Source organism: Mirounga leonina, unplaced genomic scaffold (assembly GCF_011800145.1).
Source record: "Mirounga leonina isolate KUSES-001 unplaced genomic scaffold, KU_Mleo_1.0 Mir_54, whole genome shotgun sequence".
Lineage (NCBI taxonomy): Eukaryota > Metazoa > Chordata > Mammalia > Carnivora > Phocidae > Mirounga > Mirounga leonina.
In genome coordinates, this window is record NW_023270812.1 from 9,844,932 (window position 1) to 9,916,794 (window position 71,863).

General features: G+C 49.2%; 2 long non-coding RNA genes across 3 annotated transcripts; one reads left to right on the forward strand and one right to left on the reverse strand.

Annotated features, from left to right (window-relative positions):
• Positions 1–2,858: 2,858 nt before the first annotated feature.
• LOC118001817 lies at positions 2,859–37,886 on the reverse strand. Its single transcript, XR_004676848.1, has 4 exons — positions 37,874–37,886; positions 37,504–37,599; positions 33,749–33,808; positions 2,859–3,803 (listed from the first exon to the last, which is right to left on the reverse strand). It is a non-coding gene; the product is annotated as an uncharacterized LOC118001817 (long non-coding RNA).
• LOC118001816 lies at positions 24,519–31,014 on the forward strand. Of its 2 annotated transcripts, XR_004676846.1 has the most exons (4): positions 24,608–24,657; positions 28,356–28,519; positions 29,355–29,393; positions 30,738–31,014. It is a non-coding gene; the product is annotated as an uncharacterized LOC118001816 (long non-coding RNA). The 2 variants fall into 2 exon arrangements; XR_004676847.1 differs by lacking the exon at positions 28,356–28,519 and having other exon boundaries at positions 24,519–24,657.
• Positions 37,887–71,863: the final 33,977 nt, after the last annotated feature.

The window sequence follows — 71,863 nt, forward strand, 5'->3', positions numbered from 1 at the left end:
CTCTCTCTTCCTCTCCCTCTGCCCTTCCCCCACTTGCACTCACACTCTAAAATAAATGAATAAATCTCTTTTTAAAAAAAGAAATAAAAATGTATGACTCAGTACTAGTAAGCTGCATACACAGTGGTGATATACACATAGAGTACAGAGAGATGCTGATTCTAGGTGATGAAATAGGTGTGAACCTGTGCATCCAGATGGGGAGATAAAAAGACCAGGAAATAATGTCATGAGATGAAGAAATACACCCCATGTTATAGGCGATGGTCTCTGCTTTGTTACATGGAGGTGATTTTAAATGTCTTCTTTATACTTTCCTGTGTTTCTCCACATTTTTTATAGGCAATATATTTCTTTTAAATTCAGGAAGAAAAGAAATATACATTATGTGTATTCGTAAAAAAAAAAAACACTATTTGGCCTGTCAATGTCTTAAGATCATGATGCCAACCCCACTTGGGATGGACTGGCATCTGCATTTCAAGAGAACCTGCAAATCCCAAGTGTGTTCCTATTTCTTTGCTGTTCTAGCAAATCCACATTATTGTTATAATGGGGGAAAAATGAGGGAAACCTAGTCTTTAAATTAAAAGAACACAAAACATACAAACACACATTCATACAGTTGCTTTTACTCCGAAACCCTACACCTGCGAGACCCTGAGACTGGTGCCTGGAGACTGACGGTGACCGTAGGGCATCACAGAACCACCGCTCACAAGGGCTCCCTCCCTGAGCCCTCTTTCCCATGAGGGCCGTGCGTCAGAGGAACACGGAGCCTTCCTGCCCCGGCTCCTCCTCTAGTGTTTCAGGATCCCCTTTCCTTGCACATGGCAGGTGACCATCGCAATCGGAGTCTGTCCTGGTGCCCGCACCCAGCTAAGCACCCAGGGCTCCGTGGGAGAGCTCAGTGTTCACAGACCGACAGCAGGCGTGAGAGGCCCCATGTGCACGTAGGTGTGGGGCATGACACCACAGTGGGACTGCGTCAAGCCAGGGGACATCAGGGTTTCCACCAGAGCCTGTGCTCCGGCTTGCGCGGCCGGGCAGTGGGGAGCAGGGCCGGTGTCCAGGCAGAAGGAAGAGTGCAGGACAAGGAGGATCCAGGACATGGATGGGCTTGTCATGTGGCCTAGAAATCAAGGAAGGCAGAGGCCAGGAATAGCAGCCAGCAGGTGGGGACCCACTGGGAACCCCAGGGTTCATATAAAGACTGTTTTAAGCGGAAGAACTTGGACATTCAACAGAAGCAGGAAGAAGCCTTGTCAGTTTTCCTGATCGGAGCCAAAGCAGAACCTTCTGAGCAATGAGGTCTGCATGAATCTTCTCTACGGGGCAGCTCCTTTCCCAGGGAGAGGTGAAGCGTAAACCCGCCATGCATTCCCTCTCTGGGGGGTTTCTGGATGCCGAAGAGATGGAGAGATCACTCACACCTGTATAGACAAATGCTACACACACTTTCTCTTAAAAAACCTATTTATCTTCCCCAAAGAAACACATTTGTTCCTCCCACAGGAGCCTGTCCTCGCTCCCCCTTTCCCTACGAAGTCAGGTATGGAAGCCCCAGATTCTGACTGCCGCTTGGAGTTACTCATCACGGAGCAGTGCCACGGATGTGCTTGCTGTGTTCGTAAGTAAGCTCGTTCTCTCCTGGTGCCCATATGCCTTTTGCCAATTCGATTCCAAGGCCCCCAGACCTGGAAATATATATATCAATGTGGAGAAGCCCCTGAAGGATTTGAAGCCCAGAAATGGGTGACAACCTCCTGGGGAAGGTCAGGGGCGGGGGGGGAAGGAGAGGAGAGTGAGGTCTCCAGAGTGGGCCCTACAAGCACCAGGACTGGGTGCCCAACCGGATACTGGGGTAGAACACAGGCAAGAGTGAAAAAAGAACCCCTAATTTGTTCGTTGCACAGTGATAAGCAGCAGAAGGAAAATAACATCTGAATCATCAGCCTCCTCGTCAAGCAGACTTCATGAGCCAAGCAAAGATCAAAGTGTTGGCGAAGCAGAATTCTGGGGGATGGGAAAATTCGAGTCTGCCACACTCTTTCTGTCCGTGTCTCATGGTAAGTAAAACAGGCCGTAAGTGTGGACCAGTGAAGCGTGCCTGCCAGGTCCTTCGGAGCACTGTCACGGGCCTAATCGAGTCAAGAACACTCCGGAGTCAGGGAGCTGCGCCGCTGGGCTCTTTCTGCTCGCGTGTCCTGGTGCAGGAGGGAGAAAGCCCGCTGGGGGCTGGGTGACACGACGCAGAAGCTGAACCACGGCACCTGGCACGGCACATCTGGGCGTGTGCGTACGAGTTCCTCACTACCAGACAAGTCTGGTATTACTAGGCAGCACCCAAAGGAGCTTATGTTGGCAACACCGAAACCTGGTTCCCAAAGAGGTCATTACTGGGCTTCTCCCAATAGGCCCCAAATGACCTCTGCCAACCTGAGTGCAGGGGGTCACCTGCCCGCTCTCCCGGGGGCTGTGCTCAGACCCTACCGTCCGCTGGCCCTGCAGCCGGCCGAGACCCCCACTTCAGTGCTCCCCAGACTGGGTACGCATATGTGCGAAGACCTTCTCGGGCACACAGGCAGTATATGTTTAAAACAATTATTTGTAATTTCCAGATCCCCAACTCCTTCCTAAAGGGGACCGAAGCACTCCTCCCTCCAATTCCCTTTCCCCCTCCCTCTCCACGGCCTGGCTTCCCTTTTCCAAAACAAAGGCTCACCGCTCCCCCCTGAATCTCCTCCCTCTGTGCTTTTCAGGGCAGTGGGCACAGACACCTCGGGGCCACAAAGAGCTCTTGGTTGAGACCCTAGAACCTCATCGCACTCGGGCTCCTCTAGCAAGTCCCCAGGTGCTAGATCTTTGCTTTCAGCAAATGCAAAGGGCGACCTACTCAAAGTTTCAGCTGGTAGAGCTTTCAAAATAATCCTAATAATCACAAGGTGCTCTTGGGCATACAGCTCAGAAAAACCAAGTCACCTTACAATAACAAATCTTTCTTCATTTCCGTCTTTCAGACCTATTGATGTGAGCAGGTCTCCCAGCTCAGAAGCAGGACAACAGACGGCTGGAGGGCACAGTGGCCAAGTGCCTGGAACCGAGGTAGCACTCGGTGCTTAACCCCGCGGGGGCCCTCTCCTCTGCGGCTCTGATTTCCTAGTCACTGTACTTGTTACATTTGATCATTTTCCAGTTTATAAGACATTTTACCCAACTGTATACCAATAATAATTATAACAATAATTCAAAAGAAACTTAACACCTAGAGTCTTGTGGTTACAATTAATCTAAAAATCAACTTATGAACAGATGCTTACTACAAGAATATAGGTGATGAATAAAAGACTTTTTTTGCCAAGATCCATCTATATCACATTAGGATAATATTCCAAGGGGTGGGTGGATGGAAATCCAAATTCAAGGAGAAGAGGAATCAGGAAAAATTTTGTCTGTTCAGAGGAAAGCATTGTCACGTGTGTTTTTAAAAGGTGATCAAGTCACTACGCATTCAGACTGAGAGGGGAGCTCTTCAAAGCGGTGGACAGTTTATAATATCTGCATTTTTTAAATGCCAGAAGATACTCCCTCAGTAACTAATAAAACTTACTTTTAGATGCAAATGTTAAAAGACGTGATCTGGTGGTTCCTTCTCACGCTGCAGGGGAGACCCCTCAACCTGTCTGGGTGGGGGGCCTGAGCCGCGGCTTCACAGAGATGATGCGGTCCCCCTGTAAAAATCAGCTACCTGTTTGGTTTCTAGCGGTCCTGGCAGTCGCTGATGTCATGAGCTCATTTAGATCCTGGAAAACAGATCGCTGTTTCAATGAAGCCAACTCCTCAGGAGTTCTAGAAAAAGTTTTAAGTCGATGACATATTCGAGGCCTAGATGAGCGTTCACAGGGGTGCAATTAGGCCAACACAGCAGGAGCCCAGGAGAAAGGTTTCTGGTGATTTTGACAAATTGGCGGCAGCGTCTGCCCTGGGCCGGTGAGACCGAGCAGGGATGGGGGCAGCCCAGCTCCACCCCGCACCTGCTGAATCCGGGCTGGGTCTGCTTAAAATGTTTGAAGGAAACGGGTGGGGGAGGCGCATACAAGCTCTAGGAAGGAGGTGCCGGCCCTTCACGTGTCTGCCGAGCCCGCACCTGCTGCTTGAGACCGTTTCAAATTCCAGTCACTGCCCTTCCCTTGATCATCTGTCCCAGGAAAATAATGTTTCTTGAGAGGCACTGGAAACATGCCTTTGCTTAGCTCTGAAATTGCAGACTATTCATAACGCAAACAGGAAGAATGTAAGAGGAATAAAACTTGCATTCTACAAAAGCAGTTGGATTACTGTCAGTTTTAGGGACACCAGAAAAGACAGTGAAACTGAGAGATTCTGGGCTCTTGGGGACCAGCGTCCCCATGGGCAGCAGAAGCTGAGGAAAGCAATTTAAGGGCATTAGCACTTCACTAAATGGTTTCGCTTAAGTGTTTACCAGCTCTGGAATAATTTAATTGTGCGCCTAATTTTAAAGACATTTAAAACATTTGATAGAAAAAGGGAAGGAGGAGACAGAAAGTAAAGGGAAGAGAATGGTTTATATGGTTGTAATAAATCTAATTTTATTCACCTTATTTTTAAACACTAAACATATTATATATTTATAGTGTTATGTATACATTAATATAATTTTAAACCAATGAGTATATTTAATTACAAAAACCTTAATATTTTGAGAAATCAAATTAAATGTTTTTTTTTTTTTTTTTTACTTATTAGCTGTGTGAATAGTTTATAACTGGTAAGAGAAAAAGGGTTTGGAGGAGTAATTATTCAATGGCCTCAAAGTTGTGTAATCTCAAAAACTCAGGGGAAATTACAGAAAATGTGTTTGAAAATGCTTCCCCAGACATCAGCAAACAGTAAAAGAGAAGTGAATTACTTGTAATTAGTTGTAGTGACTCTTTAACTTATTCGTGTAAGAAAAAAAATAGAAAAACAGACTTATATAAAACAAGATTTAAAAATAAGACCCAGTTTAGGATTTTGGGAGGTCGTCTTTTTTTTTTTTTTGCATTGAGGAAGACAAGGGCATTTATTCCTTGCTGCCCTCCCCCCACTCCCCCGCCCTTGGGAAGGTCTTCTGTGCTCAGAAAAGGGTGACATCCTGACCAAAGGAGAGAGGGACCATCTCACAGCACAGCTGCTGGCCCCATGGGATGTTGTTCTGTGCTGGCAGCCTGACTCTTTTGTTTTTAGGGTGTCCCTCTGAGGGGAGTCCATCTGGACCCCAGCTTTGAAATGGGGAATGTGAGACATTCCCTAGACAAAATGACATCAGAGTTCAGCCAGTGGGTCCAAGCTCATCATTTATTAAGAGAGAAAGCGAGACAAGCCGCTTTTACTAACAAAGACAAAATAGTTCACTCATATGTAACCATAATGTTAAACTGCTAGAGTTATATTTAATAAAATGATAATCTCTGCGACCAAGTGATATACTGTAGGTAATAATGAATATAAGAGGATGAAATGAGAGCAATTAGAATACTTTTCAAGACCTACTTTGATTTTATGTCATTTCTTTTAACCATACTCCTTAAATACTGGGTATTAAATCTGTCCCTTTGGTCCTGAGACTCTGTACAAAGTCATTGAGGTTAAAAAAAAAAAATGTCCAAAAACAGAGACAGAGAAATTATTCTGCGCTTTGACTAAATATCCTTCAAAAGGAAGATCAGAGACATTTGAGGACGAAGCTTCCACTGGTGACGTGGACAAGAAGCAAGCCCGCAGGTGTGTTAGGAAAAGTGTTTGGATCTGCAGCTAAGCGCACCGTGGCTCTGAAATACTCCTGTAACAGGATGCGGAGAAACAAACGCCCTTTCTTCTGTAGACACGGTTTTGTTTGGGCCAACAGAAGCCGGTCCCAGGCTCACCTGGCCAGCCAGCGAGGGGCCCACCCCCACCAGGTGTCCCAACCGGGACCTGGCCACACCAATGCAGAGCTGCAGGGAGTGGGGAGGAAGCCGGCCCAGGAGGAGGGAGCACAGGTGGAAATCACTCCTGGCCTCCTCCTCAGGGTGGAGGGGGTCGGGGCTGGGACTGGCCTGGGAAAGGGCAGGTTATTCCCACAGGAGAGTCGACACCAAGCGAACCCCCAAACTGAGCAACTCCCAGGTTCTGAGCACCAAACCAGCAGTTAACGTGAAGACTGGGCTTGTGGCAGTCCAGGGGTGGGGATTACCTGGACAAGCCCGGGCAACCAGACCACCAGAGACAAATGCTTCGCTGACAGACTCAGGTTTCCACCCAAACACGTTCCTCACCTGGGACTATCACAGGAACCTCCAGGACTAGAAGCCCCAAGAGAGGTGCAGCCCACCTCCTGGGCTGTTCAGCCCCCACAAGCCAAGAGCTGGGGAGCACGTGATGTTTCAATTTACATAAAATCTAGAAAATTGTCCCTACATTTTCCAGTGCAGTATTTCAAAGCCATCCTTTTTGAATTCAAAAATGGAAACTCCCTCGGGAATGAGCAGAAATGGCAGAAAATTGCTTTTAAGATGTTAGCAGAAGGCTAAATGTAACGCTGCTATGAAATTGCATCCGAAATGTGCTAATGTCATTTTTTAGACTATTCTTGTGGAACCCAGATAATATTGCTAAACCATGAGCCTCTAAAAAATTTTCCACTGGAAATTTCTGTTAAGTTTCTAAAGTCTCTGATGATTCTAGATGTTGATTACATTTGCTGATTTCCATAAGTGGTTTTTTTAAAGTTAAGCAGCCTCTGTGTGAAATAATAAAGGTGACGAAAAAAATACATAGACAAAGAAATAGATTAGCTAATAAAGTGGGAATGCACAGTAAAGGTTTCTATTATAAGATAAATAAGGACCCCAGGCCCATAACAACACGGAGTTCAATGAAAGGTCAAGGCATTACCTATGTTTACATTTCTGTCTACATAAATGTGTTTGTTTTAACCCTTGTACTATTATTACCCATTGAGTTTTTAAATTCTATCAAAGATCTGAAGCATTCTATGCAGCCTGGTGGGGAGATCACGAGTTATTCCCTTTGAACACGAGTGAACTGCACACCTGCCCTAATCAGATGTCTGGCCTGAAGCTACGAGATAAAACATCCCTAGATACTTGGATTTTAATCAAAGAGAAAGCATTTCCTAATGCTACCGCAACAGAAAACACACTCTCAGGTCCAGCAGCCAAGACAGCAGGCTTACCTTTTCCCTCTCCCTTCCTGAGATACTATTATTAAAAAGAAATTCTCCTTCCCCACTGCTCCCTCTACAATGCGGCCAATTTACAGTCTTGTAAATTCCCAGGCGCCAGGTCAGCAGCTCAGGGTCCCCAGCGGTGTCCTCAGGCCTCTCGTGCCTGCTCAGTACAGGCTGAGAAGAGCCTCAGAAACGTTGGCTTGTCCCCCGGACTTAATCCACCTTTCGCGGGACTATTGTTTGATGTGCAAATCTGCACAGGCTGTGGTGTAGAAAGATGCGTGGAGACAATTATGTCCCAGAAGCAGCACCTTGGACCCCTTTGCTGCAATTTAAAAATGAGTTTCTTTTTTTTTTTCTTTTTAAGATTTTTTATTTATTTTTATTTGAGAGAGAGAATGAGAGAGAGAGAGCACATGAGAGGGGGGAGGGTCAGAGGGAGAAGCAGACTCCCTGCCGAGCAGGGAGCCCGATGCGGGACTCGATCCCGGGACTCCAGGATCATGACCTGAGCCAAAGGCAGTCGCTCAACCAACTGAGCCACCCAGGCGCCCAAAATGAGTTTCATTCTATTGCTGGTGGAAATGTACATAAATCTTGTCTAGTAACTTCATTTTTCCCCTGGTTCTGTCCATGGCTCCTCTTCTGGAAGAGCCAACTCCGCTGCGGTCTCAAAGTGTGTGCAGGAGGGGTGCCCCCCGTCTTCTGGCCCAGCCCAAGTCCAACCCCCCTGCGGCGACGGGGCCCCCTCCCTCCTGGTCTGTGGCCGTCAGTGAATGCACATAACCCGGGCCTGTCACCCTCAAGGGGCAGGAGCAGTCCCAAGGAAGAGATGAAGATTTCAGAGAAGAAACTGGCTAAGCGCCGTGGCACCGGGATTTTAAACTGGTGTGAAGCCGTCCCCTGTGGGCCTAATGCACATCCGGGCACACCCGACTGGAGGACAATGCGATAGGAGGTCGTATCACCTGCTCTGACACGACCTTTCATGAAGAAACACTAACAGGCTTGCAAATTTGGGGCCTAATGACAGGTTAAGTTTGCCTGGGACAAGTTCACTTTGCAAAATCCCCACAAAAAAACCAACGAAAACTACCATCAAAAGAATGATCATTCACAGTGAGCAAACCTGCACAAGGTCCCACAGAGGCTGTGGGCGGGGTCAACGACCCGGCTCCTGAGTGTGGCTCTCGCCAGGTGTTCCTGGACAAGTTCACTTGCTTCCCCGAGACACGATCTGCCTGCTAGAGAATCACAGGAGCCCCGAACAGTCCCCTCTGCTGCCTGTCTCCATTTCTTAGCCCCTTTTGCTGACCATCGTCTTCAACTTCCCTCCTCCCAGCACCCTAGAACTTAGCCCCCCACCAGAGCTGAGTTCTGCACTGCTCGGCGTGACGGTCCATCCTCTGACCCCCCCACCCCCTTGCTCAGCACCCAGGTCGTTCCCTGCTTCCTAAAACCCCCCTCACTCAGCTTTCTGCACTGAACTCCTCCGACACCCACACCCAATCTCGCAGAAAATGCTCTCGGCTCTAGTTACTCCACACATGCCCGTAGTCAGACCACTTACCACTTCCCTCGCTACCTCCCCCTCTGGTCCAAGCAGTCACGGCCTCTTGTGTAGGATTACAGACATCTCCCCTCCCAGCACGGCGGCCAGGGCGACCCAGGGAGAACACGGGTGGGACATCACACAAAGCCAGTGGTTTCCATTCACCGAGCAGCCGCCCTGGCCCTACAGGGCTCCAGAAGGCCCCACGCAATCCGGTCCCCATTACCTTCATGACCTCACCTCAGCGTTCTCCCCACACTCCCCCTCCGCCAGTCACGATGGCCTCCTCGCGGTTTCTCCCAGCCTCAAAGGGGCCAGCGCTCTCCTGCCTCTGCCTGGAATGATCCCCCTGGGGAGAAGCAGGGTTCACGTACTCATGTTCTCCAGTCCTTATTCAGAGGCATCTTCCTGAGGCCTTCTCTGAACACGCTTTTAAAATTACATCTGCTCTTTCTCTCTCTCTCTAAAATACATCTTAAAAAAAATGGGGGTCCCGGGCTGGGGCTCTCTCCATGCTTATCCTCTCCTGCCCTCTCCTCCCCGGAGTCAGACCCACACTGCGGTCGGCAAGCTTGCTGAACTCCCTCCAGATACATCACTGTGTGCCTGACCCCAGGCATTAAAGCATCCACTTTAATCTGATCTCTAGCCCATGGTTTTGGGGAAACTGGATCACTGCATGAAGAGAGGTGGAGAGTCCTGACCCCAGTGTGCCAGGAGGAGCCCCAGGAGGCCAAAGAACCGCAACTGGAAAATTAAGCTGTAGCCTTCAAAGAAGATAGGTGAGTCTATCGTCTGCCTGAGAGGAGCATATTTCTGTGACTAAAGAATGAAGACATTTGTTTAAATGAGGAAATTCCCAAAGCTCAAACCATAAGGCAAAACAAAAAATGTAGTTTTGATAATATCAAATTTAGGCTTTGTATTCACTGCAGGACAAGGTGACTATATAGTAGCTATATTAAGAGTGAGATTTGTAATTTTTAAAATCAACAAGGGACCAACGTGAGGAATAAATAAGGACAGCCTACAAATCCACAGAAAATGACAAGAATTCAAATACAGAAATGGGCAAAAGAATATGACTAGGCAATGCTCAGAAGGGAAAACCCAAGTGGATATCAAGCCTAGGAAGAGATAAAGTTGTTAGTAATTAGAGAGGTCCAAATTGAAATAGCAACAGGACATTACTGGACACTCGCCAGACTGGCCGAGTTGGAGTGCTGGACAGTGCCAAGGGCCAGCGGAAACGTGGGACCCAGGACTTCACGCACAGCCGTGGGGTGTGGACGGGCACAGCCCTGCTGGACAGTGTTCGGGCAATGTTTACTCAGGCTAAAAACACGCACAGCCATGACCCAGAAACCTCACTCCTGAATGCTTATCCATGTGCGCAGGTCCATAAAGGGGCGCATGTGGGGACGCTCACCGTGGCTTTGTTGTGGCAATGGTGATCACCGATATACATAATAATGACCAAGACACAGTGCACCAAGTGTCTGCACACGACATCAGACCGCTAACAACCCAGCACCAGTCTAGGAGGACGCTTCTTCCCTGGGCTAGCTGGACAGAACAGGCAGCCTGGGACACGTGCAGCTGAGCGTTTCAGACAGAACGGCTTGCCCAGGGCCAGCACTCCGAAGACAGCGAAGTCAGGGAGATGCGGAGGTCCTGCAAACACACCTGCTGTGTGAGTGTCCTGGGAGGGGGACACACCGGTGTCACTGAGAGCAGTTTCAACCGCCTATGTTAAGTCAGAGGTTGCTAAACAGACACCCAAACAAAGCGAGGCTGCATATCGGTCTGCTGATGACGATGTCGTGACCAGAGACTCACAGCGACCTCACCCTGTATCTCCCTTAGGGGCAGTGGTCCAGTATTTGCTAATTCAGCAATCGTGGCAACTTTACAGAACATAACCATCTCGAGCCGCGAGAACGGACAGACGGTACCCACGGTTCCGACGACGGCCGCGCATTTGCCAACACAGCCGGGGCCCAGGCCACACGGTTCAGAGACGGCCTCTGTGAGAGCCCCACACAGACTCCCCAATATACCTGAACTTGGCAGTGAAGCAGACCAGCCACTCCAAACTGCACAGTGTGAACAGGAGCAGTGGGAGGATTCGTGACGGGGGCCTCACACTGTGCACCACGGTGACAGACCTGGATGGAGAAGCGAGGTCACCACGCCCGCTGTCCACGGGGACAGGGCGGTGGGCTGAACATCGTCTTCACCAGGTCACTTCGGACGATGTGCCTCGGCACTTGCGTGCGAGGAGTGGCTTCCTGGCCCGTCCTGTGTGTCTCCTGCACCCCGGCCAGTGCGGCCGGACTCACTCACCCTGCCCTCAGGCAGCCAGTACCCCTCCTGCCCGGCGCGTGTGCAGGCCTGCTCACCGGCCGGAGGAGCCCCTTCCCCTAGTCCAGCAGCTCCCGGACACAGAATGATTACCTGCATCCACACAATAATTGTCATTCTTGTTGTAAATGGAAACAAACCATTGTGGAAACGTCCTGATGCTTTGTATTCGACCTGCATTTCGGTGCTGCTGGTGGAAGCACCTACAGCCCAGGTCCAGCACGAGTCTGTGATCGAGAAGCAGACCCTCTGTAAATGCCTCCAAACCCCAAACTGAAACCCACAGCACTTGGCGCTGAAACTGGGGAATGTTTGCATGAACCTTCAGCCCCTGAAAGCACAACAGTCTTAGCATGCTAGAATCAATACTCACTCCTTTTTTAAAAAGTTGTATATGTATAAAAATTATTTCTAATCCTTTGATAAAAAGAAGGCATTCTTGACCTTTTAAAAGGTCTAAAGCAGCATTTTGGCAAATGTGAGTGCAGTCTGCTTTCGGCTCCCGTTGTGTGGTCAAGGGATGAAGAGTCCTGGTTAATCTCATGTTCTCCTGAATCAAATTACCACATATACTCCTGAAATAATCGCTCTCAAGAAATAAAATTTACTTAACAAGAAAACTACATTGAACATAATGGATTTTTTCTCTAGTGATTCCAGAGTCACGGGTGGATATTTCAGGGTCTCGTTCAGAATGTTAATGATGACGCAGAACAATAGTGGCCGGTTCCCTGCAGAGCCTGACTTCTCCAGAGGGGACTTCCCATACAACCTTGTTATGATCCCATCTTGGAAGCTTGGAGGATTCCGGCAACAATCAGGCCTCCCAGATATTTGCAAGCCACCCCCAACCCCCTCTGCCCTCCTGTCAGTTCCCAGCGTAAACACCACTTCCTCAGGTGGCTTCCCAGGTATGCAGTGTGGACAGGCGTCCCCTTGAGACTCTCGTCCAGAGAGGTGGCATCCTCTACCTTCCTCTCCTGGGATCCTCCTCCTGCGTGCCCATCCTGCCCCACTCGGCGGTAAATAGATGGTCTGCTTCTAGCGCCTTCTCAGGCAGGTCCGAGGCCCTGTTCCTGCAACTTCACACCTCGTTTCATGAATAATTTTAAGCTAAGAACTTAAAAGACCTCAGAAGACCCTAGTCATTTGCATGTTTTCAGGCCACACCATGGGCAGATCAATTTCACAGTGTCTTGTGCCGTCCATCTTTGAGCTTCACCATCACTTCACGGAGAGATATGTCAAGGAGTGTTTGATGGGTTATAAATTCAACGATCCCATTCAAAACAGAACTGTGCCCAAAGAGGATTTCCTATAAAAGTCAGAAAACTCCCTCCCTAACTGAAAATACCTTTATGGGGCCCCTGGCTGGCTTAGTCCATAGAGCGTGCAACTTTTGATCTCGGGGTTGTGAGTTCAAACCCCACGTTTGGTGTAGAGTTTACTTTAAAAAAATGTTTTTAGTAACTTTGACCATTCAGAGAAAAAAAACAGTCTCATGGATTTTATTTTCATAACCCACAGTAAATCATGTGGCCCTCCTGCATCTCTGTGTTCTCTGGGTCCTGTTTATAGTCCAGGGGTGGAGGGAAAGGTCCCACAGCAGAAATGCGCGACCAGGCATCCTGACAAAGGGGACCCTCCCCGACTCACGCTCCTCCTGGCCAAACCTCAGGTCACCACCTCACCACGGGCTTCCTAGAACCACCTGAACCTATGAAGTAATTCTGTTCAGACTCCAGATTTGATCTTGTTTGACTCTAATAAAATTACAGGAAATTCATGCTACATGCTGTCATTTGTTCCCCAAGCTCATTTAGAACACTCTGTATCGGAATCCTAGGGCTGCCGTAACAAAGTACCACAAACCGGGGAGCTTAAAACGACACACATTCTTATCTCACAGTTGTGCAGGAGAGAAGTTCAAAATCAAGGTGCTAGCAGGTCCATGCTCCCTCTGAAACCTCCAGGGGAGAATCCTCCCTCGTCTCCTGCAGCTCCTGGTGTCGCTGGCGAGCGCACCGGCCCTGAGCTGACAGACACATCGCCTGGCTTCTGCCTCCCTCGGCTCACGCTGTCCCCTCCATGTGTCCATGCTCCTCCCCTCCTCCTCCCCTAGAGCTGTCATATTTGATGAAGGCCTACCCTACAGACCTCATCTCAACTTGTTTCTATCCGTGAAGTCTCTCTTTCCAAATAAGGTCACATTCAGAGAACTACAAGATACCTTGCGGGGGGACCCAAGTCAACCTGTGCAAATGGTATTAGCAGCATTTACCTTCCCCGTGAAGAAAACTCTGGGCATTACTGTTTTTTCCCCAGAGGAAGTATATTAAAATTACAATGTAATTTAGAAGACATTATGGAGTAATACCATTGGAGAGAGACTAGACTTTCCCCTCACCTTCCTCTAGCATATTTATGTCGGACATCGAGGTCAGACTGTCTTCCACCTCAAAGTTTAGCAATGCCTGGTCCCTTGTATTCTCTCTGGCATGTGACAGGCACTAAATAAGTAATTTTTGATTGGTTGATTGTTACTGATCAACTTCATATTACTGATGTACATACATCTTGCAATAAACAACATAAAATATATTTAATGCTTTTCAAAGATATGTATGGTTTTATGCCTAAATTTTTTTGTACCAGATCATCTGAGACACCACATAGAAGACATTATGCTTCTTAAAAAGACTATCTACAAAACCAATTATAATCAAGAACCCTTTTTAAGTGTTGGCTATATTAATCAGGAAAGAACAAAGAGACAATGTTTTTAAAGTGTAATCTAGAAATCATATGAGCTCTTTCATGTTAAGGCACAGTAGAGCAAAGACAAATATCTTCCTTTTAAACTGCTCATTATTATTCACTGAAGCTGCAGGAGACTATCTCAGCAATATGCGCTAATGCTTTCTCACGAATCCTCCAAAGCTAGAAATATCTTACCCAGCATCTATGAGATGCTACTCTCTGGTACGACAAAGGGGAGAAGAAAAACCCCAAGGAAAGCACTGTTTTGTGTGCATGATTAAAGAAACGGACCAAAAATCACATGAAACCTGGGGCACCTGGGCAGCTCAGTCAGTGAAGCGTCTGCCTTCAGCTCAGGTCATGATCCCAGAGGTCCTGGGATCGAGCCCCACGTCGGGCTCCCTGCTCAGCTGGGAGTCTGCTTCTCCCTCTGCCTGCCAATTCCCCTGTCTCGTTCTCTCTCTCTCTCAAATAAATAAATAAAACCTTTTTAAAAAATCACATGAAACAAGAGTTTAAAGATTATTCTGCTGTCACCATTCCATATAATCCAGAAAAGTGTTCACCTCCATCATTTCCCTTCTAACTGATGTGGGGGCCCCGGTGGGGCCTGTGGGGAGCACAAGGACATGGCAGGGCAGCCCCCCGGGGGAGCCCGGCCCCAGCTCACTGCATGGCAAGCCTGCCCACAGATACTTCCTTGGATGGGATGTGAGAAGAGGTGAATATTTACTTCTTCAAACTGCTGAGCTACTGGGATAATTTGTTACAGCTTTTAGCCTATCCGGACTTACAGTTGCTAACGTATAACAACACCCTTAGGATTCAAATACTATTGCAACCTAAGTCCAAACCAATCCACTCTACCAAAACTGTATCATCCCACCTGTAACTTCAGATCTGCAGATACCAATTAATTGGGGAAACAGTCCAGGGCATGAAAGGAGAAATTCTCACGCAACTGCTTGGATGCTCCACCCCATGGTTACACAGGCACTCAGCCAAAGGGATGGGCATTTCAGGAAGGTGCTGGGGGCCTGGGCTAGATCCTCGGCAGCAGAATTGGGAGAGGAAAAGATGATAAAAAGAAAAATTCAAGAGAACTGCTGGTTGACTAGGTAGGGAATGCCCACAGAGCTCTGCGCCTGTGAGAAGGAGGGGTTTAGTACCATGGATAGAGGTCTTGGTTTGTCTGCGGCTCCTCGGGTTTTCATCCAAACTGATGGCTTCCACAAGGAAAAGGAGACTTCACACAAAAGCGTAGCAGTTTTTCCATTGAGGTCTACAAGCACCAAGCCTAGAAGAACACTTGCAGTACCTCTTAAAAAATACTGCTGTCGATACATATGCCTCTTCCGAATAGGGATGACGGAGGATTAAAAGGCTTTGGCTGAGATTTTAAAATAAGGTAAGAATTCTTCTGTAACAGCAGAGTCCCGCTTGTCCTCCACACATTGCCCTCATAACCATGCCCCATCATAAGGTTCCTGAAGGGCCCGGGTCTAAGGTGTTTACCTTAAAAAAGGACTGCCCTGAACTGAATGGGAAGATGACAGTACGCCTTAAAGTGGATATAAATGGACTACGTCTCATTACGAAACTTTAAACAGAACGTCTTGGGTTACTCCATGGGAAGTACTCGGAAATCAAAGTCAAACTATGTCTCAGGAGGCTATTAGGTGGTCAGGTGAGGAAAGAAGCAAACTTTTAAATGTCACGTATGCTCCTATGTTGCCCTCCTAAGACATAAATTGTGTAAGGAGAAACCCCACAAGGCCCTGCCCTGCAGAGCGGCAACCTGCTGACAGATACTGGGTGAGTGTGGAGTCACAAGCACATGGGCTCCTCCGGATGGGGTGGTTGTGACCTAAAACCATCATTCCTTACTTTGTACAAACACTGATTTAGGAAATAGCATGTCACTCTCCCCTCAAACTGAACATTCACACTCTCTGTGGATTCCTTTCAACAACTCCATCTCGGGGGGGGGGGGGGTATGTGGGTGTGTGGGTGTGTGTGGGTGTGTAAACCTATACACACACATCAACAAATCCAGGACAAACTGGCACATATATTCTATGTGTTGTGAATACGAATGTCTATAGAAAACAAGTAAATGAATAAATAAATCAGGAAGAGCAGTGCGTGGACGAATGATGAACCACTGGTGATCTCGACCAAAAGCAAAATGGGAACCAGCACAATTCTCTGCCCCTCGGCTACTGAGTACAGAACGGCCCACTTTGCACAGTGACTCATGCCACCCATGCTCTGTCCAGCCAGGGAGTCCTGTCCTAGGTCAGCAGCTAGAACTTGGGATTTTCGCTTTATAAGACGCTCCAGGGACACATTTCCTCATGACATTTGAAGTGAAATTGAGTATTTGATTTGGCTCCAACTCAATCCTTTCTGTGTATGTGTGTGTGTATGTGCAAGCACACGCATGGGCCTGCACGTGTGCTCAGACCTGTCCCATTAAGACAGCTAGAAGCCAAAGCGTCATGCGTTAGGGTCCTCTGCTGCCTGGCCCCCACAAGCCTGCTGACCACAACTTCATACCCCAATGGGCCGAAGTGCTCGTCGGGCTGAGAGCTTCCTTCCCCATGTGGCCTCTAACAGGAAACGAGCATGCTTCAGGTTCCACCCACATGGCTGCAATTCAGGGGGTGTTTCCCCACAAATGAAGAAAGAGAGCCTTTAAAATCCTTTTAAGAACTCAGCTGACCCCATGGTCAGGAATCCATTTCAAAGTGAGAACAGCAGCAGGTTCTCCAAATGAATGGAGAGATCGGGCTGGGGGTTCCAGGTGGGACCACAGAAAGGAGGGTGTGCACGTGCTGGCTGGGGGTGGGGAAGCAGGGAGGGTACGGACTGGACAGGCTGGGACGGCGGCGTCCAGGGAGCTGGGTCTGCGCGGAGCCACCACTTCTAACAGGCAGTAACTCTAACTCTTGTTTTTAGATAATGCCATGAACAAAGAGACCCCGGACTTGGCTGGGCTTCACCCCGGGGTGGGGGTGGAGTGGGGGAGACTCTGGACCCTGCAAATGAGATCTCCCAGCAGCAATGACCAGCGCCCTGACATGACTGTCCCCCAATTGTCCTGCTTTTCTTATCAATAATCTTGAGTAGAAACTAAAGAAAAATGGAATTAACCTAAAAGAATGAATCAAGACAAATATAACAATGAGTCATTAAATAACACTTAGGACATAAATAAATGTTCTTTTTTGGCAAATTTTCTAGGTTGGTGGGTATTTTAAGTTTTACTGAGGAAAACAGATGTAAATTTTATGAACTGGCTGGAATCACTGGAACATTTTTCCACAGCTTTCTCTTCCTCCTCCAAATCAACTCTAAGTCGATATGCAGTTCATATTTGTAATCTAAAAATTGATATAGAGTTCTCTGTGTGTTCTGAGAAACGTTGGAGGGCATGAGGACTACAACAACAAGCCACATCTTCATCATGTTTGAAATATTAAATCCTGTGGCATACAATGAGCCCAGAGAGCAGGGGTCGAGACCCCACTGTGTCCCCAGCTCTGTGCTAACACCACGGAGACTCTGAGCCCTTGTCCTTGGAAGGAAGATCAAGGATTGAAGACACACACATAGAAGGAAGAAGCTGGAGCCTTATTTTACACCATATACAAACACTGACTTAAATCAAAGACCTAAACATAAAGCCTAAAAGTATAAAACCCTTAGAAGAAAACAGGGAAGAGCTTTATAACATTAAATTTGGCAATGTCTCCTTGGATAGGACACCAAAAAAACAGCAGCAGAGGAAAAATACATATATTGGACTACTCAAAATGGAAAACTGCTGAGGACCAAAGGCCACAATCAACAGAGTGAAAAGGCAACCCACTGGATGGGAGAAATATCTGCAAATCCTACATCAGATAAGAGGATAATACCCAGAATGTTCAAAGAATTCCCACAACTCAACAACAGCAACAATAATCTGATCAAAAATGGGCAAAGGACTTGCATAGACATTTTTCCAAAAAAGATCTCCGAACGGTCAATAAGCACATGAAAAGATGCTCAACGTCACCAACCATTATGGAAATGCAGACCAACGCCCATGGGATGCCACTTCACATCCATTAGGAAAGCTACTGTCAAAAAAACCCCAGAATATAACAAATGTCAGCAAGGATGTGGAGACTGTGGAACCTTTGGTTAGAAATATAAAACAGGGCAGCTGCTGTGGAGTTTCCTCAAAAAATGAAACATAGAAACACCATGTGGCCCAGCAATTCTACTTCTGGGTATATACACAAAAAAAAGTGAAAGCAGAAATTGGAACAAATATTTGTACACTCATGTTCAAAGACACATTATTCACAATAGTCCAAAGATGCAAACAAGAAGTGTCCATCAGCAGATGAATAAACAAAATGTGGTTTATACATACAATCTGATTTAGCCTTAGAAAAGAAGGACATTCTGACACCTGCTACAACACGGATGGACCTTGAGGACGTTATGCTCAGTGAAATAAGCCAGTCACAAAAGTCAAATCCTGTAGGATCCCACTTATATGAGGCACCTGGAGTAGTCAAAATCATAGAGACGGAAAGTAGAGGGTGTCTATTTCTATGGGGGGAGGGGAGGGACTGAAGGAAGGGGACATGGAGAGTTATTGCTTATGGGTACAGAGCCTCAGTTTTGCAAAATAAAAGATGTTTTCTGGATGGTCAGTGGTGATGGTTGCACAACAGTGTGGATGAACTTAAAGCCACTGAACTGTACAGTTAAAAATGGCTAAGACGGTAAATTTTATGTGTATTTTACCACAATTTTTGAAATATCTCACCCAAAGAATGACATCACTGGTCCAGAGTATAAAACATCTCTCTCAATACGTGTACAAGAAAGAAGCTATACCAAGCTCATAGACATCTCTCTGCAAGGCAATGAAACAAGGACGGTTGTCTTAGAGGCACAGTGTGGTGAATCCACACCAGTGTGCTTTCTCACGGGTGTGCTTCTGTTGTGGGATCTGACACGTTCCCTCCACCTGGTATTGTCTCCCTCCCTTCTCGATCCTGAAAGCAGGTCTGGTATTTGGGCTGCTGCCTTAACTCCCTTCTCCAGGCTCCCGCAGCCATGACATTCCATCCTGACTCCCATGTTAATTTTTATGAACTTTTATTTGAAATTTGGGACATTCTTTCTTCTTTCCCCCTCCCTTCTAGACTAAAACCTTTTCTTGGCCCTTTCTGTCACACTAGAGTCCTGACCACTGAACTCCTCTGGCCAGATGCTCTCTCTTCCTTGGAGCTGGACCATGCCACACAGTTGGGAGTGTTACTTCTATGATGAAAGGCCTCCTTGGAACCACAGCGATACCAACAGTCTGACTGCAGACACTGGGGTATGCCTCCCAGCTCTCCAGCCTCACCCCTGCAAGACGGGAGCACAGCCCTTCCAGTGGCAGGGGAATCAAATCCCTGCAAGTCACTGCCCTCAGCTAGGAGATCCCCTTCACCCAAGAGCTCGTCCCCTTCTGGGGGGGGTACCAGTGTTGGGGTATAATGACCTGGTCCCTGCCCTCTTGATTAGGATTGACAAGGCCTTTGCTGTGGCTACCTATGTGCACACTGCTCCTTCTGCCCAGTCTCTCCCCTCACTCCCCACAAGTATGGACCCCGAGAGCACTCCTATGAAACTCCCTCAAAGGCAGGTCTTCATTTCAGAATCCCAGTTCCAAGCAGCCAAAACCAGAAGCCCCATCACAGACTCGTTTCCTCAGGATCCTTCCTCAGCTATGTTGGATCCATGGAGGTCACGACCACTGTGCATCTCTAAAGAAGCAGGTGGACTTTCTAGGCCTGGCCGGTAGAAGTGAGGACCACACCTCTCACTCGAATTTACCTTTAAACTTCTTTCATGTTTCTAACAACCATCACTCCTCCCCCACCTCTGCCAAAAAAAAAAAAAATCAACTCTGAGGAAAATGAGAACATAGTGCCTTGAGCTCATGCTCTTGCCCTTCTCTGCACCTCCTTACAGGAGCATCTTCCTACAGAACAAGGGCTTTACACTTCCTGGTAGGAGTTCTTTTAGGGCATACATCCTCTTTCCTCTTTCCCTGGCTGTATTCTTCCTCGCCTTCCCCATGCCTGGTCATAGCAGCAAAAGGTAATAGAGAGAAATTCCTCCAAAACTGAGAAGGGAAATTACAGCAGGAAGCATTTCAAACAAACTATATTCTACCACATACACATACATATATACGCACAATCTCAAAATTACATACTGCGGATAGGTAGATAAAAGATAGATAGAATGACTGATTGATAAATAGATAATAGAAACAAGTTGATGATGACGATAGGTAGCTGATAAGTAGATATTTAAATAATGACAGGGGCACCTGGGTGGCTCAATCGGTTAAGCACCTGCCTTCAGCTCAGGTCATGATCCCAGGGTCCTGGGATCAAGCCCCATGTTGGGCTCTCTGCTCAGCAGGGAGTCTGCGTCTCCCTCTCCCTCTGTCCCTTTCCCCACCACTCATGAGCTCTCTCTCTCTCAAATAAATAAAATCTTTAAATAAGTAAAGGACAGTCTAAATTAATGAAAACCATGAATCATATGTTTTCTAAATATACACTTATTACTTCCAAGCACACATAATCAAAGGAACTAGAAGCTGGAAAAGCACTGTGGAGCCAAAGCGTTTCCATGATGCCTTAAAGAGCAGAATTTATTTATAATGTCCCCATTAAAATGTTTCATCGTAAATAGATCTTGCCAGCGTATTTGAAAACAGCTTGCTCTTTTATGTAAGACAACTTAATTAGCCTAATTAAGATGCTTCGTGACGTTTTTCTTCCATGACAATGCAGATCATCCTAACAGCGAGCATTTACAGCGTGCTCACTGTGTGCGGGCAGTTAGCCAAACTTTCGCTCAGTATTTCCTAATTTAATCTCACAACTATGAAGTAGACACAAATCTTATCTGCACTAACAGATGATGAACCTGAAGCAGAGGTCACAGAGCGAAAAAGGTGAAATAAATTCAGAGGAGCACAGAGGATTTTCAGGGCAGTGGAACTACTTTGTAAGATATCGTAATGATGGATGGATGTCATCATGCATCGTCCAAACAGCACCATGCTCTATCCTTCATGCAAACTTTGGCTTTGGGTGACTGTGATGTGTCAATGTATGTTCATCGACTGTAACAAATGTACCACTCTGGAGGGAGACAGTGATAGTGGGAGAGGATGTGCATTAGTGGGGCCAGGGACTATTTGGGAAATCTCTGTGCTTTCTGCTCAATTTTCTGTGATCCTAAAACTGCTCTAAAAATAAAAGGGAAAACAATCTGGTGGGACTTCAGTTGGCACTGCATTGACTAGCAAAATCAATTTGGAAAATGAACACCTTAATAATATTGAGTCTTCTGGTCCATGAATATGGTATGTCTCTATTAATTTACGTCTTCTTTAATCTTTCAGCAGTGTTTTTTTCCCCAGCAGTATTTTATAGTTTTCAGTATATAAACTTGGCATAGATTTTGTTAGATTTATCCCTGTGTGTTACAGTCTTTGCAGGCTATTGCATATAACTTAATTTCAATTTCCAATTCTTATTGGTAATATCTAGAAGTACAGGGAGCAGGGAGGGATTCCTGACCCCTTCACAGCAGCTAGCCTTTAGCTGCCCCACAGACAGGATCCCTCCATGGTCCTGAGCATTGGAGGGAGCATGAGGCTCCTCCCATGGTCTTAGGCCTTTGCATCCTGTGAGAGAAGTCTAGCAGCTGGGTTGGGTCTCCCTCCAGTCATGCCCTGGCCCCGATCTTTCTCACATACCTCCAGGGAAGGCCCATGGAGAGGAGATGCAAGGAGTGTGGGCTCCCGTATGCCTGGGGCCCCCAGATTCTAAACTGGTGCAGAAGCCCACACTCAGCTGTTTTGTTTTTACCCACTTCCATGACTGTTTCTTCCACCTGTTCTCTGCCACAGGTGAAATAGATCATGTCCCAGCCCTCCTCGAAGGCGCTTGTCATCCTTTAGGATAAAGCTCCCTGGTTGCCTTACTCTCTGATGGGTTCAAGGAGAGGTATGACTTTGTAGCTCACCTGGCTTTTTCTCATTCTCAAGAACATTTTCTTTATGACTTTCTGCATCCTAAGCAGAACCAGAGCACCAAAGTCTTTTGTTGATGCTGTTTGTTTGCTTGCTTTGAACCAATAATGTATCTGAGTATCTTTCCCTTCAGAAGTAAATAAAGTTTTCACATGAGAAAAAACAATCAAGAAGCAGAATTTGCCCTAATTTACAATTAACTTAAGACCTCTTTTTAATTCCTGCTTTCAAGGCACACAAAAATTATGTTGACTCTATTCATGATCAAGTACTCATTGACCAAGGCTCTAGGTCACAAACCCCAAATCCCTGTCTGGTAAACAAGGTATGTCTGAGTCACGAACGGAGTACTTTTGGTATTTAAAAGCTTCGTATGAAGAGGTCAGCAGCTAATGCTCTTTGTTAAAATTAAAATTAATTAATTAAAATTAATAGCTAAACATCAATGCCCTGTCCAACAGAGGTACAATTTAGCTGTAACTGATTTTTTTCATGGAAGTAAAATAACATGGACAGAAGGGTAGGTAGCCCTTAACTTATAAAGTGAGATGCTTTTGACCTTCCTAATCTAATGGTTTAGGGGAAGGCAGAATGAAAGCCTCCACCTGTCAGTCATAATGGGCACTGTTCTTATGTAGGAAAATGTTAAGTTTCAGGGGGAAAAAATGAAATATTTAGCAGTGAAATGTATGGTTCATATACTTTACCTAAAAATACTTGAGCAAAAAATACTAACAAAAAGTAATCTACAAAAATATGACTTATTCCACATTCAAAATCCTCCAGTTGCCCCAAGAAACATGTTTTACAGTTGGTTTCTTCAGATCAGGACTCAGCCTGGAAATACACATTACATTTTATTCTCTTTTGTCCCTATAATATGCAATTGTCCTTCCTGGTCTTTTGCTTCAGACTTGTGAAGAGAACAGACCAGCTGTCCCATAGACAAGCCCACTGTGAATAACGGCACCCAGAGAGCTCCACACGGGGAGCCCTGAAGCCTGTGAATGGGTTACCTTCCGTGTTTAGGTTAAGGATCTTGAGATGGGGAGACTATCCTGAATCATACAGATGGGTTTGATTCTGGGGGGAGGCAGGAGGGTCAGAGTCAGCAGATGGGAGGGTGGAAGCAGAGGGCAGGGTGGGCCAAGGAACTAAGACACCTCCAGAGGCTGGAAAAAGCAAGAAAGCTGATTCTGGAATGGAACGCAGCCCTGCCAACACCTAGATTCTAGCACTTCTGACCTCCAGATCTCTAGGCCTTTGTGGCTTGGAACCCTCACCTGTGTGGTCATTTGTTACCATGGCAATCAGAAGCGAACACAACCACCGCTTGGGTTCCCTGTGAGCTGAATCACAGTGCTCTCCACCTTGTTGCTTTCTTTGTGTTTTCCCTACGAACTTGGCCGCTTTGTTTAAAGTAACTTTCTGCCTTGTCCTTAGGAATGTATCATGGTGTGCCTTGTACTGTAATTATCAGTTCTTCTATCCAACAGAAACCCTGAAGCCAGGGGACATGAGTCATTCATCACTACGTCTTCCAAACTGCCCTTTGCAGGACAGCTGCTGAAGAAATATTTCCTAGATAAGTGAATAAATATTTGCTATTTGTAGAGCAACCTTTAAGGAAGGTAAAAGGAGAAGGAATGAACAGGAATGGGGGAATGTGCCATATCTGAGAGTTTAGTTACTTTATATTATTTTCTAAATGTAAAACTAAATGGACTTGCTTCTCGCCTTATAATAGAGACGTTTGAGTAGTTCAGTTTACCAACTTAAAAACGGTTGCCAGTCACCAGGGTCCTCATCAGAGGGAGGCAGAAGGACCACAGTCAGAGGGAGATGTGAGGGCCGAAGCAGACATCAGAGCAGAGACGCGATGCCGTGCCGTCAGCTCTGAAGGTGGACAGGGCCGGCAGCCCAGGGTGTGGACTGAGATAAGAAAGCGGGCTCTGCCCTGGAGTTCCCACAAGGAATTCAGCCCTGCCAATGCCCGAGCTGAGCCCAGTGACTGTGGGGGTCTGCTCTCCCGAGCCGTAAGATCATAAACTCATGCTGCTTAAAAATAGTAATAACTAAAATAGAAAATGACAAATATCTACCCTCCCAATAGATCATGAGTTGAATTATTGAATAAATTAGTATTCTCCATACATAGAGCAAAATACCTGTGATGGAGCAATGACTACAGATATTAGCAACAAGACAAATCCATGACCTAATGCCAGTCGCTTGGAGAAAAAATGGATTTGGAAGTCAATGACATTGTTCTCAGAGACTGCCCAGTCTACTGCACTGCTTCTAGGAAAAGCCTTTTCTAAGTGCATCTTGCCCTTGTTCTGAGGGTTCCCTGCTTTGGGGACTCAAGGTGTGGCCTGAAGACCAGAAGCACCACACCCCTGGGGAAAAGGCTGATTAGAAATGCAGACTCTCAGGCCCCCCGAGACCTGCTAGGCCAGATCTGCAGCTTTATCAGACTTTCCAGCTGACGGTCAGACTTGCGAGTGAGCACGCCCCGTCAGGGAGCAGGCCCGCCTCCGTCCCCTCTGCCCTCCTCCGGACCTGAGCAAGCTGGGGCAGCCCGGGGACATGCTGCAGGGCGGCCAGACCCAGGGAACAGAAGGCTGCACAGTGCAGGTAGGCCAGGGCTGGGCGAAGGCAGGGTTCTGGGTTGACTTCTTTTTTTATTTTTATTTTTTTATTTTTTATTTTTAGATTTTATTTATTTGAGAGAGAGAGAGAATGAGAGAGAGCACGAGAGGGAGGAGGGTCAGAGGGAGAAGCAGACTCCCTGCCGAGCAGGGAGCCCGATGCGGGACTCGATCCCGGGACTCCAGGATCATGATCTGAGCCGAAGGCAGTCGCTTAACCAACTGAGCCACCCAGGCGCCCTCTGGGTTGACTTCTACATGCGCCTTGACAACCCCACAGCAATACTCCAGGTCCCCGGGGTCCGTCAGCCGCGCTCGTGAGGCCTACTGCCAACCGTCTTCCAGTTTTCCATAGTGAGCGTGCTGGCTTTTCGTAAATCTAGCAGAGCCGCTTCACTGGTCACGAAGGATGGAGCGCACGGCCTCCCCGTACTTGAAAAGAAAGCTGCGTATTCCCACTCCTCCCTGTGTTGTTAAAGGTGTCTGCAAGCCCGAGCCCCCGCCGCGGCCTTCTGGTCACGGAGGCCGCCCCGCTCTCTGGGAGGCAGCGGCCGCGGGGCCCGTCAGGTGTCGGGAAGGGGCAGAAGACGCGGTTTCCTAGGCCTGCAGGAAGGCAAGATGAAAGCCCAAGAAAGGAGCCTAACTGCAGAGCAAGAAAACGTAAAAATTAAAAAGCTCTGAGCCCGTGGCTCTTTCGACACGCGTTGTCCCCACCACGCTGGCCGCCCCTGGCCCCCCACCGAGGCACACCGCAGTGAAGTCAGGAGAGGGCCCGGGATGGGGGCCTCGTGGCTGAGAACAGGGGAGGGTTTCTGCAGCATGTGTGAGGATTTGTGTTTTATTCCCTCCTCCTGCTGCCATGTAAGCATCATCCCCCACGACCACGCTCCAAGAGGGACAGGGACTGACCGAGGGGGAGAGTTGTGCCGGCGGAGGTCGGGTGTCTGAGGCAAAGTCACCCCAAAACGTGCTCTCATCCCAAACTAGGCACCCCCAGCACCGGGAGCTTGGGGTTGCCCAAAGTCAGAGGGAGCCCCACACGCTGCTTGGTTGGTGTGGAAGAAACTGCTACAAACCTAGTCAGTGTACACGCGTGGGTTTTAGTTCATGCCCTAAACAGCAGGGTCTGCACCAAAGACTTTGAGCCCCAGACCCATGAGGCCAAGAAAACTGAGTTTCTCAAACATTGTATTTGTTATGGGTTGAACTCTACCCTCAAAAGTCCTAAGCCCCAGGACCTCAGCACATGACCTTATTTGAAAAGAGGGTCACTGCAGACATAATTAGCTAAGAAGTCAGTCATCAACTGGGTGGGCTCTAATCCAATGTGATGGACTCCTTGTGTAAAGACACAGGGAGAACATCCCGTGAGGACGGAGGCAGGGACCCGGCCACGTGTCCACAAGCCTGGGAACAGGGAGACAGCCGGCAACACCGGGCTCGGGAGGCACCTGCAGGGGGCTCTCCCTCCCAGCCTGGAAGGAAGCGACGGCTGGCTCCTCGAGGTCAGCCGTCCAGCCTCCAGAACTGTGGGCATGAATGTCTGCTGTCTGAGCCCCATCTGTGGAGCTGACACCGCAGTCTGGGAAGGAGCCCCGGCTGCCCGGCTGCCTGGATGCCGTACCCGGGCAGCCGACAAACACCTGCTAGCCGTGCACTGCACCCCGCCGCTCGCCTGCACCGGCCTCCCGGAGGCTACTCTTTCCGCATGAGCTCCAAGGGAGGGTCCTGCTTAGAAGTCCCCGCAGCTTCCCAGAAAATCCAGAGTAACACCCAGAGACCTGAGCCGGGTCCCCACGGCCCTGCACCCCGCCTTCTCCACGCGGGGCTCCCGCGCTCCCCCGGCCGCCACACCCACCCCGCGCCTGGAACTGTCTTCCCCACGTTCCTTAGCTGGTGTGTCCCCTCATTCAAGTCCCAACCCAAACCCCACCAGCCCAGAGGGGCTTCTCCACACACCACTCTGCCGACATGGCCCCCCTCACTCTCCATCCCCACTGCTCTCCCTATACCACTTGGAATGGAATGGTCGCCTTTAGTTGCTTATTTGAAAGAACACTAAAATGGAAGGTCCATGCAGCAGAGACTTTAGTCTGTCTGTTATCTGAGTCACTGAGTCCCCAGAGCCTGGCACAGTGCCAGGCACACAGTGCTCACTCAGACATTTGCCGGGGGAATTGAGGAGGAGGGAGGGTGGGAGGAAGTGGGGGGGAGGGGAGGGCTGGCTCCCACCAGGCGTGCGCCCAGGGCCTGTGGTCCCCCACATCCCCGGAGACCCTCGTCATTTCGAGAAGAATCTAGAAATCACCCTCTGGTATTTATCCTATTACTCTGGAAAAAGGCGTTTATGTGTCTGAATCCTCAAAGATTATGATTTCCTGAAGAACAGGAGGTCTTACTCATGTTTCTGTCAAGCCTAAAATAGACAGTAGATGCTCCCCAAACTAGGTCTTCAAAGAGACTTCAAGTTCTTTGCATATAAGTTGCGCCCACCGCTTGCTCCCTTCGTTCTGGGGAGGATGGGAACCGGGGTAGGGCCGAGGGACCCGAGCCCCCCACCAGCACCCAGGGAAGCGGGGCCAGAACAGAGACGGAGGGCAGAGACGCTGCCGACGCCCAGCTGGCTGCTTACTCAACACGCATTTGGCACTGAGGGGTGTTTTGGTACTACATCTTGGAGAAAAATATGTCTTAACGATTCCCTAGAGAGGTTTATGACTCACATAAATTGCAAAGTCTGTGTCTCCACACTCAGCTCACAGCTGCACCTGTTACATGAGTATAGTTCTGCTGTTTTACTCTTTATTCCCTCAAAATATCTGAACGGTCATACACTACACAATTTTCCACCTGATACTTTGAATTTTACCCCCACACATAGAGCATCACTATGGAGGATACAGGTATCCTCTCTTACCATAAATACTCAAATTATCCATCTGAGGTTAACAGAAGATAAGGAACTTCTGTAATTCTTGGATGTTTTGGTACACATAGAAACCAATTCTGTATTTTCCCACTTTGAAGAGAGCGGGAGAGAGAATTCTGAAAAGAGGAAAGGGGAGAGAATCCCAGTGTGACAATGTAGAGCCCCTGAGTTCCCCCACAGCCCCAGGAAGCATGGATATGGCTGCAGGGACGCTGCCCGAGGCCTCCCGTGTGTGGGCCGGGGAGGCACCTGTCACCTTGCTTTAAGCCCAGAGGAGAAGACAAGCCACAGCGTCTGACCTGGGCCCTGATCCCATTAGCCAAAAAACCATCAGCCACCATCAGCTACACCAGGGGATCAGAGATTCTAGGATTAGAAAGCACAGCAGCGTGAATAGCTTTGGCTTGAAATTCCCTTATTTGTTGGCTCTGCATCATACTGAGCGAATCACAGCATTTTCGGTGCCTCAATTTCACCACCTGAGAAACCGAGGGCAAGTAAGGGACCTCCCTCTCACCTCTCTGCGGCTCAGCAAGGACGGAAGGTGATAGAAATCAGATTCGCGTTAAGAGGCGGCGTTCTTATTCCAGCGAGTCACTGGGCTTCCTCTCTGGTGGGACTGGTGTGCCATCCTTCCCTGGGGGCTCAAACACAGGAGGCCCTAGAGGACACCCCACACTTGATCTTAGGGCTTTTTCCAAGCCCTGCTCTGGGCTGAAGTGCAGCTTTAACGAGGTGTTTGCTTCGCGATTTAGCAGCCACCCGGCCACGGGTATTGCTGGCTGTCATGGATGGGTCAGCACCCTTGGCCCCGGACAAGCAGCGTCTTATGTGACCGGCCACCACCTCCGCTGCTGGCCTGTCCCCCGCGGCCACCTGCTTGTTCACCCCGCCTCCAGCCCGGACACAGACCGTGCGGGTAATTTGCTCTGCTCGCCCAAACACGGGCCCGCGTTGCCCCCGGGCAGGGTGTTCTAAGACAGCGGGACAGGGTCCCCGGGGGGCGCGCAGGGCCAGCACAGTCGAGGCGGTCCTTGTACCGCCAGAGGGAAAGCCCCCCAGAAACGGGCCGGCTGCTGGCTCTGTCACAGAAGCAGAAAGACGAGCGTCTCGGCCGCGGAACCAGCCGCGGCCGTCCTCCCGCGGCCAGCGGTGACGGGCGCGAAGGCCCGGTGGGGACGGGACGACCCGCCGCGGGGCTGGGCGCGTGGGAAGAGCCGACCCCTGGTCTCGCGTGGAGGCTCGCAGAGAGCTACCGCCGACTCCGTGGCATGCTGCAGCAATTTCCCCGACGAGATGGCCCATCTTCCTCCACCTCTGCCCCAGTCAGCGCGAGTGCGGGGTGCTGCCGAGCCGGCCGGGGCCAAGCACAGACGGGCTTTCACGGGCTCAGCCCACGACCCTTCCTCCAAACACATGCTGGGTACAGCGCCTTCTCCAGAGTCTCCCTGAGGCCTGAACGCAAGCCTGTGTTTTGCCGGACGGAAAAACGGAAAGCAGCAGGAACGAAAACGGGCTGACGGGGCGGAGGTGACGTGGGCGACGCCAGCCGCAGGAGACGTGACGAGCACCCGACAGGCAGGCAGAGACTGAGCAGGGCTCGGAAGACCGACCATCTCTGTTCCAAACTGCTAACTCTCGCTTTCAACTGTAATTGCTTTGCTCTTAATTGCTTTATTAGTTCTGAGGCTTCATTATTCTTCTTGTCTCATTTCTATTCAAACCAGTTTGGATTGTTTCTTCTTTTTTTAAAGGAACAATGGAACCCTGTCTAGATCCCCAGGGCGAGACAGGTAAGAGAAGATACGCTGGAACCTACAGGTGATCAGGGTGGCTCAGCCCCGACCCCGGTGACATCCCACTCTGACCATGACTTTAGCCCAAAGGGTTCTGATAACACTTTTGGGTTGTTCTCTCCTTCAAGCATGAAGGGTCCTCCATGCTCCCCCAAATCTCTTCCCTGGCCTTGCCCCCAAGCAGAGAAATCAAGGGGCCCAAGCTGTATCTGCTTGGAAGTCAGGCTGCTGGTCATTAAAGGAGGTCACGCTGACAGAACATCCTGCCCCAAATAACCGCCATTGGTCCACCTGACCCCTGAGGAGAGGCCAGGGGCCTGGCAGTGGGGACTGTATCTTCAAGCATCCTCAGACGGGCCGCAGTTGTCTGCTCTGCCCTGGTACCCCCCTCTGCCCCCGACAGAGCTCTCCACCAAGAGGTAGCTGACCTCAGCAGATGCCACCCCCCCACACACTGTTCTGCCTACAGATGCCAGAATCTCTGCTATCAAAACCCGGAGTAGAAGCTCAGGGGGGACAGGGAAACACCCCAGTCATCTTGAGGAAATAAAGTAAAACCATGCCAATGTGGAGAATAACTTATCTGGACCTTGTTTCTGAAGTCGACAAGAAAGTGGTCTTTATTAATAACATAACCCTGATATCTAAGCACTTTAAAAATGCATACACCGAATTCCAGTATTTTTCACAGGTTGTTCTGTGAAATTAGGAACTTGTCTAAAACACCTGTGTCTGTGATCCAGAGACAGAAGGTTAAGGGTTGTGTGGGTACGCGAAGTCTGGGGCTGAGCGGTGCTTAGAGGCCTGGCTTCCGCATCCTGGAAGGGGCCCTCTCCTTCCTGCCTCCCCACACCACACCACACGCCACTGCCCCCAGGGACCAATGACAGGGCTCCTGTGTGGAGCCCCAAGGGGCTTCCCAGACACCTAGGCTCAGTCACCCGTGGACTAATCCTGCACTGTGTGCCCAAGCGAAGCATGTGATTCTGCAGTCAACCATGTACTCTGGTAGGGTCCTAAATCCTCACCTCCCACCCAGCTTTGCAACACATAACCTGCAAAAGGAGACAGGGAACAGGAGTGCAAATCTCACAAAGCAGGCGCCTCCCACACATTCACGGGTCAACTCTCTGCTCCCGGATTTCCCTTCCAGGACTGTGAGTCCCTCCCAATAACCCCTGAAAGACACAGCTGAAGAAACGTTTCCTGACGCGATCAGCTGAGGGTTTTTTCTTTTGCAAGGGCACCCTGGGTAGGGGGCAGCCTTTCCCTCTGCAATGGTGAGGAGAGGCACGTGGCACTCACACCCACTTCCTGTCTCAATTGCAATCTTTATTCTAGACGTTCTTCCATGGACGGAGCCATGATGTGAAATACAACTGGACGAGAACCACACATTGAGATATTTATACATAAGATGTCCCAAGTGTGTTCTATGCTTTAAAATGTATCCTTATGAAGACGCCACACACAGTCACCGAATCAGAGTGACCACAAGGCCACAGCGGCTCCTGAGTCCCCTCCCGTGTCCCCTCCCGCATGCCTCCAGGATGCACCCACTTTCCTTGTCATCTTTCCATGTTGGGCACCATGTTCTGCCCACCGGGCGTCAATAAATATTCTTGATTGAATGAACTGTTGTTGATTTGAATTTTTTTTTCCTAAATAGGGTTTTTCATCATCATACACGTCAGACTGGCCAACGGTGTGAAACTTTTCTGCTCTGACTTCCCTCCCGTGTCTGAGCCATAAATCCTTCAGTTACAGGAGACCCCGCAGTTCCACTCTGAAGGCCCAAGAGGACGCACAAGGAAGCGCTTGCTTCCCACCAACCCTCAGACAGTTGTGAAAACACCCATCTGCTGTGGCTGGACCTGCATGTTGCTTCCAGCATCGTCTATCAGAAACCTCAGGAAGCAGCCCGCTATGTCTCAGGGGCCCCGCAAACACCACGAACCTGTCACATAGCAACATTGCGTCCTGCAAAATACTCCTAAAACTTGTTCGGAAATTCTTCCTTCGTTTATTAAGAGTCAAAGTTAAATTGATATTCTACCATCGGGAAATAGTAATAATTTGCTGTGTCTCACCTCCCATTATCAAAAATAACTTTAAAGAGGTCGAATAATTTTATTGCAACAAATCAGCACCTGCATTTCCACCCAAAATGTTAAGGATAAGACACCCTGAGACTAGGAGATCTTAGGAAATAAATATTGTGAATGAATTAAAAGATTCTCGCTTAGTCTGTTAGGGGCGCCTGGGTGGCTCAGTCTGTTAAGCGTCTGCCTTTGGCTCAGCTCATGATCTCCGGGTCCTGGGATGGAGCCTGTGTTTAGTGGGGAGTCGTCTTCTCCCTCTGCCCCTCCCCCTGTCCGTGCTCATGCATTCCCTCCCTCTCTCAAATAAATAATCTGTTTTTAAAAAAAGATTCTCGAAGTGGGGGAAATCGGAGGGGGAGACGAACCATGAGAGATGATGGACTCTGAGAAACAAACTGAAGGTTCTAGAGGGGAGGGGGATGGGGGGATGGGTTGGCCTGGTGATGGGTATTAAAGAGGGCACGTTCTGCATGGAGCACTGGGTGTTACACGCAAACAATGAATCAAGGAACACTGCATCAGAAACTAATGATATAATGTATGGTGAGTAACATAACATGATGATAAAAAATAATTAAAAAATTAAAAAAGATTCTGTTAATTGCATAAGCACTTTTGAGCACACCCTGTCGCACAGGCATGGCGCTCGGGATGGCCCTACCAGGGGAAGACTCGGCACCAGCTATGTGAGCTCCGCGCTGCAGAGCTTCCTGAACCGAGCTACTGCTAACATACCACAGCAATCTGCCTGCAAGGAACGCACCGCGGGTTTTTGGTGATCAAAATTCCCACAAATGCCTAGCAAAGTGTAAATAAAGGTGGCAGTCAGGCGTGGCTTGGTTTCTCTGAGACCCTGGGCATTGGACCTTGTTAGTCTGCAAGGAGGGCCTCCTCCCTTATCCACTGGCCCTCCCGGGGAACGTCCAGTTGCCCTGTCCTCTCAGGGAAGTAAGTCTCTGGCTCATAGGCCATTTGGCCTTTCACCTCCGTGAAATTGGCAAAAACAGGGCTACACCTACTCTCCCAGGGAAGGCAAGCACTCCCCAGGCCAAACGTTTTGTTCAAGAACGCTGGAAGCTCCTTGCAAAGCCAGGAGCCGAGCCGGGCTGCTTGCAGAGCAGAGCTGGAAGGCCGCCGGCTAAAGATGAGGCCGCTCTGTGCCCTTTCTCTTTGTTTAACCAACATATCATGTCCTGTGATCATAAGATCCGGTGGCATGGGGCTGAAAATGCAGATTGGCGGGCATGCATTTTGACAGACGTGAAAGACGGTTTTTAGCACCCGAACAGACCATTTTGTAAAGCCAGCAACGTTCACTGATCCACCCCTCCCAGCTACCAGACCTTCCCAGCTGTTTTATAAAAAGCAACAGAATTGCACATCCTACAACTTTTATGCTTTCAAGTGGTGCATCACTGAACAACTCAGGAAATGAAAGATGCTTAATTGCCTTGCCAACCTTCCCCGGCTACGGCGGCCACGGAGGGCACTTCTTCACAAGCGGTCAACGTGCAGCTGCTTCAGCAGAATCCCTTTCCTTTGGCTGTGATTCCCCTTTGGAATGTAGCGCTTTCCTGTCCCAGGCCCCTCAGAGCGTGCTTGCTGGCCCCACAACGTCCCCCACGACCTCGGGGGTGGTCTGGAGCTTTCCGCTCCCTTGAGGGCGAACCCCGTTTCCTGCCGCCCGGGTCAGGCACGTGCCCCACACAGCGTGGAACCCAGGCTGACGTTGCCAGCGACAGCTAATGCCCTTGGCTCTTCCCCACTCCACGCCCCTGCAGGGTGTCCGCTCCACAACCCCCGTCTCCCCTCCTGACCTGCTCCCCACAGAGGGGCCCTTCCCTACTCTGCTCGTGGGGCTCAGAGAGCACAGCCTCACACGTGTTCAGAGGCCTTCCGGCAGGTGAAATTATGTATCACTTCGGTGCCCCGGCTGGTTACTCCACACGCCTGTCTTTATTGGGGATGATACAACATCTCCCTCGGAAAAGCCCATGCCCCAAAACTATGCCTTTTACCTTGGTTTGTGATTTTTCTTCCTGTTTCATGTATCCCTTTTGAGGGAAATGTACTGACTGTCATATACACAGCATACATGTGTGCATGTATGGGTCTGTGTAGGTGGATGTTTACACACATATATTTCACTAAAATAACCGCTCACGGGCTGTTAATTTCAAACTGCCATTCCTCCCTCCACCCCACCTTCCTCCCCAAAGAATCAGGCTATAATAAAACACGTATAATTACTTCTTCCACGGTATCTTTGACGGTGGGCTCCGAGTCCAGGTTAAGATCCTCCTCGGCGGTCTGACAACAAAGATACACATTGAATGGCGTCAGCATGGCAACACTCTTATAAAGAGCATCACACCGGTAATCAATACGAGGGCGAACGAGCTATTCCCTATTAGCGCAGCAGAACAGGACAACTAAGCCAAGGCCCCCTCCCACCTGTGTCTACTTGAAACCTCGTGCAGCTCCAGGCAGGAAATGGATCTTTCCTGCCTGGAAGGAACGCACCGCAGGTTTCCTCCTGCCAGGAAATGTATTCAGCGTAACAGGCGGTGAATAAAGCACAGAGTGTTTGCATCCACAATTGTAAATTACTCCATCAGCCAAGCGTGTATAACTCCGGCCACAAGTGAAAGCAGCAGGTGATTTACTGATTTACGTAACTCCCTGACCAGCAAGGCAGGGCCTATGGATTCGAGTGGGGGTTCAACGACTAACAGACAGAAACAGAGAAGTGACAAATGGAAGGCGTTTGCAACCATTCTTGTTTGGACGGAATCTCTCAGCTGATGCTCAGAGAATGACTAAACTCGGACAGAGTCAAGTTCCTGGCCCATAAACACATAAAGCAGAGTGTTTCTGTAGGGTAAGTCTTCACCAGGAGGGTCTGGGTCTGAGTCTTGCTTACTGCATCATGACTTAAAGCAAACTGCTTAACCTGGGCCTCAGTTTCCCTATATACATCTGGAACGTTAACAGCATCTACCTACTGAGGGATGTGGAGCGAGCTCGAGGAGCAGTGCCAGCCGACTCGCAGCATGGGCACCATTGCCCGCCACCACCCCAAGCCGGCTGGGTCCCTCACTTCCAGGCGGTCTGCTCACCTAGCGGCTCTAAGATAACCAGCAACGGACAAGCTAGGCCGTGAGATGTCGGGGAGTCCTATTTGATCTGCATTGTTTAAAGACAGGGGCTTTTCCTTTCTTTAATGCATGAGGACATCCCAGAAAGGAAGGTCATGCTTATTCCTTTAAAAGAACATGAAAAGGGGATAAATGGGTCAGCGAGCCCCTGTGGGCAGCCTTCCACCACCACCTTACTCATCCTGTCTCCCATTTTCTCACCTTCCCGCCCCACCCCAGGCATGCCCTTGGCCACGATAAAGCCTGCTGAAAGCCAGTAAAACATCATATGTATGCTGCTTTTTAAGGCCAGATTCTTCAGGGATTTTATGGAGGGCCCAGTTTTTAATTAGCATACATTTCTTTGAAAATACATCTCACTAACTGGTCAAATATACCACCCGAAATATTTCAAAACCATTCATAAAACCGCAAATACTCTCCCTCGATAATCAAATGAGTTTCCCCCATCTATGTGCTGAGGCAAAGCTGGTTTATGTAAAGATAACGGTGTGTCCAGTACAGTGAGCCTCAAACCCAGCCCAGGCCAGTTCAAGAAAACAAGGCAAGGGGAGAGCGACTCATAAGTTGGAGAAGAACTGGAATCCCAGAGTGTTGGTCGCTAGCACTGGGAAACCAGCCATTAGTCCTGTTAAATTTGTGCAAAAGCGAATCATAGAATCACTTGCGCCGTATAGCAGATTCTCTTACAGGAAGAGCATGTGAAACTTCTCACGCAAGGATTTTGTGATATTTAATTTGGAGTGCAGAGGCCAAACGTATTCCATGTGTTTTGCCCAATGTCTTGACATGTGAGATATTTTAGTAACATACAACATAAAACATGTGCAAACCTGGAAAGCAAAATAAGCCTGAGTTCCAGAGCACACAGATCTCCCATCTGTGTGGATTCAGAGGACTCCCCCGGACCCGAAGGACTTCGGGACCAAGGCTTCACATTTAACCTTTCCAGAAAAAGCTCTGATTTTCTGGGTTCCAAAGCAATGGGACTGGATGCTCTGTCTCCATAAAGCATACTGCAGAGGGTATGCAATCCTCAAACATCTACCCAGGAAGCTTGAAGAAAATTTTTTTGGCTTTGAGACCATCTGCTTTATCCAATTTTCGTGATTTGTTGTGGCATGTACATCAACCTCAAAACTTTTAAAATTTGCCCTCTAAATGGGGTGGCAAGGCAGTGCTGTCCGTGACATATTTGAATAACATGAATATACTGACTGCTGGTCCATTTTCAGTCGATCTCAGAAATATTTCCGACACCAGCGGCTCCTTAGAGCTTCGGTCAGCAGCAGTGATGTGAAGTCTGGAGCCCCTTGAGAAATTATGCAAAGCCCCTTCGCTTCCCCACTTCTGTCCTCCTTTCTCTGCCCCGAAGCCAAATCCCCCCCCTCTTTGTGGGGCCCAGCTGTGCGGGGGCTGGGAGCTGGGTCTCCACCACAGACATAGTTCGGATTACTAAGAGGGCTTCAGAAAGCACCAGGAAGTCAGAGAACTCCTGGCTAATCGTTCTTAATTCAATTCATTCATTCACTTTCTTTAAAAGCTCAAATCTCTCTCAAAAGAAAAAAAAAAAAAATGAGCCCTGAATTAGCAACCCTTGTAAGTGAGAGGCTCTTTCTAAGGCACTGTCTTGGACGCCAGGAACGACATCCTGGGCAAACAGAACAGTCAATGACATAAAGAGCGGGGGTGTCACCTCTCTAGACTTGGGTGCTAGTCATCGGCAGCAATGGTACATTCTTCCATCAGAAAATAGGCTTCGTATCTATGCAGTGCTCTACCCCCTCTGTCGAACATCAGTGTATAGTACAAGCATTAAGTTAGTCTGGCTCCCCAAAAAAGCACTTTAAAACACTAAGTAAATTCTCTTCTAAAACAGAATCTCCCATTCAGTTTAAAATTGTTACGTGAATGTCTCAACATAGAGGTTGTACATATAAACATAAGTAACATTTAAAAGAAGAATTGAATTTACAGACGTGATGCTGGGATAGGAGATAAGACAAAAATTAAAGCTTGGACTTAGTAAACATTTAGCAAGTTATTAGAATTTGCCATTTGGGAAAGCAATCTGAGTTGCTAGAGACAGCACGGGTACTGTCTAAGAATCCAGTAGATGGTCTAATAATGGACGAGGGACTGACCCTTCACGGACAAATGTGTGTTGATCATCTGTAATTCAAATTAAGGAAATCTAATTCTATGGACCAGACTTCCAGAGAGTTCCAGGTCCCTGGGGAAGCATGTAGTTAAAGAGAATCAGAGGGGACACCCACCAGCCAGCCCTGGGGAGGGGCCACCGACACTTTCATTATCTTTTCTCCTTATTTGTAACAACTCGTCTTTACTGAAAGGCACACACACTATTAACCCTGCATTGTCTTCATGCCTTCTGTTTCTTAGGAAGTCATCACTGTTTTGCCCCTGGTTTCATCCTCGACTGTAGCAAATGGAGATCTTAAAATGTAAAGCCACTTGTTGAAGGAAAATCAAACGGACGCAGATTAGTTTGGAAGCCCGTGAAGACTTCCAAGATACACACATTGCTCGGGAAGCATCCTGAAGTTTGGTTTAAGAGCAACAGTTTCTTCCTTCAACGCACTGGCTTTCATTCATTTAATTTACACCCCACCCAACGCCCCGTGTGTGGGCACCTGTACACATGTTTACATGTATGCACACACGCGCATGCATCCATAGGACACGACATACACAGCCCTGCACACATTAAATATTCAAGCTTCTGTCACATAAAAGTCCCCAGTAAATACGAATCCATTCTATGAGACATGCCGCGAGCCACAGTTAGGCTCCTGCAGAATGCATTCTTCTCTCCTTGGTGCTCACCTCTATTTCCATGGGCTCCACCTCGATCTTCTTCCATAGCTCCAGCAACTGTGCAATCGGCATTTTTTAAAACTTTCCTTTCCGTCTGACCAAGTGCTGGGAGAGAAGCAGCAGGGGCACCGAACAGTGCAGAGAGGGGGCAGACGGGGTGTCAGCGCCCGGGCAGGGGCAGGCAGCGCGGGGAGAGGGGCCCGGCGGGGGGGGGCCGGGGTCCGCAGTATGGCTGCGGGGCGAGCGGGCTGCGCGCCGGGCCGACGAGCCGAGCCCAGACCGCAGGGCGAACCTGCGCTTGCAGCCTCCGCGCGGCTTCCCGGCCTCGCCCCTCCCCCCTCCATGGCCACTCCCTCCTTCCCTCCCCCCACTATTTTACCTTAATTAGCTCTAAATGATGGGTGCAAGTTGGGTCTGAGGATGCCGCTGCCATAGAAACTGCATAGCAACCAGGGGCTGGGAAGAGGGGAAGCGAGGAGGGGGCCCTGCGGCAGACTCTGCCCTTCTCCCTCGCGGCGCGGCACACGCGCGCGCACACACGCGCGCCCCCACACCCCCTCCCTCGCCAACCACTCCCTAAGCCCCACGAGACCCCCGTTAGCCCGACACGGGGGTGAGGCAGGAAGCCAGGTGCAGGGGAGCGGCTTGTCCTGCTCGGACACTGAAGAAAACCCTGGTGTCGGAACTGCCGCGCACCGGGCAGCAGAAGCAGGGCCTCCGCTTCCTCCCAGCCGCCCACCCCATCCCGAGCGCTGGGCCCCCGCAGGAGAGCAGCAGGGCCGGGCCGCAGGAGCGCGCGGCCGGGGGAGGGGGAGGGGGAGGGGGGCGGCAGGGGCTGCGGCCCCCGAGGCCCCGCTCCCCGCGCGCCGGCGGTCCCGTCCAGCCCCCTCGCCTGGGCGCACGATCCTGGCCCCGGCGGCCCAGCCCCGAGGCGGCCGAGGCTTGGGGCGGGGCGGGGGGATCCAGAGCAAAGTGGGCTGGTCAAACCGCCAATCACAGCACCTGTCCAAGTCAGGACAAGAGTTGGTGGGGCGGATATTAATTCAAACAACGTAGGGTCAATCGTTTACCAAGTTCCAGGGAGAATGTTGTGCGCATCTTGCACATTTTCTCATTTAACTTCCATCTAATGGGGATTTAACAATCCAGTTTCATAGATGAGAAAATCCTGAGGCTCACAGAGAAGGAACGTGCCCGAAGGCACCCACCACAGGGCAGGGCCGGAAATGAAGGACCGGTGATCCCAATTTCTCTCGAGAGGGATCAGGACGTGTGCGTGTCTCAAGGAGACATTTCCAGCCACCGTTCCTTCTCATTTCTCTCCCAGAATAAAAGATTCATCTCCCAGGCTTCTACATGCTAATCTCATGTTTGGTCCCCATTTGGGAAACAGTGTTAAAGTCGAATACCTCTATTCATTTCTACAGCAAATTCCTTTACCTTTGAGAAGAATATATAAGACCATGGCTTACTGCTTCCAAAAATTATCAATCCCTTTGTCTTTTTCATCTTTATAAAGTCACTAAGAAATCCAGTTGCTTACAAAAAAAAATAATAATAAACTAGCTCAAATCCCAGATACTTTATATTTCAGAGCAAATGGAGTCAGAGTTAACAGGAGAGGCTCCATTCCATTCTTAGTGTTGATTTAGGAGGCACTTTATCTATCTACAAAATCAGGCCAGTAAGATCGTGAAAATTAATTCCATCCAAAATAAAAATAATGTTGTTTTCAAAGCATTCGCTGAAGAGCAGAGCGAAGGGCTTCAATGTGTTCACTCTAATAAGGTAACTTGGGGCATAGGGTAAGAGGTCACAGATTAATAACATAAAATGAAACGATATTTACATAATAAAAATAGGGAAATCATTGACATAAAAATAGTGCTGGTGGGATGTCAAGATCGTTATACCTGAATGACTGAGAACATGGAGCCCCAAAGGCAGTGGGGAGGGAAGTGAAATTGAATTCCTTATTGGGTGTTTATAAAACTTCCACGTTCTGGAATTTTCCACCAGCACTCTGAGGTAGGCAGACTGAAGGGAAACACCATCCTTTTGTTTGGGGAAGGCCTATGGAGAAGGACGTTGGTTGGGACCTCCTGTGATGACCGGCCAAGCCCCCTGCCTCCCACTGAGGAGGACAACTCAGCCCAGGAGCCCAGCCTCCGGCTGATGTGCTGGGACCGTACCACAATCAGCTGTCAAAAGACACAAAAGAGCTCTTATTAAAAGGCATACCTCTAGGAATTGCTGAAAATACGGTACACGATTCAGCCTGATGGCTCTTTTTAAACTTTGCCGATGTGGCCCCGACAGAGGCACCGGACATCATTCAGCCCTTCCACAGGTGAGGCGAAGGAGCCAGGAGCGCTGACGGACCCGTGGAGATAGCCAGACAAGATGTAATCCCGGAGCTCTGGAATCACATTTCCGGGCTTAGTCACTGTGCATCGTGGCCTTCTGAAGCAGCCAAGGTGATTATTTAGAAACAAACAACCACCTCTGGTGAGTTACCTCTGTACTCATTTTTAAGCCTGTGGCACTTCCCTGGGGACAACCTGCCCAGACTCGGCACCAGGTGTGCCGGACAGAGAAGAGATAAGACCATGAACACACACTAACTGCAAGACTAAAAAATAAAGTAAAATAAAAAAGACAACTTTCAAAAAACCATAATCGACCCAGGAAAGTATTAGCCACATCTGAGAAGCTCACATGGCGTTAGGAGGCATGAACAATTAGTGAAGAGAAAAACAATTTTTCAGAAAGGAGACAATGGTTCTATCTGAATACCTTAAAGGATAAAGCTTCAAATAAAGGACTCAAGAAATCATGTGCGACGGGGTCAGAGTGTTCAATCCAATCCCAAGAAAACTTGAACAACATTTTCAACAGGATTAGCACCTCAAACAGCTGATTTCCAGGAATCCCAGCCACAAGCATCAATTTCCAAGAAAAAATGGCTTTCAAAGCATACTTGCTGAAATGGGTCTTTAGTGAAGCAAGCCCTACAGCCGACAAGGAGTGGGGAGTATTTCAAGAGTCCTTGGCCACTAAATCATAGTGAAATTATAATGGGGGGGCAGGGGTGTCTGAGCACCTGGCTGGGGGGGGCGGGGGGATCCCAATCAGACCAGCTCTGGCCACTCACTGCTGACAAAACCCAAAGGTGGAGAAATGAGTAGTGGTAAAATAGGAAAGGAATTTGTTTCAGTGAAGCCAATGCCTGGAAGACAGCCAACTAGTGTCTCAAAGACTGTCTCCAAAAGGTGGAAAATATGTCCAGGTTTATATAAGGAAAATGTGGGGCAAAGGTGGGTGGGTATGTGCAGGCAGGCAACGGATCACTGTCGCGGAGTCAATCACAGGCAGGTCTTGCTGGCCCAGGGCAATCCTTCTGCTTGAGGGGTAGTTTCATTTCCCATCAGGGAACCTGCTTTGCCCACAGGGTCTTCCCCCTGAGCCAAGAGACCAGCTGGAAAGAGGAACCCAACTGGAAAGTTTAAGGTCAAAATGGAGGCAGCCAAAGTCCTCTTTCAAAATGAGATGTGAACAGGCACCACGCTCCCTGAAACCTGGCCCCCGTAAAAATTACTCTCCCGAGTAAATGAAAACAGGAGAACTCGGTATGTCCCCCGCCCTGGAAGGAAGGAGAGGAGGATGGGAGAGAACCCCTTCACCCTGTGGGTCTCCTATAACCAAAGGAAGGCTAAAGCCACCCGAGTACAGAAGTGAGATCAGGAATCTGACTCTGGCCCCATTCTGCCACGAAAACCCAACCGGTCTGAAGTTCATCTCATCCACAATAGTGCATAAAACTGTGTGTCAGGCTCTGAGGGCAGGGACCCCTGCTAACTCCGAGGGGTCTGGTGCTTGAGGTAAGTTCTCCACGCTCTGATGGGCATGTTTAACTGGCCCACATGGTTTGTATCAGGCTGTTGCATTTTGCAAGTTGATATGTTCGAAGAATTTAGTAAAATGAAGAGAATTACTAATTTCTAGGGGCATGATCATCAGCCTTGGTATTTCCAATCTCCAGAGTTTCACAAAATCCTCCCAAACCCTCAAAACCAACTCAGTTTTAACAAAAGGCATGTTATCCATCATTATGGGCTGAATTGTGATGTCTCCTATCCCCATCCCCAAATTCACATGCTGACGTCCTAGCCCCTAGCCCCTCAGAATGTGACTTTATTTGGAAATAGGGTCTTTGTAGGGTTAACCTTAAAAATAAATCTACCAATTATTCCACCAGCAAAAGATGGGTTTTGCGGGGAGTAAGAGAGGAATTGCAACCTGGGGCAGACAAGCTGTGGCAAAACCATAGGGGAGTCTGGAAGACAAAGGAGAGGCAGGAGGCTCTGTAAGGAGCAAAGGAGTAGGACGGAGGGCTGTCAGAGCCGTTGGGAGTTGGAAGTCTGGTGGCTTCTCCTTGGCTGAACTATTTTAGGATGAGGGAAGTGTCTCTTCCTCCAGCTGGGATGGTAGCGTCCATGTGCAAGGTCAAGTCCATGTAGGTCTAGTCTGGCTCTTCCTGTGGGGTCTGCAACGGACTCTCAGTATGAATCATAGGTTGTGAGAGTGCCCCCACCCAACCTCCCCACTCTGCTTTAATGAGGTTTTTCTATTCCTGATGTTCACGGTAGTTGTAGTTAGTCAAGGTGAGATCATACTGGAGTAGTGGGCCCTAATCCCGTGCAGCTGGTGGGACTGTGGACACAGGGAGAACACCATGGGAGACGCGAGTTCTGCTGCCACAAGCCAGGGAACCGCCGGGAGCCCCGAGGGAGGCTGGGATCTTCCCAGCTCCTTCAGAGCGAGCATGGCCTGGGCGATGCCCGCATCCCAGACCCACAGCCCCCAGGACAGCCAGGCGGTAAGTTTCTGTTGTGTAAGCCAGTCTGTGTTACTTTGTTACGGTGGTCCAAGCAAACGCATACTGGGGAACGAGGACAGAATATAACAATAAATCAGAAAGCATTAGAATGCTATAGTTCTACAATGATCAGGAACCAGAGGCCCAAATAAAACTGGCGCATACAGACCTTTGTTTGCATCTTCCTTCCATGGGGACGAGCCAGGGCACAGGGGACATCATGTTAGTTGGCAACTCCCAGGCTTCCAGAAACCACTTTACATACTAATATTCTGTAGTTTGTCCAGAAAGACCCCAACGGTATTTGGAATCCACATCAGCCCTTTTATGGGAAATACCCAAAGCCTTCATTTCCAACAAAACAGAGCCGTGACATTGGAACCATAACAGCAGCTTTTTTTCCAAAAGAAATTATTCACAAGGAAGAAAAAAAAAAAAGGCTGAGTACAGAGTAAACAGCATCTCTTCACTATAAAAAGTAAATTATAAGCTAGGAGAAAATTTTAAAGAAGGAGCTTTTATCTGCAATCCTCCTAACTAATTTTTCATCTCACTGGTGAGGAAGGTCAACGTGACCCAGCCCCATGATTCCTGGGCCGTTGGCAGCTGGGCCCCGGGTCTCTGTGCGAGTCCTGGCGGTGTCTCACTCAGGGACACACGCAGCTCTAGCAAAAGACTTTCCTGTCCGGTCATGTGAATCTCACACTGGAGATAAGAAAACACACACACACAATATGGGAGGAAGTAAAAATGATAAAATATCTACGTTTACCTCTTCAGCTCACTCATCTGTCTTGCCCACAAATAATACTTCCCAGAAGTTAGCACAATCCTGTAAAAATGAATAAATCAATAAATAGCCTGCATGACATTCACCAGCTTTCCCGGTTGGGAGTCTCCTAACGCGCTGGTCCTGCCGAGCTCTAAGACAAAAGCTGCGCTCTCCTAATTCAGCGTCCTCTGCAGTAACGGTCAGTTGAGTGATTCCCAGGGATTGATTTAAATTAAATTAATGTGGCCTCAAGCCAAACATATTTGTTCCAAAATTTATTTCAGCTCTCATAAAGCTAATCCTATTGCCCTTCAACTAACAGACATGAACAAACTCTCATCAGCAAGACGCTGTGTTTGCCGTCTCCCCGAAGCTCCGCCTCATCGGAAAGATGCTAGGTCGGCGCGCACCAGGCCTTTCTGTGGGAATTCACATGAGTAACCCATGCCTTCAAGAAAGAGTTTTAAAAGAAAATAAATATATTCCTAGATTTTTTTTTTTAAAGCGTTGCCCGTTGGACCGACTCAAGTTCCTTTTGGAAACACAAACATTAACGTTAATATCTGTAAGTCAAACTCGTGCAGTTTCTTTTAAAGGAAGCAGCGTGAATGCAGAATGTGGACACAGAATCTGGCTTTGAGGGCAGGGAAGGGTGTCGGGAACGAAGCCCGGTCAATGACTCGGGAACATTCCCAGAGATGTTCTCTGATTTCCCTTCCTTCCCAGGGCTGATGGCATACAGATCATTTATTACTATTACCATCATTTACTCAAGTTTTAATAATGATCGAGTCTCTGTATTAAGAAAGAAATGACCACCGCTTATCAGGTTAAGAATGGAAAAAGGCAACAAACTTATCCATAAAAATAACGAAAGACTATAAATAGTGAAACTTAGAAGACCGTTCTGTCCTCAACTCAGTACTAGGCTTTGGAAGGAACTGGAACCAGTCGTAATTTTTACTGACCTTAGAAAATTACACATATGTATGAATAGTACTTGATGAATTTTTTTTTTTTAAAGATTTTATTTATTTGACAGAGAGACACAGCGAGAGAGGGAACACAAGCAGAGGGAGTGGGAGAGGGAGAAGCAGGCTTCCCGCGGAGCAGGGAGCCCGATGCGGGGCTCGATCCCAGGACCCTGGGATCATGACCTGAGCCGAAGGCAGACGCTTAACAACTGAGCCACCCAGGCGCCCCTACTTGATGAATTCTTAAAACCATGCTAGTTACTTTCTTAGAATAAAAACAATCACTAAAAACACGGTATTTATAAAAATCTTCCAAATAACCTATGGAATCAAATATCTACTCCTGGTGAAAGTATTTGAAGTACGTTATAATATTCACAATTATAGAATAATAATGACAGCAGTGTGGAATTCTCCATCATAAAAGAAAAGGAGGGTCGTCTCTGTCGCCCCTTTGTGAGCAGTGGTAGAGTGTTTACGAACAGGAAACAAGGCACTGACAATCCCAGAAGACAAGTAACGCTGCCTTCACCAAAACACCCAACGCAGAGCTGAACAAGCTTAGTGCTTAATAAATGATAATTGATTAGTTGCTAAGGGAGTTTGACAAGGTATCAACAACATGGTGTGTGTGTGCACGTGCCCACATGTCACACGGTGATTTCCTGGAAAGGGTGAAGGTTACAGAATTGTCCAGTGCTCTTTCCCCCTTGACTTGGTTGGTGGACCGTCCAAGCAGCACAACTTGCCAGCAGGTGTCCCGCGTCCTTCGCTCCACAAGGGCAGGACGTCCTTTGCCATCTTGCCCCTGGCTTCTCTGAGGTCAAGCAAAGTGCTTAGTTCACATGTAGTCTTTGGTCAAGTCTCTGCTAAACAAAGGAATATTTGAGGCTGCAGAAGGTCAGGCGTGGTAGAGGGAGACAAAGAACATGTGTAGGACCAAAGGGATCTGTGCCTTGATCTGAGTGCTTTGATTACTGATTTTTGCCAAAGTGGTATAAGGACAGAATGAGGATTTTTTGCCCTAGTTTTAACTGTAGAATCTGTGAGATCAATATTGACTCTATTAATGAGAATACTGGTAAAGGAATCATCATAGCAAGGCATTTTTCTTTTTTAAAGCAAATGCTTCTTTTGTATTACTGGGCTATTTATTAAGAATAATTTAACTGAGTCAGCTAAGCCTCCGACTCGGTTTCAGCTCAGATCATGAACTCCAGGTTGTGAGATCGAGCCCCGCATCGGACCCCGTGCTGAGTGGGGAGTCTGCTTGAGATTCTCTCTCTCTCCCTCTGCCCCTCCCCGAGCTCGCACATGCACACTCACTCTCAAACAAATAAATAAATATCTTTAAAAAAAATTTTAACCTAAGCTTGAATTCTCAGACTAATTTTGGGAATGAAGTAGTGTGTATCTCTTGTAAGGATAAAAAGTCTTGGGAAAAGTCCATTCTGTTCTTCCCCCCAAGCCCCCAAGGGACCCCTCCTCTTTGAGTTCCTGGACCCAATTCCCCCCCAACACACATACACACGCAGACACACACACACAACACCAAGCCAGTCTCAGACAGCAGCTGGGAGTCTGCGAATCAAGCCGGTTTTGGTACTGTCTACCCAGCATCAGATCCCACAACTGAGGCTCAGTCCTACAAGACCGCCCCGACCCCCCACTGCAGCCGGGGTCTCCAGGTGCAAGGCGCATGCTGTTACCTGCGCTTCTGACTCACAGGATACAGATCGGGGGTTTTCAGGACCTTCTTAGGTTCCATGAATGCACTCGAGTGGCTCACAACTCACGGAAACTCCGGTTTGCCAGTTTATTAAAGGACATGATAAAGGATGCAAATCAGCAGCCAGATGAAGAGATATGTAGGGTTGGGTCGTGCACAAAGGAGCTTCTGTCTGCATGGAGCTTGAGGCCTGGCTCAGTGGTGAGTGGAAATGTTCTGGTTCCCCAAGCATGGACGCTGTCCAGAAAAAAAGGACCTGAAAGCTGTCCTCTTGAGTTTTTAGGGAGGATTCACTACACAGTTATGATTGACTAAGTCACTGGTCCTTGGCGGATTCACACTCCAGCTCCTCTCCCCTCTCTGGAGTGGAGTTGGGGGTAGGGCTTGAGGTGGGACTGAACACTCCGACCCTCCAGTCCCATGGAGAAGAATGACGCCCTCTTCCAGGCACCAGCCCTTGGGCAGGTCCAAAGGTCACCTTCATTAATCACAAGACACCCATATTGCCTTAGGGCTCTGAGTGTTTTCAGGAACTGTGGACAAAGACTAAAGACACCTGAGAAATATATATTTAGTCATTTGAATGACCAAACACATTTTTCTCATAAATCTTTATACCCCCTCTTCCCACCCTCTGATGGGAGGCTTGTGGCCTGTGACCGCAGACAGGGCAGATGGAGCTTCTGGGTCAGGCTGGGGCAGCCGGCCAGTGAGGGTGATCCTCTGGTCTAAGCAAGAGCGGGTGTCGGGGATTCACAGCATGAGAAGCCCCCATTTGTCCTCAGTGCACCCCCATCCACTGCTACCCACCCCCCTGGAGCTCCCAGCCAGGCCCTTCTGTGCCTCCTGCCTCCACGCAGCTTCCCCCGATGGACACAGATGCCCAGAACGGCAGCTGGGCCGGGAAGGAGCAGGTGGGTGGGAGAGTGGGTACCCAGCATGGACCCCAGTGGGGTTATATAGTCCCTGAACAACTGGGGTCTGCGGTGATTGGGAGTTGGTCTCAGAATTCACTAAAGAAATATGACTGGTCTGCACAGCTGAGTTTTCTACCTATGAAGGAGTCACCTGAATGAGGTTTTCCTCGTGATCCATGGGAGTCAGCCGTGCCGTGGACGTGACCTCCCAGCGGTCAGGCTTCGTGCACTTGCTGAATAAGAAAATTACGTGTGGAGCTGCAGGAGCTCGAATGCCCTTGATAATGAAGGGAAATTACTTTGTGCTGTTCTTCCCAGCTGTTCTCTTCGTTCCCCCCGAGTACAGCACCCACAATGAGGTTAAAATCGACGTGGTTATTTAAATCGACATCCCCTGTCTTTGTAGGCCTAAGCTGACCCACCTGGGGCCCCGAATGGTGGCCCGAGAACAATCCCCAATTTCTCCAGTGATTTCACTTCATTATGTGTTTTCACAGACTTGGATTCCTTTCGTATAAAAACACTGAAGTCTTAGCTATTTCAAACAAGCCAAATAGCCTCCCATTTGTTTACTTCATCCAGCGTTTTTGTTATCCAGCTTGATTTCCTTTAAAAACAGCCTTTTGTCTTGTGTTTGGAATATGTTTTTCTTCCACCCAGCTGAATACCGCAGTTTTGAGAAAGCTCAGCTTGACTTTTTTCTTCTCCAGTAAAAATAGATGTTTTCTGATTGGTGCTCGTGCATTGTCCTCCGCATTGCCGCGTGCTGGTCCCTCAGGCGTGTAAATCTTTGCTCTCTCTTAGTAATAGTTTCTAAATGAACTTGAAAAGCCCGAAGAGAGGGAAGATCATTTCTCCTGACCTCTGGATCAGGTGTCACTGACCAGCCAGGGGACGGAGTCAGACACAGAAGTGATGCGGGTGAGGGGTTGGAGGTGTCGGCTGGGGTCTGGCCGGGACATTTCCACTGAGGCCAGCGGGGCCCGTGTGAGCCCACAGTTCTCCCTCCCCGACCACCACAAAGTCAGCGGCCCCGGGGGCGTGAGTAGGGACCGCAGGGACTTCTCTCGTAGCTCACTGGCACCCAGGGGAGCCACACTCGCCACTCACGGGAACCTGCAGAGCCTTCCGTCCCAGCGCAGAGTGAGGGCAGGGAGCGCCGAGGCGGGGGTGCTTTCCCCGGATGCCCACCGGAGTCCCAGTGCCCTCCAGAAACTGGGGGGACCTGCAGCCTCTTTCCTTCAGCCCCTGTCCCTCCACCCAAGTTTGTCCTTATCTGTAGATTCCCTCAGTAATAAGGATTGGTGGGCAAAGCTGCTCCGAGCCCGAGGCAAGATAGGCCTTGCTCATCATTACTGGCAGGATACAAATTAATAACAGAATGTCTCTAAACCAATTATTTTAAAATTTGTTGACAGTGCTTGTTTCTGTGCCCAGGTGCCTTTCCATATGGCCTGGGTAGAAAAATCTGGACCAAGAAGACAAAAATCCCTGTCCAGCTCACATTGTGGTTGGAGGAGGCCAACAAGAAACGAAGAGTCAGTCCCATGTAGTATGTCTGTGACGATCAGGAAGGAGGACCGGGAACACCAGGCGGGGCGCGGGATTCCAGGCAGAGCTGCCGGACGTCCGCGCAGGGACAAATGTCGTGCACAAACTTGGAGATGGTGAGAGAGCTCGGTCACTCGGCCACCTGGGAGGAAGTGGTCCAGGCGGACAGCAAGTGCAGAGGCCTGGGGGTGTGCTGGGCATGTGCTGGGGAGTATGCTGTGGGTACACTGGGGGTGTACTGAGCATGTACTGGGGTGCACTGGGGGTGTACTGGGGGTGCACTGAGCATGTACTGGGGTATAGGCAGATGTGTATTCATGCCTGCACTGAGTGTATATTTGTGTATATATTTAAGGGGTGCCTGGGGGGCTCAGTCAGTTAAGCATCTGCCTTCAGCTCAGGTCACGATCTCAGGGTCCTGGGATCGAGTCCTCTGTGGGCTTCTGGCTCAGCGGGGAGTCTGCTTCTCCTTCAGCAACACCCCCCCGCCCATGCTCTCTCTCTCAAATAAATGAATAAACTCTTTAAAAGAAAAAAAGAAAGAAAAGAAAAAAGAGTTTAAAACTAACCAAAGAAAGAACAGAAAGAACAACAGGAACAGTATGTTATCTGCTCTGTAACGCACACTTGGGAGGCACATCGATGAGAGGAGAGCACCTGTGAGGCAGAGATGTGCACATAAGTCAGGGGGAGAGAGTCCTCCATGGAATATCTGCAGAAAATACAGATGGACTCAAAATATAGTAGAGAAAGACTGAACAGCAGTTACAAAGAGATAGATGAGTTAATGACTGTGGAGAAACTGGCCCTCTGGCAGGGAGAAACAGCTTAAAGTCTCACTTCCCAAATACACAAAGCTAATTAGGGATAATTAAAATCTTCATTGTAAAAAATGAAGTCATAACAACAAAAAGAAAATATAGCTGAATGTTTATCTGACTTGGGTGGGGAATAACTTTTTAAGCATAAAAAAATGGAAAAAATCACAAAAGAATAGATTTGTCTATATAAAATTTAAAGACTGTTCTTAATATCCTGAGGGGATGGTAAAGGTTTGCAATAATCACTTTTACATAACTTGGGTCATTATAAGATTTGAAATATATGGACAAACCCAAAACTTAATTAACATGAACATAATTATGAAATCTTCCCTTTCCTTTTTGCTTAGAAACAAAAACTTCTGCCTTTTTCCATAACAGGGCGGTGGGGGGGATGGATTTTTTCAAACATGACATTGAAGCATTATCTATATATTTCATTATGTGTCTGTAACACTTTTGATGTTTTCTACTACATTTTAATGAACCATCTGTCCAAAAATTATTTTCAAAAATTGAGAAATTAGTAATTGGGTAAATTATAGACTTGTTTATGCTTATATTACTGGTGGTGATTTAACGGTTGCCATCTGAGCTAAATGTTCCAAGAAACAATGAGGCAGTTGTCGGTGTGGAAAAGGACCCCAGACAGGCAGCTCAAGATGATCAGGTTAACTATACAAGCGCGTCCTAACTTCCATAGAGCTCTTCGAGAGGACAGAAATGTACATTACTATGTAGCCTTGAGGAAAATTTTCAAGTGGATTGAAAACAAAACTAAACGAAACACAAAAGCTAGTTGCCTTGGGGCCAGAAAAGGGGAAGAGCAGGGTGGTGCAGGATACTCACAAAATACGGGATCAGGAAGATGGGGAAAAGCCACGACCAGCATTCGAGCCGGTGACTCCCAGGTGATATATGGCCTGGGTGTGAATAAAAAGAAGGAGTGAAATCAACTTCCGGAAAGAACATGGGTGTGGGGTAGAAAGACCACAACGTCCAAGCCTAAGACCCAAAGTCCACACCCCAACTCCATGATTTAATAATCCTGTGACCTGGGTTGATGGCCTCCCTTCTCTGACCTTCAGTTTCCACCCAGAAATAAGAGTATCGGTATTGTAACCAATAGCCACTAACAACCACGTGTGTCTGGAGGCCACCGCCCTACGGTGGTGACAGAGCCTCCTGAGCTCCCTGGACGGGTGGAAGGAGCATCTCCCACTTGGGCTACAAGCAGCCCAAACCCCAGATGGTGTGAACCCAAAATCCAGGAAGGAAGGGTGGCCAAACGGAAGGAGTCAAAAGTCCCCAGAAGGGCGCCTGGGTGGCTCAGTCAGTTAAGCGACTGCCTTCGGCTCAGGTCATGATCCTGGAGTCCCGGGATCGAGTCCCGCATCGGGCTCCCTGCTCGGCAAGGAGCCTGCTTCTCTCTCTGACCCTCCCCCCTCTCATGTGCTCTCTCTCTCTCATTCTCTCTGTCTCAAATAAATAAATAAAATCTTTTAAAAAAATTTAAAAAAGCTGTACAAAAGTCTCCAGAAGCCGGTCTGTGGCTCAGAAAGTGAGGGAGCTAAGCACTTGGAACATTTGGAATAAGGGAGAATGAGTCTTCCTGAGTTGAAAGAGCAGGGTCCTCAGGGGTCAGCCTTCACGTGCTGGGAGCCGCCTCGTGAAATGGCATGTCAGCTGGGTGTGGAGGGACAGGGTTTTATAGGTCACCATCAGCCACCCAAATGTTAATTTATGCTATCATTGTTGGCAAATGAGTATTCATACTTCAAGTCTTTCTTCGAAATTATCTCCTGAGGATTTTCTCATTCTTCCAAGGCTACATGGTGGACTGCTGTGCAGGGTCTCTTGTCCAAGGGGGGGGTCACTGCCGCTAGCACCCCCCTCCTGTGCCTACACAACCCTACGCAGCGCCCCTGCTCCCCGAGGCCGATTTGTACAATGCTTCCCTTAAATCCACACTGGACGTCATTAGGAGCCTTATAACAATTGCCTAAGTGCGTTATACTTTCTTTCACACGTGTTCCCTGATGCTTTATGCCACCTGTTCGCTCTTCTGACCTACAATGAAATGATCTGAGAACAGAAACCTTGATTTTCGGGGCGCCTGGGTGGCTCATTCGTTAAGCGTCTGCCTTCAGCTCAGGTCATGATCCCGGGGTCCTGGGATCAAGCCCCGCATCGGGCTCCCTGCTCCGCGGGAAGCCTGCTTCTCCCTCTCTCACTTCCCCTGCTTGTGTTCCCTCTCTCGCTGTGTCTCCCTCTGTCAAATAAATAAATAAAATCTTTAAAAAAAAAAAAAAAAAACCTTGATTTTCTTTTTTTTCCTTTTTTTTCTTTTTTTAAAGATTTTATTTATTTATTTGAGAGAGCATGAGAGGGGAGACAGCCAGAGGGTGAAGCAGACTCCCTGCTGAGCAGGGAGCCCAATGTGGGACTCGATCCCGGGACTCCAGGATCATGACCTTAGCCGAACGCAGTCGCCCAACCAACTGAGCCACCCAGGTGCCCCAGAAACCTTGATTTTCAACTTTAACACCTACAGAATGCCTGGGAGCTTAAGGAATTAATAATATGAATTATTGTTGTATTATATCTTAAAAGCTGCTTCCATCACAGAATGCTCAAAGCTCCTTTCAGGTGGGACTGTGTGCCAAGTGGTCTAAGGGCGAGCAAAGGTCAGGAAACAGGCAACTGACCATCTGGTGGAAAGGAAGGTGTCATGATTTACTTACTGAGAGTGTTCACAGTTTAGACATAGACTGGGTCCAGCCTAGGAAGAACCAGACCATGAACCAGAGGATGAGAGGATGTTTTCACATTGGTTGGCAGTATTAATGGGGATATATTAAGGATTAAGTAAATTGCATTTTTTTAAGATAAAGTTGGGTTTCACCTCTCAACAGACCAACCTCTTGAATACAATAATCATTGACTACATACAAAATACAAAATAACTACCCAGAGGCTCTGAGAGTAAACTAAAACAAGCAGATTTTGGAAGGGAGACACAATTTGGAAGAAATGCCACATGGTGAGTTTCTTGTTTTATGACTTTTAGCCACAGTAACAGTATGGCATGGCGGAAAACTGCGATCAAAACCCACAGAGACTTCTGTTCAGCCAGGATGGAGCAATAGAGGCTAGATTTACCCTCCTATCTAAAACAAAAAAGATGCAAAAATATATTTTTCAAAATATGTGGAACAATGGCTATGAGTCATATTTTCTTATTTCTTTGCATGGCTGCCAATTTGGATTAGATGCTGGACATTTCAGCTCAGGACAGAAATCCCATCAACCATTTATTTGAGAGAAGGGAATCAGATAAGGTGAGCCCTAAGACTTCCCCACATTATTACCTGGAGGGAGTCTGCAGGTGACAGAGCAGGAAGCAGAGTCCAAACAGAGCTTAAGTGGTCCCCCTGAATTGAGGAGACAGAATTTGGCATTTGGGAAGAATTTAGGATTTGGGAAGATTCGAATTTCTGGTTTTAAAACCAATGAAGAAGGAGCTCCAGAAATATGAAGAGGTGCACCCTTGAAAATGTAGCTGATACTTATCTGTTCGTGTATATGGGGAGCGTACCAGAGGCCAGAGAAAGAGCCATTGTAAAGGAGCAGGGAACACAATCCAGGAAGCTCGCATGGGGCTGAGAACAGGTCAGACTTTCCCTAGCCTGAGTAGAAAGACCTCCTACTACATGAGCATGAGTAAAGTCCTCAAAAGGGTACTGCCTTAGTAATAGGAATAAATTATCCCTAGACTAAAGGCTGTCCTGAACCCACGTCACAGGGTTTTAAAGCAAGCTTTGAAGAGATTAGACTAATTACAAGTAACTAAACTGCATCCCCAAACAACACTCAACAATACTGAAACAACAAAATTCAGCACCCAACAATGTTCAATTTAAAATGTCCAACATCTAATCAAAAATTTTTAGCCATGCAAAGAAACAAGAAAATACAAACAATGCAATAACAACAGAAACAGACTCATAAATACAGAAAACTCATAAATACAGAGAATTCATTGGGGAGGAAGATGGGGGGGATGGGCAAAATAGGTGAAAGGGATAAAGAGGTACAAACTTCTAGTTATAAAATAAGTAAGTTATAGGAATGAAAAGTGCACCATAGAGAATATAGTCAATAATACTGTAATAACATATGGTGACAGATGGTAACTATACTTACTGTGGTGAGCATTTCATAACATACAGAATTGTTAAATCACTATGTTGTACACCTGAAAATAACATAATATCATATGTCAACTACACTTCAATTAAAAAAATGTTTTGAATTTAAAAAAACAGGAAAATATGACCCATAATCAGTAGAAAAATCATCAAAGAAACAGACTCAGAAATGACAGAGATGAGGGGTGCCTAGGTGGCTCAATTGGCTCAGCATCCCACTCTTGATATCGACTCAGGGCATGATCTCAAGGTCGTTGGATCAAGTCCTGTGTCGGGCTCCGTATGGGGCATGGAGCCCACTTAAGATTGTCTCTCTCCCTCTGCCCCTCCTGTGCCATGTCCCTCTCTAAAGAAAGAAAGAAAAAAAGAAGAAAGAAAAGAAAGAAAGAAAGAAAGAAAGAAAGAAATAACAGAGATAATAGAAAAAACAGAAAAAGATATTAAAACTGCAATTATAAATAAGTACCATATGTTTGAGAAGGTAGAAGAAAGCATGAATGAAATGAGGAGAAAAACCAAAGTTATGAGAAAAAGATCCAATGGGACTTCTGTAGATGAAAAACTACAAAATTTTCAAAATTGGCACAGATAATAGAGAATCTAAATAATCCTATATCTATTAAAGTCATTGAATTAATATCAAAAAGACTTTTGATGTTTGGCCCAGATAGTTTTAGTGTTGAATTCAAATATTGTAGGAAAAAAGTAGTATAAATGTCACCTAAATTCTTCCAGAAAACAAAGGAAGGGGGCCCCTGGGTGGCTAAAATGGTCTAGTGTCTGCCTTCGGCTTGGGTCATGATCTCTAGGTCCTGGGATCAAGCCCACGTCGGCTCCCAGCTCAGCGGGGAGTCTGCTTCTCCCTCTCCCTCTGCCTCTCCCCCTGCTTGTGCCCTCTCTGTCTCTCTCTAACGAATAAATAAAATCTTAAAAAAAAAAAAAGAAAAGAAAAGAAAGGAGGGATAAACACTCCAATTACTTCATGAGTCCAATCTAACATTAATACCAAAACCCTACAAAAACATTAACAAAAACAAAAAATAGGAAGTACAAATCAGTAACCCTCATAAACACACATATTCTGAACAAAATACTAACAAGTATAAATTAAACATGTATGAAAAGAAGAATATATTTTTAAGTTGGCTTTATCTAAGAAATTCAAGATTGGTTTACCATTGATCAAAATCAACCACCCTGTTAGTAAACAAAAAGTATAAAAAGGTAATTTCCAAGTTAATAGAAAAAAGGAAGAAAACTCACATGATTGTTTTAATAGATTCTGAAGAAGCATTTGACAAAGTTCAATATCCATTCATGATTAAAGGAAAAAAAAACCCTCAGAAATGGATGAGAGCATCTTCCATCTGATTAAAAATCTGCAGCTAATGTCATCCTTAATGGAAAATTATTAAATACTTTCTCCTTAGGAGCAAAAAATAAGACAAGGATACTTTATCTCATCACTTTTATTCAACACTGTCCTGGTGATTCTAGAAAGCACAATGGGCAAGATAAAGAAATGAAAGACATAACTGTATAAAGAAAAAAACTGTCTCTATTTGCAGATGACATAACTGCATATATAGAAAATCCTACAGAACCTATGAAATAACTGTAACTAATAAATGAATTTAAAGTAGTACTAGATTGGGGCTCCTGGGTGGCTCAGTTGGTTAAGCAGCTGCCTTCGGCTCAGGTCATGATCCTGGAGTCCCGGGATCAAGTCCCGCATCGGGCTCCCTGCTCAGTGGGGAGTCTGCTTCTCCCTCTGACCCTCCCCCCTCTCATGTGCTCTCTCTCTCTCTCATTCTCTCTCTTTCAAATAAATAAATAAAATCTTAAAAAAGTCTCTAAAAAAATAAAGTAGTACTAGATTATCACATTAATAAACAAAATTTATATTTGTAGCAAATAATTGGAAAATTAAATTTAAAACAAGTCCACTTATAATACCATTAAAAACAAAATATTTAAGAACAAATTTAGCAAAAGATATATGACTCTACAGTAAAAACTATATAACACTATAAAGAAAAATTAAAGAAAACCTCAGTAAATGGAGAGATATATCATCCTCACTGATTGGAAGACTCAGTATTGTTAGGATGACATTTCTTCTCAAATTGATCTGTATACTTAGCACAGTAACTCAATTACAATCAAAATCTCAGCAGATTTTTAAAACAAAAATTGGTAAGTAGATTCTAAAATTTATATAGAAATTCGAAGAACCTAGAATATCCAAAGAAATCCCTTAAGAGAAAAACCAGGTAGGAGGGCTTAAACTTCCTGACTTTAAGATTTGCCATAAAGCTCCAGGATTCAAGACAGTATGATATGGGCAAAAGGAGCCACAAACGGATGGAATAGAATGGAGACCCCATTAATAGACCTTTATTTATATAGTCTTTCAAATTTCAACAAAAATGCCAAAACAATCCCCAGAAAAAGAGAATCCTTTCAACAAATGGCGTTGAAATAATTGGATTTCCATTTTGTAGGAAAAGGAAACCTGACTCCTAGTCGTACCATATATAAAAATTGATTTTCAATAGATCACCATTAAAACCATAACATTTCAGAAGAAAATGTAAAAGAAAATCCTTGTGACTTAGGAGTAGGAGTAGTAAGATGTTTCTTAAGGAAGTCACAGAAGGAAATAACCATAGAAGAAAAAAAATAGATTATATTCAAATAAAAACTTCTCATCAAAACACAGCATCTTTCAGGAAACACGTACGCAAAATACAACTTTTTAAAAAAAGTTGGAAAACATATATCTAAGGACTGGTTTGCAGAAAATATGAACTACTACAATTCAATAATAAAAACACAATCCTCTAAAAATGGGCAAAAGATTTGATGAGCCCCTTCGTAAAATAAGATACAGGAACTGCTGATAAGCACAACAAAAAGTGCTTAACATTATTAGTCATCAGGGAAATGCAAAGTAAAACCACATGAGATACTACTGCCAACTTACTGGAATTCCTACAATTAAAAAGATCAATACCACCAATTACCTGCAAGGATGCGAAGCAACCAAAACTCTTACATGATTGTTGTTGGGAGGATAAACGACATAACCACTTTGGGGAAAAGGTCTGCAATTTCTTTAAAAAATGAAATATATATTTACTCTCTGATCCAGCAGTTCCATTCCTACGTATTTATTCAAGAGAAATAACACATATCTCATCAAAAGACTTGAACAACACTGATCAAAACAGCTTTATTCCTAATAGCCCAAACAGGGAGAATCCCAGCTGCCTACCAACAGAGCAGACAAACAAACCCGTGATTCCCTGCAGAATACTACGCGCTCTACTACCCAGCATGAACAACACGGATGAATCTCAGGACTGCTGTGAAGACACAGGTAGACGAGCAACACCCTCCTAAAGATTTGCGAGGGCTGACCCCCAGAACCCTGGCCCTGTTAGCTTACACGGTGAGGAGGCATTCGGGGTGCTAATCAGCTCACCTGCAGTAGGCAAGTTATCCTGAATCACCCAGGTGGGCCCTGTCGTCGCTTTCCTTACCAGCTGAACAGGGAAGAAAAGAAGTCACAGCGGTGCATGGTGAGGCCAGAGAGGCCGAGGCTGGCTTTGGAGACGGAGGACGAGCGTGTAATTGTGACATAATAAATAGAAATTTTGGTCTTCAGTTCCAGGCTCACAGCCTCAAAGCCCTTGTGATATCCTCAGTGATTAGAGCAATAGGCACCTTTTGTTATATTTGATTTTGTCTTTGGCTCCTGAAATAGTTTCAGAACAATAAAGGTGAAATGTGTGTCTTCCGTTGTTCATAACAAACTCTGAGCATATGTAATGAGGTGACTTTTGGAAAGCCCCCCGATGACCTAAGGACGGGGCTGGTCACCAGGGGAACCAGCCGTGGGATTAGAGCTCGGACTTTCAGCCCCACCCCCAAGTTGGGGAAGGGAGGGGCAGGAGGTTGAATTCATCACCAGTGGCCAATGATTTAATCAATCATGCCTGTGTAACGAAGCCTCCATAAAAACAAATAAGGATGGGGTTCAGAGAGCTTCTGGGTTAGTGAACAAGAACACATCCATGTGCAGGGGGGTGGTCACCCCACACTCCACAGGGTCAGAAGCTCCTGCGCTTGGAAGATAACGTTGCATTGTTTAAGCTGCTAAATTTGTGATAATTGGTTACAGCCCCTGTAGAAATCCAATATAACGAAGTAGAAGAATTCCGATGTGAAAGGGCAAATGCTGTTTGGCTTCAATTTTGTAAAGTTATAGAATAGGCCAATCTCATGTGTGATGGGAAAAAAATCAGCACAGTAATGGGGGCGGGGATTGACTGAGACAGGTACGGGAACCTCTGGGTCCATGGTCTGTTCTCTATATTGATAGGGTCAGGGTTATAAAAGTGTGTGCGTTGTCAAAGCCCAGTTAACGGACACTTCAGCTCTGCGTTTCACTGCATACGAATATGACACCTAAAGTGAAAACCTATAAACAAATGTTAATCTGGTTAATGATATATATGATGAAGTATTTATTGGGAAGTATAGAGATGTTGGCAGTTTATTTTGAAATGGGTCAAAAATAAGATGGCTCAGTGGATGGACAGAGGGATGGATAAGTGGACAGATGGCAGAATGAACATAGGAAAATGTTCATGGTAGAATCTAACTGATGAGTATACAGATGTTCACTGAGATGTTCCTTCAATTTTGTTGTTTGAAATTGCTTATTTTTTAAAAAGTAACAGGTTGGATCTGTATAAAGAATGTAAACAAAACTCTGAACCAGAAAACCCAAAGCTTTGGTCAGGGGTTAGATCACTGGGGAGATTTTTTAAAAAGCTCATGTCTGAGGCTCCCAAGGATTTGATAATAATTGGTCTACGCATGAATGATTTTTTTAAAAGAGAGAAAGTAAGGGTATCATCAGTCAGGATCCTTATATTCTACTTTCCAACAAACACCCTCCTGAAAAACAATTAGTCCTTACAGCACGTGGGCTGAAGACCTATCAGATCTGACATAAGAAGGAAACACGATTGCTCATGTAGCATCCTTGCATCATCATCACTATTGCTCATTTTCCTCTCAAAGTAGGACATGGGAAACCGAGGCAGGGCCAAAGAAGGACTAGGCAACATATTTTTATCCTTTTCAAGCCTTGGGCACGTAAAGCTCGGTTAGGAGGAGAGAAACCTCGGCGCCCAGGCGTGTGCGTGCACGGGGGTGACTGGAAACCCGTGTGGGTGTTGCGTACTGGGCTGGAGGGTGTCCCGCATCCAAGCCCCGTCCACCTGGAAGCTGCGGATTGACCTTCTCGGGAAACAAGGTCTTTGCAGATGCGGTAAGATGAAGCCATGCTAGATCTGGGTGGTCCCGCTCCGGTGACTGGTGTCTGATAAGAAGAGAGAACTTAGTCACAGGGGAGGCCACACGAAGGCGGAGGCAGAGGTTGGAGGCTCGCGGTCACAGCCAAGAAACGCCTGGAGCCACCAGAGGCTGGACGAGGCAGCCGTCGGAAAGAGCCCAGCTGCCCGCACCATGGCTTTGGGGGTGTGGCCTCCAGCCCTGGGGGACAGTCCGTGCCTCTGTTGTAAGCTGCCTGGTGGGGTCATGTGTTCCGACAGCCTGAGCAAAGTGGCACACCCCCGTCCTGGCGCTGGGGCGACGTGTCCGTTCTCCGGGCTGACAGACCGGCTGTCCCCGCGCGGCGGGCGCCGGAGGAACAGCTGAAGCACCTGCCCCCCGCACAGTCCCAGGGCCGCGGGCATCACCTCCACTTCGACCAGAGCCTCTCGCCGTGCGGGCTGAGCTTCACGCGCTCACCTCACAAATACCGCGGGTGGAAGATGCCGGATGCCCCAGGACCAACCTGATTCTTCTCTGGCAGTTCCTACCTGCGGAAGGTCTGGCCCCCGCGTCATGCCCTGGGCAGACGGACAGACAGAAGTGTGGAGGACGGAGCACAGAGGGGTCGCAGGTCCCTCCTGTTCCCCGAGGCCGCTGGTCTTGGTCTGTCTCTGCAGAGCTGAGGAGATGCACGGCCCGTTTCCCTTCCAGCCGCATCTCTAGCTGGAGACACCTGAAGGCGGAATCCCACCTGGATCTCAGGTGGACCTTGGCCAGGTATTACTCGTTGACAACAGTTTTGGTGGATTTGTGGAATGACACGAGCAGGGCCCCGAATTTAACTTTTCCTCCCAGGGTTCAGGAGAAGATGCTCCATCCACCGGCAAACGTCAGTGTTTCGGGGCGCGGCAGACACGAGAGGCGGAAGCCCGAGCCCTGGTGTCAGAACAAAGCCTGTCGCCCGCGCTGCCCGTGCGTATGACAGGCGTGGCTGTCCTGCCCAGCCGAGGCCTGAGACGTGGCGTCGCCTGCTCTGCCTTCTCTCCCCGGCCCACTGGCTGAGGGTCTGCCCCTGCGGCGGGCCGGGGGTCTGTGGACTCAAGTGGGGCAAAGAGCTACGTCTTTGTTTTTACTGGCCTCCGCGAAGTTTCTATTTCCTTGGGCTGTGAGCGTGGAAAACCCAGCGGCTGCGTCAGGACCGGTGCTTTTGCTGCTGATGGAAGTCGCGTTTTCACATCCCATTCCCCGTCAGCCCAGGTGCTTTATTTTGAAGGAGTTATTCCGAGAAAAGCCCATCCCTCAGGCCGCCGGAAGGGGTCCAGGGCCCCAAGGCCATAAAGCCCAGCAGGGAGGCGAAAGGGGCCGGCAGGGCCGCCCTCCACAGGGGCCTGGGTGCCGGGCCCCGAACGCTGCGGTCGGTCGGACGGCGGCGTGTTTACCTCCCGGGCTGCCGCAGGGACAGCAGGCGGCCACCGGGAGCTGCCCCGCGCGCCCGCCCCGAGCCCCGTCGCCTCCCCTGTGGCCGGGGGTAGAGGGCGTCCTGGCCCAGGAGCCTGAGTCAGGCAGCCCCTGCCCGGCCCCGCTGCTGAGACGCACGGCCCGGGCTGTCCTGTCACGATCACTCTGCTTTGGAAACGGGGCCACGGCCCCACCGTCCGCTGGCCTCGCGGGGGTGCCCGAGAGCTGACATGGTCGCACAGCGGTGCCCTCCCGCGCAGAGAGACCCCGGCTCTCTTCCCACCCCTGCCCCCCGGGCAGCCAGGCCCTCGCTGGAACACGGCCTCGGACGCACAGGAGGAGGCGAGGAGGGGGGCGGGTGAGAATCGGGCCTCACCGGCGGGCGGAGGAGCTGCTTCCCAACGGGCGCCCAGCGCCTCTCACCTGCCCCGGAGGCTTCTCGGGGAGCGATGGCCGCTAGGCCTTGGAAATCTCAACGCACGCCGGACACACTTCTGGGCCTGTCTGCGCGGACTCGCCTACCGCTCCCTAAAGGGCCCGCATTTCACAGGCCAGGGAAGTGAAGCAGAAACAGGAAGCCAGTGCACGGTTGGACCGGGATTCGAACCCGGGACCCTGCAGTCTCTCCTGGGCCCTCCTGCCCTGATGCCCCAGCCTACGGGTTTTGCTGCCATTCTCACCCAGCCCTGCCTGCCCCTCCCTGCTGGTTGCTGCTTCAGGAGATGGGAATCTGTTTGGTTCTGTGTCCCAGATCCAGACCCCAGTCCTGAGCCACCTCGCTGGGAGACAGTGCGGAGCTGGGGAGACACTGAACTTTCCATCCGAAGGACAGGGTGGTTGTGGGGGCCATGGAGAGTCCCGGCTCTGGGCCCCCGAAGCCATGCTTGTCGGAGGGCATCGAGTACAGCAATCACCGGGGTCCCTGCTAAAATGCAGACTGAGACACGGGTGGAGGAAGAGCCTGAGGCTCTGCATTTGTAACCAGCCCCCGGTGATTCCAGTGTGGGAGGCCCAGGGCCCGCGCTGGAGTAACATGGACCTGTCGGAGGCTTTCTGGTAACCTTTCAGATGAGTGTGAGCATACCTGCTCCATGTACCTGCCCAGGCTCGCTGGGAGGACCACGTGGGAAGTCGCAGGAGGAAACACTGAAATCATAAAGCACAGTCACCCGAGGTGGCTTGTTGCTGTGCTGACCTTTCGGGTTCCTGCCGCCGGTCCCTGTGGAGCAGAGGGGAGACCTTGGCCCAGAAGTGCTGACAAACAGGCCCCACAGAGGAGGAGGAGCAGGACAGGAGGAGCCCGGCGGGGAGCCCGGCCTGAGCAGCGTGCAGACAGCGGAGCCAGGGGCAAAAGGAGGCTGGGGGCATCCGGCCGGCGATCGCCGCTCCCGTGTGATGCCAGGCTGGGAAAGATGTGGTCTCTTCCCTGCTCCCTGAAGGCTATAGCTATGTATGAGTGTTGGAGCCAGTTCCCAGCTGGGGAAGCAAACTGCAGAGTCACCCCAGCCTCTGGTGTGCCGATCAGGGGGCTCAGCGCCAACCACACCGCTGGCAAGTACACGACATGGGGTGCAGGACCACGAAGCGAAGAGAGAGGATGCAGGGGCATTCCAGTTACCATCTGGGAGCCGAGCGCCAGAACCGTAGCCTCGTCCTCCCTGGACGTGGGCGTTAAATCCCAAGGTCGCAATTCCCGGCGCGGAGATGAGAAAGTACAGCATGTGGCTGTGCGTTATGTCACAATACGTACTTCTCTCTTTTATTGGCTGCCTCCTCCCTCCCTTTGCTCGCAGCCTTGACTGCCGCGGGCAGGAGGGGCCCCCGCTGAGCGGGCCTGATTCCATGGCGGTGCGGCCCGTGGCGTGGGCCTGCTCGCTCACACAGCACGCTGCTCTGGGCGCAGAAGAGCAAGGACAGCGTGGTCTTGACCTTCTGGGAGCCTCTGGGAGGTTTTGCGCACAGAGATTTGAGTGTTTTCTGTGCTGGAGACCATGGAGACCGTGGAGACCGGGCGGGTAGATTCTCTGCTCCAGACGTGGATAGACTGTTGCAGGGAAAGCAGAGACACGTGGGGGACACGGGGTGGTGATCGAGACGCGTGAGGTCCCCAGAGGCCCTCGTGCTCCCAGCGCCTCGTGGGACCGGCCTCACGCTCACCGCCCCTATCCAGGCGGGTGTGGCGGGAGGAGGAGGGTGGTCCTGGATTCCTCCCTCACGCCACGGTACCCCCAGCCCTCGGCACACTGCTCCTCGCCTGGAGGAGGCGCTCTGGGAGTAGTGGTTGAATAAATGAACGAATAAATAAAGGTGAAAGTGGCGGGAGGTACAAGAGGTGCCCCTTCCTGCTCAAGTGGCGGTAACTGCCCGGGTCCTGGCGGCCCCTCAGCCCTTCTCCGGGCGCACTGCTCTTGTTCACAAACTCTGCCCCATCCCGGCTCCTGCCCTGGGGCTTCCCCACTCCTCCGTGTTGTTGCCCAACACTTCTGCTTCCCTGGGGGGCCCTGCCTTGCTCCCCCCGCTTGGCGTCCTGTGCCATTCACACCACGGCTGTCTCGTGCCCCACCTGCGTCGTCACACTGTAGATCTTCTGGGTGTACTTTTACCCAACTGTAGAGCAAACGTCTAGAAGGCCTCGACCGGGTCTTCCGCTCTGTCTTTCCAATTCCTTAACACAGAGGCCATGATAACTTAATTTATCATGAAGATACTACTAAGCATTCCCAGACAAATCAGGACAAAAACGTCCTTGGCTTGGAAAAAATAAGGGGGTAAAATAAGGCGGGTAACTTACAGGCCCTCTCTGAGATAGCGAACGGTCTGAATTACACGTTCTTTCACAAATCATACTCCACGGTCATCGGCATGAGTGAATTAATTGTAGGCACATTTCTTGAGCCTGTAGTTTATAGAAACTACTGCTTTTAAACTGGATTTCCCCTTTTCACTGAATTATTCCTCCAGAAATAATTACACCTTGATACTGACTCAACTAAGCCCAGTTTTAATGATGCTATGGTTGATAATCATTGACAGCAATCCACGGTTCAGCATCTTTTCCTCTTCTGCACAGATGTCTAGATGGTCCCTCTGCACGAAGGGGGCATGTGAAAGGCAGCTCAAGCCTTTGGGTGAAGACCCGAAAACTGAGGTCTCCCGCTTTCCCTGTGAGCAGGTGAAGAGTAGATGCAGCCGACAGCATCCTCGGGTTAGACGCTCGTTCCGCCGCCGGCTCGCTCCAGACACACCTCCAGGAGGCGCCTGAGACTCCCCGATGCACAAGAACCAGGAGGTTCCCCGAGATGACTAGATCTGGAGTCAGAGGCCTCCGCTGGCTTTGGCTCCTGGGAGAGCCTCAACGTTTGTGTCCCCCACATTTGTCATGTTGCGGTCTTCATCTCCAGTGTGATGGCGTCGGGAGGCGGCCTTCGAGAGGCGATCAGTCATGGGGTGAAGCCTTCGTGAACGGGATGAGTGCCCTTATAAAAGAGACCCCAGACACCCAGACCCTTGTGCCATGTGAGGACACAGCGAGGAGGCTGCTCTGTGAACCAGGAACGGCCTCCCGGACCCTGACTCTGCGGGTGATCTGGGACCTCCCACTTCCGGAACCATCAGGAGTCAAGGTCTTGTTCAGACGGCACCCAGGCTGCGGTGGGTTTGCTAGGGCAGGCTGACGGGATGAGACAGCCCCCACTACCGGGGGCGGGTAGTGTGTCCAGGGCACGGGGGATGCTTCTCGGCAGACTCACTCCTGACTGTATGCACACGATTTCCAAACACGTCCAGGGGCCGGGTCATCCACAGGACGTTGGTCATAAACGGTCCTGGGTGGTTATGTATGTGGAGAGATGAAAACTGTCATCGAGAAGGGACACTTGGCAGCTGGTTTCGGACTCGGACGTTCCTGAGCTGGGACTGCTGGCCGGGCACTCACGGTCCGCGTGGCCGGGGCTGGTCCCTTGCTTCCCTGATGCCGCGGCCCATCTGTCCCAGTGTCTGCCGGGCGCTCAGGCCCCCATAATGGGGTGAGACCAGGGATACGACGGAGGGTCTCCGCCCCACCGCGAACACACCATGAGTGCTAGTAACACACTAATAATAAAAATTGCAGACTTCACAGACAAGCGTGAATAAAACATGACGGCAATGGGATTAAAAGGCCAAGGAGGCAGTGGGAGGAGGATGTAAAGTGCCTGTCGGCAGCAGGTTGACAAGAGGGGCCGGGGCGGAGGCCCTGGGAAGCACGACCCCTACAAACACAGCCAGCCCCGGGTGCGAGGGAGCCTCGGCCACGGCCCCCTCGAGTCTCCGACCAGAAGGAAGTGAAGTCACTGTCTCCGAAGTGCCTGCTTCCAGAAGCTGGGGGCCTGCACCCCTCACAGCGTGGACAGGGCAGAGGACAGGCAGCGGTGGTATCCGGGCCACCAACATGGGCAGGAGCTGGTTCATGCCACCTACTGATGCGTGACCACGTCCTCTGCCTCTGATGGCCTGGACAGAAATCTGCCTGAGTGCTCTTCCTCGTCCGGCTCATGAGTCCTACTCAAGGGCGCTCTACAAGTCCATCTGTCTGCCCTGCGTCCTCCATCTGCTACAGGCACCATTTCTCCCAGGCAACCTGGGGAGCCAGGTGGACATCTTTCTTAAGTTGAAAAATGATTCTTCTTGGGGTGCCTGGGTGGCTCAGTTGATTAGGCATCTGCCTTCGGCTCAGGTCATGATCCCGGGGTCCTGGGATCGAGCCCCGCGTCGGGGTCCCTGCTCGGCGGGAAGCCTGCTTCTCCCTCTCCCACTCCCCCTGCTTGTGTTCCCTCTCTCGCTATGTCTCTCTCTGTCAAATAAATACATAAAATCTTAAAAAAAAAAAAAAGAAAAGAAAAATGATTCTTCATAACACAAAAGATTCAAAAAGGGCTTTCATCTCCCAATTTCCCATAAGCTCCTCTCTCCTGGATCTTTGTTCTCTGCTCCCCAACCCTGCGCTGGACCTGTGCCCCCCAATGGCTCTCCTGACCCTGGGATACTGAGGAAGTATTGCTCTCATGTGCTAATGAGCAATCACCTCCGGATTCTTCATTTCTACGTAGTGCCTGGGTCCCTCTCCCATGTCCCAGTAAGTAACACCAGTACTGGTTAGTGTGGACACCGAGGTTCAGACACAGGCCCGCCTGTTTGGGATGCGTGTGCTTCATCTGACCTATCCATCAACAGCCATCAAAGCAGAGCCCTTGGCAGACTCCCAGAAGAGGGACCAAGCGCGTCCTGGGACCCCGAGGGGGTGACGGGGCAGTCATGGGTGCCCGCTGTGCGTCTGTCCCTGAGCCACCAAGCAGCGGTCGGGCCTGACCGCCGGCGCTGTGTGCTGGCTGCAGCCACGGCCTGGGGTTGAGCCTGTGCCCGGTGAGGAGCCGCCGGGGCCCCTGGTGGTGAGCCCCTCATCATTCACGGGGTGACTGTCTCCCCTCCCCTCCGTGGGGGTGAATCCAACAGAAGGTGGTGTGTAAGCGCCAGAGCTTATGGAATTTCTCACCCCCGGAAATTCTGCTTCCTTGGTCTCCTGCTCATGGGGATTTGTGTGATAAACGGGAGAGGGGAAAGGGGGCGTTTTTAAAACCAAGACTGCCTGCTGCATTGCATCTGCCATGCGAGCTCTGAGAAGGGACGGCCCCGGGAGATGCTCGGGGAAGCCGGAATGCTGAGCGGGCCTCTGGTCCTGGGCCAGCCGCGGAGCTGGTGGCCCGCGTGGCTCCGCATGGCTGGCAGCCTCCGAGCGGCGCCACCTCTCTCCCCGGTGCTCGGGGACATTTCTCTCACACTGGCGCTTCAGGAAGCAGCATCAGCTTCCTCTTCAACCTTCCCCAAGTGGTGCCCCCCTCCCCCCGGCTTCCTCCAGGCGACAAGCCCTCCGTGAGCTCCGCTCAGCGCCTCCCGCGCTCCCCACACAGGTGCCCCCCTGCCAGAGGCAGGCACGGCCCGGGCGAGGGCCCCGGTTCTCCCGGCTGCAGCCAGCTCAGAAGGCAGATGTGGTGGCAGAACAAATTATTTTAGAAGAGTGTTATTGCAGCATCACAAAAATCCAGCATAAAGGGAACCAGAAGTGCCCCCCGACTCCACCTTAGAGGCCCGGCCTCCGGAGCCCTGCAAGGTGAGGAGAATCCAGGCCATCCCCCACCTTCACCCCCAGCCGAGACCCTCGCCAGCCCTCGGGGTGGGTTTGCACAGCGGATAATTGGGATACAGTGTTTTGAGGGTTAGCTGTCAGAACGCTTCATTACTAAGCATACCCCATTCTGTCTGGTCTCAGGGCTTCGGTTTTACAAGTTCCGGAAGAACTTGTGCATGGGCATAGACTTCGTAGATCACAAACACGCAAACGCCATGACTAGCTTCACAAAGGGTAAGACTCCCTTCCTCCCCTGGTCCCTCTGGGACGTTGGGGCCCCGGCGTGACGAGGCCCCGTAGGGACGGGGGACAAGAGCGTGGGTGTTGGAGCGCACGCGTGGGGCACAGCAGGGCAGGAGATGGACGGATCAACAGTCAGCTGTGCCGACGCTGGAGAAAGTCACAGACGTGGAAGCGAGCAGAGCACTGATCTTTGCAGCATTCAAGTGGAACCGAAAGCATCTGCGTGAACCCAGCATTTGCAATATATATGGACCAATATGGGAACACATGTAGATGTTAAGCATGGAGAGGCATTTTTCTGTGCCAGAAGGTAAGGAAATGCTCAACCAGTGACAGGGCCACGTGAGCAGACACAGAGGCCAGCCGGAAGGGCTCCCAGGGGCCAAACCGGGGGCTATTTGAGCACCAAATAATGAAAGTAATGGGTTATAACTCACAGCATAAAACAGGAAGCCTGGGTCCACACTGACTTAAGTTACTAAATTAACAGATTGAAAGTGCCGTGAGGAACGGGATATTTATGTCACTGCAGAGTCCGTCCACTCACAGAACAGTCACTAACGAGGAAGAAAGGAGACATGCAATGGTGAAGACGCTGTCAGCAGCTGGCCGGGATGCGTGGAAATCAGGCGCCCCTGGCAGGATGTGGGAGACCCAGGCCTACTTCTCCAGCAGGCTCGACAAAGAACGTGCCCTGAGGAAACCTCAGAGGAAGCCCACCAAATAGTCTGCCCATGTGCCGAGGACAGGAAGGTCACACAAGTCCCGAGGAACATTCTGGATGGAAGGCCACGAGGGGGCATGGCCACTAAATGCAAGGAGGGGTCCCGGGTAGATGCTTTTCTCTACAGGTGATGTGGGAACAGTTGGTGGAGATGGAGCGAGTCTACGGACTGGGTCAGGCCAATTTCCTCATCCAGATGGAGGCACTGTGAGCTCGTAAGAGAATGTCCTTCGTTGTAGAAAACACACTGACTGTGTGTGGGTGACGGGAGACGCATTTTGTACCATTCTCGCAAGTTTCCTGTAAACTCAAAACTCTTTAGAAAGAAGAAGACATATGGTATCATGTGGCCAAGTGTCTCTGAGAGACTAAGAGATGGCACGGGGTGGGGGTAGTTCACTGGTCACATTTTTGGCTCCACATTTTATTTTTAAGGTTTTATTTATTTATTTTAGAGAGAGTGCGTGAGCATGCGAGCACGGGGAGAGGCAGAGGCAGAGGAAGAGAATCTCATGCAGACTCCATGCTGAGCAGGGAGCTGGACACAGGGCTCGATCTCAGAACCCTGAGATCATGACCTGAGCAGAAATCAAGAGTTGGCCGCTCGACTGACTGACCACCCAGGGGCCTCCCAGCTCCACATCTCACTATTTGCACCAACTCCGTTGATATTGGTGGTACCGTCTGTGTTAGGGTTCTGCAGAGAAAGCGGGAACTTACAGGATCCATACAGACATAGAGGAGAGCTTTATTCCAGACTTGGCTCATGAGGCCTCTGCCATCTGCAGGCTGGAGAACAAGGAAAGCCCGTGGGGTCCTTCAGTCTGAGGCCCAAGGCCCGAGAACCTTCCTCTTATGTCTGAGGGCAGGAAAAGAGAGACATGTCAGCTCAAAAACAGAGAGTGATTTGCCCTTCCTTTGCCTTTCTGTTCCATTCAGGCCCCCGCGGATGGGATGGTGCCCCCACGGCTGCGAGGGTGGGTTTCTACTGGGTAACGATGAGTCAAACGCTCATGGCTTCCACAAACACCCTCACAGACACACCCAGCAACGACGTTTACCAGCCCTTAGCTCAGCCGAGTCGACACCTCCAATTACCCATCACGATCTGTCTCTGTGCATGCTCATCAGTTCTTGGCGGTGGAGACCTTGTAGGGAGCCCTGCATGGAATCAGAGTTAACCCTTCATTTGCCCCTGAAAAGCAGAACAGCAGAAACTCAGCCAGTTCAGGGAGACCCCAGGAGCCCAGCTGGCTGGGAGCCTTGCATGTGCTAATGCTACCTTCACTCAAAGTGCGTATATCAGAGTTCTCCAGAGAAACAGAGCGGGTAGGATGTGTGTGTGTGAGAAAGGGAGGCTGATTAAGTGAATGAGTGAGTTTACATGATTATGCAGACTGTCAAGTCAGAAACCTGCAGTTCAAGTCTGAAATCTGCTGGAGAATTCCTTCTTGCTCTGGGGAGGTCAGTCTTTTGTTCTATTCAGGCCTTCAACTGATTGGACGAGGCCCACCCACAGTAGGGAGGACAACTGTATTACTCAAAGTCTACCCATTTAAAAGTTAATCTCCTCTAAAAACACCCTCACAGAAACATTCAGAATAATGTTTGACCACGTATCTGGGCACAGTGGCCCAGCCAAGTTGACATACACGATTAACCATCACAGTGGACCAAGATGTTGAACAGAAGAACCAGAAGGAAAGCAGAACAATTTTTCAATTCTTTTGGCCCATATTTTCATGTGGGCTCCTTCAGTCTGAGGCAAGGCCCGAGAACCAGCAGCTTGCTGGTTAAAATCGTATTCCATGATTTTAATGCAAAAGTGGTAAACTGCCTGAATGTCACAGCTATGGTCCAACGTAAATGCAATGACATATTCCAAATACTATGTCACTGTTCTATGCATTACACTTATGATGAACGGCATAGTGACCCACGGCAGCCTTACAGGGAACACAGAAGCAGGACCGTCCTGAACTCAGCTTAAAAATCAGTGGCCAGTCTGGGGGCACCTTGGTGGCTCAGCTGGTTGAGCGACAAACTTTTGGTTTCGGCTGAGGTCATGATCCCGGGATTGTGGGATCGAGCCCCGTGTCGGGCTCCACATGGATCCTGCTTGGGATTCTCTCCCTCTGCCCCTCCCCCTGCTCTCTCTCTCTCTCTCTCAAATAAATAAAATCTTAAAAAAAAAATTTTTTTTTTTAAATCAGTGACCAGTCTGGAAATTAAAATAAGGGGAAGATGTACCACATTCTTAAGAGGTTGACAGATCCTCCTAAAGAGATCGTTGACTACAGAAAATCACTGATAAAGGAACACGGACCCCATCAGACAGGGAAAATCGTTATCGCGGAGGCAGAGGTGAGCTTTACAACACAGTCTATTTGCGGATGGAACATTGATGACCCATCCTTTTGCATACAAACTAACACAGAATTAATAGCAGCCCCGCAATCAAGCTTAGTGGGGAGGGATTAAGAGGTCCTCGTTTTAATATTCAACAAGCCACACTCACCTGAGTGAAAGCTAACTGCCATCTGCCTCCTCGTGGTCACCCTAGAAACTGCCATCCCAATGCACAGACAACGGCGGGTGCTGGGAAGAGCTCCCATCCAGCCCTGGTGCCCAACAGGAGGCGAGAGGACAATGGGGTGGGTCTCCGGCTCCAGGCAGCGCGCTGGGGCCGGGCTCCCCCCACCAAATGCACTGTCTGCACACCTCAGATTTAAGGAAACTGCAAGTGACAATTTTGCCTCCAGGAGGTCTCAGGCTGTCTTATCCCCACACGCAAAGCAGTGAGCCCTTCCCGAGCCACCCGCGTCAAAGCAGGCATCCGTCCAGGGCACTCCCACCCCCCCAGGGGACACGGGGTGCCTGGGAGGCGCTGAGCCCGTGGTACAAGGCCCGAGTCACCGCCTGCCCTCCTGTTCTCTCTCGGCAAGAACGAGGGAGGAAAAGGCACAGGGCAGAGCCAATTCACTCGACTGTAACAAGTGCTCGGTCATTAAGCGCATTCCCGGCCGGGAGCAGGTCCCCGGAGAGAGCCTGCGTGGGAGCAGGGATAGACTCCCCATCTCACTGCCTTCTCTGGCCCTCGGTGGCCCCGGTACTCCCTGCCCCACGTGGGGGCTGCGCGGCGACCTGCACCACACCCCTTCCTGGGACGTGGGCCTCCCAGCTTTGCTCATCGGGTGAAGAGCCACTGTGTCCCTCAGACCATGCCTGTCGCACTGTTGAGGAGCTGTCTGGGGTCGGGGTCTGAGGCCCTCTGTATGCTGGGAATGTGGCCCGGGGACCCAGGGGGTCCTCTGAGCGGCAGCAGGCCGTGTTCTGCTGACCTCCGTCCTCTGCTGGCCCAGGACGGCCCTGCCCCTGCCCACCTGGCTCCCCTGCCGGAGCCCTGCCCCATGGCGGCTCCCCCCACCCCCGTCATTCTCTGCAGGAACGAGGGCCCAAAGGAAAGGTGACTGAACTGCACGGCGTGCGAAGCCACACCGCAAGCCTCACCTCGAGGTTAAAGAAAGTTGGAGGACAATTGCCGGCGGCATATACCCAGTATATGACTTGAGGTACTTACCATCTGTCGTAATTAGACATAAAGCATAAAACTCAGCCTTTCCTACAATCCTGCAGCTCTGAGTAGCAGCTGTAGAAGGAGACTGCTTGTCCTAAGTCCCGTAGAGATAAAAGTGAAAGAGAGTACGGAGTTTAGGGAGATTCAGTTTGGGGGAACGTTGCTTTGCTTTCAAAGGAAATGACTTGGAAGCTCCTCCCGCATGGACCGGAGGCTCGGCAGAGCTACATGTGGAGACAGGGCAGAGGGAAAACCGCCATGTGGAGGACAGTAATTGAGCTGTACCCTTGATCAAACTACACCTGAAGGCAGTTTTCAATTACTGAGGCCAACTAATTCCCTTCATTTTTAAAGATAGCTTTCATTTTCTTGCTCTTTGTAACTGTCAGGGTCCTAACTGATATGCATGCATGTATGTTTTCATGAATATATATGTTCATATTTCTGTCCGTGATATACATTATCAATGTGAAAGAAGTATCTACGCACATGCTCATGGATCACTAACTCCCATACTCAGGAGGCAAGACTCTCCGAGAGCTAGTAACCCCTCTTCCACTGGTTCCTGCCCATACCTCAGTGTGTCACCTCCAGTAAGCGGCACCCCACTGCACCCACATCATAGACGAGACCGTCCATTGTAGCAACATCAAATCATTTCCATCGATGCACATGGCGTAGCCCACCTGCAGGAGACTCCCAGCATCCTGGGTGGGACCATGCAAGTATCTGTTGCTGTTCTTGTTTCTAACTGCTGTTCTTTGTGCTCTAACACGGAGAAAAAGCATGCTGGTGACCGTCAAGTCTGTGACGAAGGGAGCCCTGCACCTGAGTATAGGACACTTGTGACTAACTAGGGCCACTACGAGGTGACTTCTGATGAACAGGAACCCCTCTGGGCCACTGCCAACCGTCTTTCCGCAAATCTGGTCAAATGTTTACTAAGCACCTACAGTGTTCGACCAGCTATGCAGTGCACAGGTCACGGCAGAACCCCAAAC